Here is a 72,089-nt window from a genome sequence, read left to right on the forward strand (position 1 = left end):
GATTCGCCACCTGGTCATCAGAAGGGGGAAAGGAGAAGATTAATTGTGTGTCGTCTGCATAGCAATGATAGGAGAGACCATGTGAGGTTATGACAGAGCCAAGTGACTTGGTGTATAGCGAGAATAGGAGAGGGCCTAGAACAGAGCCCTGGGGGACACCAGTGGTGAGAGCGCGTGGCGAGGAGACAGATTCTCGCCACGCCACCTGGTAGGAGCGACCTGTCAGGTAGGACGCAATCCAAGCGTGGGCCGCGCCGGAGATGCCCAACTCGGAGAGGGTGGAGAGGAGGATCTGATGGTTCACAGTATCGAAGGCAGCCGATAGGTCTAGAAGGATGAGAGCAGAGGAGAGAGAGTTAGCTTTAGCAGTGCGGAGCGCCTCCGTGATACAGAGAAGAGCAGTCTCAGTTGAATGACTAGTCTTGAAACCTGACTGATTTGGATCAAGAAGGTCATTCTGAGAGAGATAGCGGGAGAGCTGGCCAAGGACGGCACGTTCAAGAGTTTTGGAGAGAAAAGAAAGAAGGGATACTGGTCTGTAGTTGTTGACATCGGAGGGATCGAGTGTAGGTTTTTTCAGAAGGGGTGCAACTCTCGCTCTCTCACTGGGGCCAAGCTTCCTGCCAACCAGGACCTCTATACCAGTTGGTGTCAGAGGATGGCCCTAAAATTACCAAAGACTCCAGCCACCCTAGTCATAGACTGTTCTCCAGCAAGCGGTACCGGAGCGCCAAGTCTAGGTCCAAAAGGCTTCTTAACAGCCTCTACTCCAAGCCACAAGACTCCTGAACAGCTAATCAAATGGCTACCCGGACTGTTTGCATTGATCACCCCCCCACCACCACACCCATTTTTACGCTGCAGCTACTCTCTGTTTATTATGTGTGCAAGGTTACTTTGCCTTTACCTACATGTACATATTACCCTCACTAACCTGTGCCCCTGCACATTGACTCTGTAGCCTCGCTACTGTTTTTTATCGTTGCTCTTTAATTATTTTTCAATTTTCTTATTTTTTATTATTCATTTTTTGCTTCAGTTTATTTTAGTAAATACTTTCTTAACACTTGTTTTTCTTAAAACTGCATTGTTGGTTAAGGGCTTGTAAGTAAGCATTTCACTGTATATCGAATACCTGTTGTATTCGGCAAATGTCACAAATACAATTTGATTTGACTTGATTTGAACAGCTTGTGTCAAGCCTCACCTTTGAAATATTATAAATAGACTACAAAGATGATTACAGAGCTAGATTACTTTACAGGTTTTCAATTTCAGGAGCCATGACCTCTTTTCATCTCAACATGTTTTCGAATGATTCATCGCTCAATGTTCTTTTTTGTTGTTTTTGGGGTTCATTTCATAAGCCACTGAACAGAGTTCAACAGAAGTCTTGGGATATAGTTGCATACAACTGGGGCCTAACGTTCCCTTCAAACTGAATAGTCCCTCAAAATGAGGTCATATTCAGGCACGTTTTATGATTTGATTGGCACTAATAGATTACAGTAAATGTATTACCCATGCATCCAGTGGGGGACACTGTTGTCTTGTTTCTCATCCCATTGACAGTGAGCCTACAGGCTACAGAGAAAGCCTAGCACAGCTAATACAACAGGAGTTCAACATTCAAAGACAGCTCGTTTTCAGGACAAGAATATTCTTGTAACTTGTATTGCGGGTGGCCTTAAGTAAGCGTGTCTGATTCTAAATTGTGTCCGTGGTCAGGGCAGAACCCTTGCACGACAAGTCACTGGCTGCTCTAAGACTGGCTGGCCAAGGAACGCCTGCAAATGACACGTGTCACCCACATCCGCAGACAAAGCTCTCTGGGAAAGAGAGTCCACGCGCTAAATAATTCAAGTCCGTTCTCTTCGCTGTGAACAAGATGCCAGCCGTCCATACGTTGCTTTTAGAAGAGGCTTTGCAGGACAGTCCTCAGGTGGGTCACTACTATGTTTATGTTATGTGCCGTTATTGAGAGGAAAGGTATTGTAGGAGATGTGAAATTGGCTAAACCAGCTCCACTGTTGTAGTCTATTTACTCAACTCGACGATGACAGCTTTGAATTGGCTCATTGTTTTGGAAATGTACACTATTCCGCAGTTGCACACTCGCGCATTGGCTATGTATCCGATACAAAGTTGATACAATGTGTCACAAGTCGTACATAATTCCTATCAGAAATAAATGTCGCGTATAATTTGCATATTGCTCGAGATTCGAGAATGCCTTTCCCTTTCTGGTGTGAGCAGTGACGTGATGAGTTGCGCATCGCCCGGCCTGTAGTTGGCAGTTGATAAAACAGTGTGCATCAGAACAACGACTGGTTGTTTATTGTGACAGTCAGTCTTATGTAGTGTAGACCATTATGTTTTGCGAGTTACATGGATGATTTGTTTGACGGAAGTGTTCATATATGTTGTTTTTAAAAAGCACCGGAGTGGGGTCCTCGGCCTAATTTACGGGCTGTTGTAGGGGTTTCAGAGTATGGGAATCCATTGGAATTGGTCAATAGCCTAAACTTCCCAGCTATGGGACTGCAATCTGAAGTATATTTCAGTCAGGATTTGAGGCACTGACTAAACCGAATTGTCCCCAATAGCTTTGGTGGTGTGGAAATGTAATTCAGTTAATATTTGTAGCTGACTGTTGTTAATCAAACTTTATAACACTGTCTTAATTACACGTATTCTATTACTACTTAATAAAACAGTTAGGCAAAGAGTCTTCTTGATATTTTTCACTTGCAGATACAACCAAATGTAGGCTACATTTCTTTAGGCTAGGCTTCACTGGCAATCAAGCATATTACATGCACGTAAATGATGTTGTATCTTAAATATGCATGTAGCTTACGACTGGGTCCTTTGAGTTTAAGTTCAACATACAGTACCAGTCAAAAGTTTGGACACCTACTCATTCAAAGGTTTTTCTTTATTTGTACTATTTTCTGCATTGTAGAATAATAGTGAAGACATTGGAACTATGACATAACACATGGAATCATGTAGTAACCCAGAAATAGTAAAGCAGGTCAAAATATATTTGAGATTTTTCAAAGTAGCCACTGCCTGCTTTGATGACTCTCTTGGCATTCTCTCAACCATCTTCACCTGGAATGTTTTTCCAACATCCTTGAAGGAGTTCCCACATATGTTTAACACTTGTTGGCAACTTTTCCTTCACTCTGCGGTCCAACTCATCCCAAACTATCTCATCCCAAACAATTGGATTGAGGTTTGGTGATTGTAGAGGCCAAGTCATCTGATGCAGCACTTCATCACTCTCCTTCTTGGTGGAGGTGTGTTGGGTCATTGTCCTGTTGAAAAACAAATGATAGTCAAACCAGACGGGATGGCGTATCTCTGCAGAATGCTGTGGAAGCCATGCTGGTTAAGCGTGCCTTCTATTGTGCATTGCTCATGTTTCTTGGCCCTAGCAAGTTTCTTATTATTATTGGTGTCCTTTAGTAGTGGTTTCTTTGCAGAAATTAGACTTTGAAGGCCTGATTCACGCAACCTCCTCTAAACAGTTGACTTTGAGATGGGTCTGTTACTTGAACTCTGAACTATTTATTTTAGCTGCAATCTGAGGTGCAGTTAACTGTAATGAACGTATCCTCTGAAGCAGAGATAAGTCTGTGTCTTCCTTTCCTGTGATGATCGTCACGAGAGCCAGTTTCATCATAGCGCTTGGCGGTTTTTGCGGCTGCACTTGAAGAAACCTTTAAAGTTATTGACATTTTCCGGATTGACTGACCTTCATGTCTTAAAGTAATGATGGACTGTTGTTTCTCTTTGCTTATTTAAGCTGTTCTTGCCATAATATGGGCTTGGTCTTTTACCAAATACGGCTATCTTCTGTATACCGCCCCTACCTTAAATAACTGTTAAGTAAAAACCTTGTCACAACACAACTGATTGGCTCAAACGCATTAAGGAGAGAAATTCCACAAATTAACGTTTTAACAAGGCACACCTGTTCATTGAAATGCATTCCAGATGACTACCTCATAAAGCTGGTTGAGAGAATGCCAAGAGAGTGCAAAGCTGTCATCAAGGAAAAGGGTGGCTACTTTGAAGAATCTGAAATATAAAATATATTTAGATTTTTTTTAACACTTTTTGTTACTAAATATTCCATGTGTTATTTCATAGTGTTGATGTCTTCACTATTATTCTACAATGTAGAAAATAATACAAATAAAGAAAAAGGAGTTGTCCAAACTTTTGACTGTGTAATGGGTTTCTTCCAACTCCTCCTCTGACGAAGAGGTGGAACAAGGATCGGACCAAAAAGCAGCGTGGTTCGTTAGATACATCTTTAATGATGAAGAAAACACTAACAATACAAAACAACAAACTTCGAAAACCGAAACAGCCCTGACTGGTGCAACAAACACAGAGACAGGAACAATCACCCACAAACACACAGTGAAACCCAGGCTACCTAAATATGGTTCCCAATCAGAGACAACGATAATCACCTGACTCTGATTGAGAACCGCCTCAGGCAGCCAATGACTATGCTATACACCCCACACAACCCCAAGACGAAACACACCACAAATAAACCCATGTCACACCCTGGCCTGACCCAATAAATGAAGATAAACATAATAAATATAGACCAGGGCATGACAGAACCCACCCCCCCTAAGGTGCGGACTCCCGGACGCACATCAAAACAATAGGGAGGGTCCGGGTGGGCGTCTTAGTCCCCCCTCCTCGCGTCCTAGGATTGTCCACTCTCGCCGCCGACCATGGCCTAGTAGTCCTCACCCAGAACCCCACTGGACAGAGGGGCAGCTCGGGACAGAGGGGCAGCTCGGGACAGAGAGGCAGCTCGGGACAGAGGAAGCCCAGCACTGAGAGGAAGCCCAGCACTGAGAGGAAGCCCAGCACTGAGAGGAAGCCCAGCCAGGGAGTTGAATCCGGCAGATCCTGGCTGGCTGGCAGTTCTGGCAGATCCTGGCTGACTGGCGGATCTGGAAGAGTCTGGTTGACTAGCAGATCTGGAAGAGTCTGGTTGACTAGCAGATCTGGAAGAGTCTGGTTGACTGGCAGATCTGGAAGAGTCTGGCTGACTGGCAGATCTGGAAGAGTCTGGCTGACTGGCAGATCTGGAAGAGTCTGGCTGACTGGCGGATCCTGGCAGACTGACGGCTCTGGCTGCTCCACGCTGACTGGCAGCTCTGGCTGCTTCATGCTGACTGGCGGCTCTGGCTGCTCCATGCTGACTGGCGGCTCTGGCTGCTCCATGCTGACTGGCGGCTCTGGCTGCTCCATGCAGATTGACAGCTCTGGCGGCTTCTTGCAGACTGACAGCTCTGGCTGCTCCATGGAGACTAACAGCTCTGGCAGCTCCTTGCAGACTGACAGCTCCTTGCAGACTGGCAGCTCCATGCAGACTGGCAGCTCCATGCAGACTGGCAGCTCCATGCAGACTGGCAGCTCTGGCTGCTCCATGCAGACTGACAGCTCTGGCTGCTCCATGCAGACGGACATCTCTGGCTGCTCTATGCAGACTGACATCTCTGGCTGCTCCATGCAGACTGGCAGCTCTGGCTGCGCTAAACGGGCAGGAGACTCCGGCAACGCTGTAGAGGCGGAAGGCTCTGGCAGCGCTAAACAGGCGGGAGGCTCCAGCAGCACAGGAGAGGAGGAAGGCTCCGGCAGCGCTGGAGAGGCGAGGCGCACAGTAGGTCTGATGCGTGGTGCTGGCACTGGTGGTACTGGGCCGAGGACACGCACAGGAAGCCTGGTGCGGGGAGCTGCCACCGGAGGGCTGGTGTGTGGAGGTGGCACAGGATGGGCTAGACCGTGAAGGCGTACTGGAGATCTTGAGAGCAGTGTTGGCACAGGACGTGCAAGGCTAGGTATGTGCACAGGAGGCCTGGTGCGTGAGGCTGGCACCAACTTCACCAGCCGACTAACACGCACCTCAGGACGAGTATGGAGCGCTGACCCAGGTGCCATCAAATCCCTGACTTGTTCCGTCGGGCGAATTCCATGCAAAAAGCACCAACACAGCAACTCCCTCATTTCTCTCTCCTCCAATTTCCCCATTAACTCCTTCACAGTCTCTGCTTCGCTCAACTCCAACACCGGTTCTGGTCTCCTCCTTGGCTCCTCACGATAAACAGGGAGAGTGGGCTCAGGTCTGACTCCTGACTCTGCCACACTCTCCCTGAGCCCCCCCCCCCAAGAAATGTTTGGGGCTGACTCTCGGGCTTCCATCCGCGTCGCCGCGCTGCCTCCTCATACCAGCGCCTCTCAGCTCTCGCCGCCTCCAGTTCTTCCTTGGGACGGCGATATTCTCTAGGCTGTGCCCAGGGTCCTTTTCCGTCCAATATCTCCTCCCAAGTCCAGAAGTCCTGTGATCGCTGCTCCTGTGGCTCCTGCCTGTTGACACGCCGCTTGGTCCGTTTGTGGTGGGTGATTCTGTAACGGGTTTCTTCCAACTCCTCCTCTGACGAAGAGGTGGAACAAGGATCGGACCAAAATGCTGCGTGGTTCGTTAGATACATCTTTAATGATGAAGAAAACGCGAACAATACAAAACAACAAACTTCGAAAACCGAAACAGCCCTGACTGGTGCAACAAACACAGAGACAGGAACAATCACCCACAAACACACAGTGAAACCCAGGCTACCTAAATATGGTTCCCAATCAGAGACAACGATAATCACCTGACTCTGATTGAGAACCGCCTCAGGCAGCCAATGACTATGCTATACACCCCACACAACCCCAAGACGAAACACACCACAAATAAACCTATGTCACACCCTGGCCTGACCCAATAAATGAAGATAAACATAATAAATATAGACCAGGGTGTGACAGACTGGTGCTGTATGCCTGTGGCTTGTGTCTTGCTCTGCATATTTCAGAATAGTTCTTCCTATTCAAATCATGGAATCAATTTGAGTGAGTTAGGGACGAGAAAGTCACATTTCAAATCAGCATATTTATGAATAAAGGGGCTAGACCTACAAATGGTGTGCAAATACAGTTGAAGTCAGAAGTTTACATACACCTAGCCAAATACATTTAAACTCAGTTTTTCACAATTCCTGACATTTAATCCTTGTAAAAATTCCCTGTTTTAAGTCAGTTAGGATCACCACTTTATTTTAAGAATGTGAAATGTCAGAATAATATTAGAAATAATTATTTATTTCATATTTAATTTATTTCATCACATTCCCTGCGGGTCAGAAGTTTACATACACTCAATTAGTATTTGGTAGCATTGCCTTTAAATTGTTTAACTTGGGTCAAACGTTTCTGGTAGCCTTCCACAATAAGTTGGGTGCATTTTGGCCCATTCCTCCTGACAGAGCTGGTGAAACTGAGTCAGGTTTGTAGGCCTCCTTGCTCGCACACGCCTTTTCATTTCTGCCAACAACTTTTCTGTACGATTGAGGTCAGGGCTTTGTGATGGCCACTCCAATACCTTGACTTTGTTATACTTAAACCATTTTGCCACAACTTTGGAAGTATTCTTGGGGTCATTGTTCATTTGGGAGACCCATTTGCGACCAGGTTTTAACTTCCTGACTGATGTCTTGAAATGTTGCTTCAATATATCCACATCATTTTCCTGCCTCATGATGCCATCTATTTTGTGAAGTGCACCAGTCCCTCCTGCAGCAAGGCACTCCCACAACATGATGCTGCCACATAGTGTTCTTCGGCTTGCAAGCCTCCCCCTTTTTCCTCCAAACATAACGATGGTCATTATGGCCAATCAGTTGTATTTTTTTTCATCAGACCAGAGGACATTTCTCGAAAAAGTGTGATCTTTGTCCCCATGTGCAGTTGCAAACCGTAGTCTGGCTTTTTTATGGCGGTTTTGGAGCAGTGGCTTTTTCCTTGCTGATGGGCCATTCAGGTTATGTCGATATAGGACTCGTTTTACTGTGGATATAGATACTTTTGTACCTGTTTCCTCCAGCATCTTCACAAGGTCCTTTGCTGTTGTTCTGGGCTTGATTTGCACTTTTCAAACCAAAGTGCGTTCATCTTGAAGATACCGAACTCGTCTCCTTCCTGAGCGGGATGACGGCTACGTGGTCCCATGGTGTTTATACTTGTGTACTATTGTTTGTATAGATGAACGTGGTACCTTCAGGCGTTTGGAAATTGCTCCCAAGGATGACCCAGTGTGGAGGTCTCTAATTTTTTTCTGAGGTCTTGACTGATTTCTTTAGATTTTCCCATGAGGCACTGAGTTTGAAGGTAGGCCTTGAAATACATCCACAGGTACACCTCCAATTGACTCAAATGATGTCAATTAACCTATCATAAGCTTCTAAAGCCATGAAATAATTTTCTGGATTTTTCCAAGCAGTTTAAAGGCACAGTCATCTTAGTGTATGGAAACTTCAAACCCACTAGAATTGTGATACAGTGAATTAAAAGAGAAATAATCTGTCTGTAACAATTGATGGAAAAATGACTTGTGTCATTCACAAGGTAGATGTCCTAACGGACTTTCCAAAACTATAGTTTGTTAGCAAGATGTTTGTGGAGTGGTTGAAAAACAAGTTTTACTGACTCCTACCTAAGTGTATGTAAACGTCCGACTTCAGCAGTATAAATCATTAAATAAAGGTGTGTGCCTCTTTACCGCACCCATACCAGCTTACCACACTGCACCAGTATCCAGACAATTACAGGCTGAAGGTCTTAAAAGCTTATCCCTCATTTGGTCTATGTCAGCATTTTTCAATCTGTCTAGTGTCTGGCTGGCTGTCTGGCTGGCTGCCTCCCTGGCTGGCTGCTTCCCTTCTGCCTGCCTGTCTGTTTATTCCATTGCCACATCGCCTACCTGTCTGTCTGCCATTTGTCATAGGTTTCTGTGTGTCCTTCTCTTCTCTACAGACTCGCTCCTTGCTCAGTGTGTTTGAGGAAGATGCAGGGACTCTCACAGACTACACCAACCAGCTGCTTCAGTCCATGCAGAGGGTGTATGGAGCCCAGGTAACACTCACGCATGCACACACATGCAATCTAGGGTTGGGCGGTATCCACATTTTCATATTGTCATACCATCCTTCTCTCACCCTGGAATTTACAGTATTACAGGCTTAGTACACAAGGGGGAGCCAAAATAGTGCGTTGGGCGTCTATTACCAGAATGATAACAAAATTAGCACAAGTAATAGATCATTTCCATGGAGGCTGCTCACTAATATATGCTAATGATCCCAAATGAAAATAAACAAATTGCGAATATGGGCAATCCAGCTCATAAAGTTATACATATATTGGTAGGAGCTACCGAATGTCATTTTTGGTGAGTTTGTACATTTTCAAGCGAATGTGAATGAGAGACATTGTGCAAATGAACAAAGTTTTGACTCATTCAGTACTAGCTCTGGAACAGCGTGTGTTCACACTGTGTCTGTGTGGAGTCTGGAGTCGCTAGGGCAACGGGCCTGCCTGCTCTGCTCAGAGAAGATGGGGGAGGAGAAGACAGGTGAGAGCAGAAAAAAACAAGGAATTCAAGATAGCAGTGGCAGCTGTACAGAACTCATCTAAAGGGCTTTGACTTCTCAAACACCATATGATGCCCGTCACCTTATTATTTCAGCCACTTACTTAGATAGCAAGTTAAACTAGCGGTCATGTTAATAATTCTGAGTTTTTCAAGCAGAAAACAATAATACAACGCATAAGAAATATCTTCCTGCATTTTGTAAACTCATATCTAAAATGCTTCTTATTGTAATTTCGAATGCTTCTTATTGTAATTTCTGCTTGGCATCAGACTAATTTTGTGCTTCAGTTGCACTTCTTAACTCGTATGAGAATATTCACGAACAGGCATTATACCAACAGACAGCGCTTCAACTGATGTGTAGCTTCTTTTCTACAGCACTTTTCTTGGTGTAGCCAGCCTATTTTCTTCTCAGTTAAAATGCAAGATTAGCATTAAAGGCAAAACATTACGAAATGTAGCTGACTTCATTATGTCTATGATGGGCCTAAACATTAGAAATATGATGGCCATGCATTGTTTTGAAAAAAAAGACCTTGCTTTTTCATTGGAAGCGCATTTACTTGTGTGGCTGCCAGCCAAATAGCGTTGTCATCTGATGAAAAATATTTGTCTGTCGAATGTGTTGAACTAATGTATTTTCTTTGAAGGAAAACTATATTTGCACATCCCTTATCACTTTATTGAAGAAAAAAAACACAGACTTCCAATACGGGACCCCTGTCACGACCCCTGTCAATCAATACACAGCTGAACTCAGCCCAGTCAAAACTGTTCGCTGCTCTGGCCCCCCAATGGTGGAACAAACTCCCTCACGACGCCAGGACAGCGGAGTCAATCACCACCTTCCGGAGACACCTGAAACCCCACCTCTTCAAGGAATACCTAGGATAGGATAAAGTAATCCTTCTCACCCCCCCCCTTAAATGATTTAGATGCACTATTGTAAAGTGGCTGTTCCACTGGATGTCAGAAGGTGAATTCACCAATTTGTAAGTCGCTCTGGATAAGAGCGTCTGCTAAATGACTTAAATGTAATGTAATGTAAATGAACTCACCCGCTCTCACTTTCTCCTGTTGTGCTACTTACAAACAGTGTGACTGAATCGACTGTGCTGAGGAAGAAAGTAAGCTTCATAATGTCAATGGTGAAATAATAATGTGATCTGCTTTATCTCCTAACACATTGCACAAGTTGACTGCAGGTATTTACTTGAAAAAATACCTACAAATATGATTTTTTTTGAAAAACCTCAAATAAATGGTTTCTACGGTATTGACAGTATTGGAAAAACCATCCCATGGCTATTTCCAAGTACCTCAGCATACAGTTTATATGGTATACCGCCCAAGCCTAGTCCAATCCAATTTTTATGTGAGGATACAATAGCTTAGTTTGCATGTGTGCAGTTTCTGAGAGTTGATTTCGTGTAAGACGGTTCATCCAGAGGATAAACTGCTAATGACATCACTTCCTGTGTTCTCCAGAGTGAGATGGGATTGGCTACAGAACAGCTGTCCAGACAGCTACTGGAGTATGAGAAGCAAGTATGTCTCATTGAGAATATTGGACAACGATCATGTACTTAACTGCAGTGTATTGCGATATAGTTGTTACCTAGCATTATTTCAGAAAGTCTTTAAATGTATGTAGTTCTGTCCTTGAGCTGTTGTTGTCTATTAATGTTCTGTATTATGTCATTTTTTTTACATTTTGAGTGGACCCCAGGTAGAGTAGCTGCTGAAATAGCAACAGCTATTGGGGACCTAATAACGAAATAAGACTTCTACCATTGGATTTGTTAGCATATTGTCCCTTTACAGGAGAGAGCAGCATGCCATCAGTTTGATGGGAATTTAGTATTTCTAACATCATAGCGTCAATGTTTATTTGGAATGTGCTAAATTCAGTGTTTTATGACATTTTTAAGTCACGTATTGTTTTCTTCAGAATTTTGCCCTTGGTAAAGGTGACGAGGAGGTGATCAGCACACTGCAGCAATTTGCAAAAACTGTGGGGGAGGTGAGGCTCGTGCATCTGTGCGTGTTTGTGAGCATGCTGTTTACACAGGGAGTGTTTGTGTGCATATAGGAGTTTCTGGTCTGAGAGGAGTGAGTGTCAACGACAGTGTGTGGATGTGTGCAACAGTCATGGAATATATGGAGGTGGTAAAAATATTCCCCAAACACCCTGTCACAATTGTATGCATTGGAAGTTGAATTATAGGCTTTCCCTTGCCATTACAACGGACACGTTACAACATTAGAGCAGCACTCTGTAGAGGCTATGGCCTCCAGGATGAGGTAGAGAGACCAGAAGAGGTACAGCCAGGTAGAGAATTGCTCTGGCTTTCCTGGAGGTGGAGGTGTAGTCTAGTGGTTAAGAGCTTTGGGCCAGTAACCGAAAGGTCGAATCCCCGAGCCGACTATGTGAAAAAAACTGTCAGTGTGCCCTTGCACAAGTCACTTAACCCTAATTGCTCCTGTCAATCGCTCTGGATAAGAGTGTCTGCTGAAATGTAAAAAACTGTTACTTTAGACAGATGGATTGAGCCACAGGGGGTCTGTGGGCCTGGCTGGCTACCCTGTGCTGGAGAGGCATTAGAGCAGTCATTGTTTGCCCTTCTGGCCTAACTACACAGGCCTAAAGAATGCATCCATCTTCCTGCAGATTACACCTAACCCTGCTCTGGCAGTAGGTTCACACTACTGCAGGTGTTTACACCACTGTGTGTTTACTTGGTAGATGGTTTAGCACTTATCTGAATTTGGCTTCTTTGAATATGACTTGATAGTGAAATGAACCAGTCCAAGTCGAGGATAGCTATATGCTTTATATTGGTAAGAAATTACAGGATGAAATTCATCTTCAGACCAAGAAAATGTGTTTTGACTGGTTCTCAATTACACAATAGGGATTTGGCTATGTGATGAGCAGTAATTTGAATTAACTGCTTTTCAACTTCCTTTTGAACCACAATCAATCAACCCCTGCTGTTTTCAGGGTGTCTGGGTAATTTAGTTCTCTCTCCTCCCCAGCTGAATACACTACACTCAGAGCTGGCCACTCAGATGGCTGACAGGATGATCTTTCCCATGATCCAGTTCAGAGAGAAGGATCTTACAGGTCGACACAAACACTTGCTCATCAGCCTGTTGCTTTCACTCATTTTGAATATAATCTGTATGTGATTGATTCTGGTTTTGTGATTTGTCATGGTTTTTGACACTGAATCTGTATTTGACTTCTCAGAGATAAGCACATTGAGAGAAATATTTGGTATCGCCTCTGATGGTATGTATGGGCTTCTCAAATTTTATATGGTTTTGGAGTTGGTATAACACAGTAGCTGATCGTCTTAGCTCATGTCCACTCCTTCCCCCTCACAGAGCATGAGGCTGCCATGGTCAAGTACAGCAGACTGCCCAAGAAGAAGGAGAATGAGAAGGTAGTGATGGGGACTGTATGAGACGTGTACTAGCCAAACCTCTTAACATTACAACAACCCACCGGTAGTACCTGTTAAACTGGTACAATAGATAACATTGCCTCATAATAGTTGAGAGGTCATGACATATGTTACCTCTTAACAGTACAACAACCCACCAGTAGTACCTGTTAAACTGGTACAATAGATAACATTGCCTCATAATAGTTGAGAGGTCATGACATATGTTACCTCTTAACAGTACAACAACCCACCGGTAGTACCTTTTAAACTGGTACAATAAATCAAATCAAAATCAAATTTATTTATATAGCCCTTCGTACATCAGCTGATATCTCAAAGTGCTGTACAGAAACCCAGCCTAAAACCCCAAACAGCAAGCAATGCAGGTGTAGAAGCACGGTGGCTAGGAAAAACTCCCTAGAAAAGCCAAAACCTAGGAAGAAACCTAGAGAGGAACCAGGCTATGTGGGGTGGCCAGTCCTCTTCTGGCTGTGCCGGGTAGAGATTATAACAGAACATGGCCAAGATGTTCAAATGTTCATAAATGACCAGCATGGTCGAATAATAATAAGGCAGAACAGTTGAAACTGGAGCAGCAGCACGGCCAGGTGGACTGGGGACAGCAAGGAGTCATCATGTCAAGTAGTCCTGGGGCATGGTCCTAGGGCTCAGGTCAGTTGAAACTGGAGCAGCAGCACGGCCAGGTGGACTGGGGACAGCAAGGAGTCATCATGTCAGGTAGTCCTGGGGCATGGTCCTAGGGCTCAGGTCCTCCGAGAGAGAGAAGGAGAGAATTAGAGAACGCACACTTAGATTCACACAGGACACCGAATTGGACAGGAGAAGTACTCCAGATATAACAAACTGACCCCAGCCCCCCGACACATAAACTACTGCAGCATAAATACAATAGATAACATTGCCTCATAATAGTTGAGAGGTCATGACATATGTTAGTTGAGAGGTCATGTTGCTCTACTTAACTCTCCCTCTGATTAGCTGGGTATATATGGGCGCACAGGTAGCCTAGAGGTTAAGAGTGTTGGGCCAGAAACCGAAAGGTCACAATCTGTCTGTGCCCTTAAGCAAGGCACTTAACCGTAAACGCTCCTGTAAGTCGCACCGGATAAGAGCGTCTGCTAAATGACGTGTGTGTGTGTGTGTGTGTGTGTGTGTGTGTGTGTGTGTGTGTGTGTGTGTGTGTGTGTGTGTGTGTGTGTGTGTGTGTGTGTGTGTGTGTGTGTGTGTGTGTGTGTGTGTGTGTGTGTGTGTGTGTGTGTGTGTGTGTGTGTGATTAACTACTGTGTTATGGTGCAGGTGAAAGCTGAATTGGTGGGGGAGGTGGCCTACTCCAGGAGGAAGCAGCACCAGGCCTCCATGCAGTATTATTGTGCCCTCAATGCCCTGCAGTACCGCAAGAGAGTGGCCATGCTGGAGCCCATGCTGGGATACACACAGGCCCAGGTACCAACACACACCCAAATCCACATTGCAAGTCGTTAACCCAATATCAACACACTCTTTACTCCTACCGCAATAAACCAGGACACCACACACTGCTGTGGTCCTACAGCAAGTCAGAACTTGAGAAGCAATGAATGTCTTCTCTCTTTGTGTCCCTCTTAGATCAACTTCTATAAGAAAGGCATAGATCTAGTTTCAAAGAAAATGGACAGCTTCCTGGGGTCAGTGTCCAGCATGACACAAAATATCCAGACTCAGTTGGACTCGGAGGCTGAGGCCATGCGTATGACCCAGAGAGAGCTGCTCTCCATGGAGGACACGGTCTACATGCCTGACCGCGACCCCGCCCCTGTCAACCGCACTCTCATACAGAAGGCAGGCTACCTCAACATCAGGAAGTAAGGCTCTGTTTGATTAAGTCCAATTCAGTCTTCCAATATCTTGCATTCGAGGGTGATTTCATTTCACTCAGTCCTTCATTCAATGCTCCTTTTTTTTCAATTTGGTGTGTCAGTGTTCAATGTCTTCTCCTTGTATAACAGTTTCAGGCTATAGATGGATGTGTTAAATTGTGAACAATTGTGTCACTATTGTCTGCATGTCTTGTTTTTATTCCATATCAAATGAAACATTAATGAATGTGTCAAACTACAATTACAAGTTGTCTCTTTGTACTTCAGTGAATACAATTTGTTTGTCAGCTCTGGCAAGGTGGGCTGTCAGCTACGATTATAGCTAAATATAAGAAGAAAAACTTGGCTTGAGGTAGAATTGCAGAACTGATGTTGTGATTTAGTAAAGTGTCAGAGCTGTCAAATACAGTCTTTGACAAATGTCTGCAGCACAAAATAAAAGGTTCTGCAGAATGACATTTTATTTAATGACACATCTGTCTCAAATGCTTGTCAAGCGCAGCTATGCCAAAAGATAATTAGTTCTGTTTTTTTTTATGGACAGATCTGAGTCATGCAAAAAGTTTTGCGATTTGAGCTGTCAGCACTTTCTGATTGCTTTTAGATTTCCGATTGAGATGTTTAGTTCTAATAGCTGAGTCATGGAGATGGCAGCTGCTCCAACACTGAACTGGGTGGTGTTCACTAGGAACAAAATGGAAGCAAATGGGGGAAAGGACTACCTGAATTATTGTTTTCGTTTTATGTTGCAGAAGTTTTACCTATTTATTTATTTTCTATGGTGTGCCGTAATGAACACAACCCTTTTCTGCTCCCCAACAGTAAGACGGGCCTAGTCACCACAGCCTGGGACCGGCTTTACTTCTTCACCCAGGGAGGGAACCTCATGTGCCAGCCGAGAGGGGCAGTGGCAGGGGGCATGGTGCTAGACCTGGATAACAGCTCTGTCATGGCCGTAGAGTGCGAGGACAGACGCTACTGTTTTCAGATCACGTCCCCCGATGGTAAAACGTATGTACGCTAATTATTCACACTTCCTCCTCACCAAGACCCTCACTGGTCACGCACACATTTGTGAGGAAGACTTCTTATGAGCCTACAAACAGTGTTGTGTTTTAATTTTGTTATTGGGATTTTGCAGGTCAATGATTTTACAAGCAGAGAGCAAAAGGGAATATGAAGAAGTATGTATCATACCAGTCAAATCTGTTGTACCTGTTTGTTTCATAGGTTTCTTTCATCCATGTGTTAAAATACATTGTTACGTTTTCATCCATGAACGTTCTTCTTGCCTGCCTGTCACAAGCTACATTAGAGGAGCTATTTGAAATCCCTGATGTTTGTTGAGCAATGGCTGTCTAATAATTTCCTCCGTTTCTCATCTCCAGTGGATTTGCACTTTGAACAATATCTCCCGACAGATCTACCTGACTGACAACCCTGAGGTACAGTATATATACTCTCTCTAATCAATACAGTGAGATAAGTAGTACATCAGTAGTATTTCAAAGCACTTGAAAGAAGTCACAATGAATAAATCAATATTTTGTTGTGTGTGTGATAAGGTGAAGACAGACATGTTTTTATTTTTTTGTTTTTTTTACACCAAGTCCATTCCATATGTGTAGCAGCAGGGCACTGTGATTGACTGATACAGGACAGGATGTTTCCAGAGTCCAGTATAGCCCTAGAGACTTTGCAGGGGGCTGATTATGCTCTGGTCTGGTCTAGTTTTTAGCAGATTTCCTGATTGTTTTAGAGATGATTGTGCTCCCATGGGATATCTCTAAACTGGGATATGGTGTTTTACAGATGAAAGATCTTAATTTGATCACGCTTTTGTTACTTTGTATTTTACTGCATAGCAGGACATGCCAAATTGTAATGTATTTCAGTTTTTAAAAGGTTTGCAATTTTCACTTTGAAATTTCAGACTTGATTTGCCCTAAAGAAAAATGTACCAACCAGTACAAAAATGTACGTGAATTATAATCCACTTAATAATTCACATTTCCTGTTGCGTCAGGATTATTTTCCTGTTGTAGCAAACTGGGTCAAATGAAGATCCTACATCTGGATGATCCTACATCTGATTATCAGAGGCTGCTGATTCCACCCAGTTGAACTTAAACCCATTCTCTATACACATAACAAGACCGACTAAGAGGCTTTATCTATACTGTGTGTGTATGCATGTTTGTGGGTGCATATGTGTGCGTGCACCAGCAGGTTCTGCATGTTCAGAAGTATGCTTTTCCTTCATTTGTACACATAAACAAATGCATCGTATGTTCTGTTACTTCGTCTCTGACCTCATGGCTCCCTAGTGCCCGTGGGTAATTTGTTTATTCCAAACAAACCAGGAAGCAACTCTGGCAAGATGCAAACAACTGATGGGTTAGTGTAAGGTCAAGTACTGCTTCCAATTGATATTTTTCATAGGCCTATATGGTGTACATAGCCTGTTATGTATTATGTAAGTCTTATAATAATCTATTGATGGCAGTAAAGAAGGTTGGTTTGATCCCAGACTACTTTATACCTGCCTCAAACTAAATAATGTTCCCAGTATAATTAACCAAACTATGCCCTCTTGTGGCACCATGTGTTAGTCACAGAGCATAATGTTAGGACTTTTATCATTATTACAGTGTAATGACAGAAACTGCACCCTGTTCCCCTCTTTAGGCAGTGGCCATCAGACTGAACCAGACAGCCATTCAGGCGGTCACTCCCATCACCAGCTTTGAGAAGAGAGGAGAGGGCTCGCCCAACCCAGACAGGTTAGCCTCAATCATGCAGAGGAAACACCTTGCTTTTCCTGGATTTCCCCAAGAGGAAAATAAAGAATATATGCATGTGTTATTTCAGGAATTCTGATAGTACACTCACACTCACTCTTCCTCTCTCTTAATTTCCCTCCCTCTTTCTGCAGGGCTAAGCCAGGTGGGATGCAGTCCTCCAGCGGTGCGTCCCAGAAGACCTCCAGTGCTCCTGAGCCAGAGGACCTGATTGTTCCCGGGACACCCATCCAGTTTGACATCATGTTGCCTGCCTCGGAGTTCCAGGACCAGAACAGGGCTGGAGGGAGGTAAGATCGGCACCACAGGGCTGGCGTGTCAGAACCAGTTCCTGTACGCTGATTTGTACAATAATAGCTCCACTGGGTTTAATTGTGTATGTTTCTTCGCTGACAGGCGTACAAACCCTTTCGGAGAAACAGACGATGACTGCTCCCCTGAAAGCGATGGTGGGAGTGTCTCCATTCCAGTTCATTGGTACTGTACTCTTTATGGACTACATATCCCCTGATCCTCTCTGTCTCCTGGTGTGTGTGTGTGTGTGTGTGTGTGTGTGTGTGTGTGTGTGTGTGTGTGTGTGTGTGTGTGTGTGTGTGTGTGTGTGTGTGTGTGTGTGTGTGTGTGTGTGTGTGTGTGTGTGTGTGTGTGTGTGTGTGTGTGTGTAGACTCCCTGCTGCAGCAGGTGTTTGCAGTGCGATTCCTAGGCTCCATGGCGGTGCGTTCGGGACAAACCCAGGAAGTGATCTATGAGGCCATGAGACAGGTGCTGGCGGCTCGAGCCATCCACAACATCTTCAGAACCACAGAGTCCCATCTCATGGTCACGAGCAGCTGTCTCAGGTACAGTAACCGGTCAAACAGCAGACCTATGAAAGTGCTTACAGATTTTAACCTTGCCACTGTGCTTCTGCCTGCTATGTTGATTCGTTGTGTTCTCTTTTTTGTTATCTTTACCACAGGTTGATTGACCCCCAGACACAAGTCACAAGAATCGGTGTAAGGGCCTGAAAAATGTAACCTTAGTAGGCTGCGTTTACACAGGCAGTCCAATTCTGATCTTTTTTCCACTAACTGGCCTTTTGACCAATCAGATCGGCTCTGAAAAAGATCTGATGTGATTGGTCAAAAGAACAATTAGTGGAAAAAATATCAGAACTGGGCTGCCTGTGTAAACGCCGCAGTATACTGTAGTTATCAGTGTAATGTTGTCTGTTCACTAGTGCTTCACTCCTGGTGATAGCACTAAGGTTTCAGTATGAATTAATCACTATTGGTCCTGCTCTCTCTCTCTCCTCTTCCTCCCTCACAGTTCCAGCTACAGGAGGTGACCCAGTTTGTGGCCCACCAGGAGAACGGCAGGCTGATGGGCTTTGTGGTGGAGGGGCGAGACTGGAGCGAGGACGACAAGGAGGGAGAGCCCTCCTTTAGTGTGTTTGTCTTTGAGAGCAACACAGAGGGGGAGAAGGTAAGACATCTTAAACACATTCATGTACTGGACTCACTATGGCACAGAGCCTTCAGTCAGTGAATTTACTTGTCTTTTACTTGTCATGGGTTCATCTGTTTCACAATGTAATTTGTGTCATATCTTCATTCACAGATATGTTACACAATAAGCTTGGGGAAGGATATTATGGAGGCAAAGAAGGTATGTTTTGAAATCAATCTCAATTTACTCATTCTCAATCTAACCCACTAATGTGTGTGTGTGTGTGCAGGACCCAGAGGCTCTTGTCCAGCTGTTGAAGAACATGCCTCTGACCAACGAGGGCAAGTTCCTCCTGCTGGACAACGAGACAGGCAACACGGCTAACGGAGGTGCACCGGATGAGGAGGAGTCTGAGGCCTAGCCAGGCCCAGGGGAGGGTCTGAGGTTCCCCCAACAAACACCTCCTCGCGTGGGGTTTCGGTGTTCTCATGAGTGCTACCTCTGACTCTAATCTGGTACTGACTGTTGACCACTTGACCAGGAAAAACCCCTGGGTCTATATGGTGTATCCCTTATGACCACAAGAGTTACGTACAGGTACCTATACAAAGGGACAATGTTTAGGTTTACTATTTACGTTATTTCACTCCTTTTCACTGGTGGAATGAATATCCTCAGCCACCCTGTCAGTTTAAACCGGGACCTCCAACACTTATACACTTACATTTCATAACTTTGACTTTAGTGGGACCATTGTGTCTGTGCTGCAGTAGAAGTATTGTGTACAGATGGATGGCCATGACGTCTTACTTTTCAGCAGCACTTAATATACATCTATCATTCCTATAGGACAATATTGCACTTCCAAGGTTTCTATTTAATCAAAGGCTTGATGTCTGTAGTAGAATGCACTAACTTCAGATGTTGTCTGGCAGCATTCTAAAGTAATGAAAAGGAAAGGGTTTTAGGCCAATCGGATTGCGTGTCAACCCATGTTCGCCGGCATCAACATAGCATGTTAGATAATTTGTAACGCGGCTGCATGGGATTTGTCAGATATAAAGTTGGGTGTTTACTTGGTTGCATTCCATGGCAGTGTCTGCAATAAGGTAATGCAAGGAGCCGCTTGTGGATATGACAGCTGTAACGCATTTCCACCTCCGACACCGTCAAAACAACTGCTATTCGGAGGACGGCTTGCACAGATCTGATAGAATCGAGCCCTTAATTCTATTGGCTTCATAGAATCTGAAAATCGAAACAAAACACTAATGGCAAAGGGGAAATCACTGATGCATTGCATTTTCGATCGAGAATTGCATTCCTGTGTGTATATTCTCTTAGCCCTGATTAACCTGCAATACTAAACGTCATGTATGTGTGGTTTCTGAATGTAAGATGTTTTTGTAATGTGGAATAATAAAGACAATAGGTCAAAGCTCGACTTTGCGTTGACCGCGAGGACATTCAGTGTTGACCAAGGTGTTTGCTTGCATGCCGAGATGATTGGCAACTTTTAAAACAGCTTTTACAGAGTTTTGTCTGAGTAGGTGTTTTTCTTAGTTGGTCATATTGTAAGGCCTAACATACCGACCAGACCACTTGCACGCATGTTGATTTTGACCACCCACACAAGACTCGATCAGGGCATGCAGGTTGAAATATCAAAACAAACTCTGAACCAACTGTATTAACTTGGACAGGTTGAAAAGCATTAAACACATATGGAAATTTAGCTAGATAGCTTGTTGTTGCTAGCTAATTTGTCCGGGGATATAAACATTGTTGTTTTTTGACCTGAAACACACAAGGTCCTCTACTCTGACAATTAATCCACAGATAAAAGGGTAAACCAAGTTAGTTTCTAGTCATCTCTCCTCCTTCAGGCTTCTTCATCTTCTTTGGACTTTATATGGCGGTGGACAACCAACTTTAAGGTGCGACATGAGCAGTGTGGTCAGAATGTAATTCAGTTCCCTCCTTTTCCCTCAAGGGCTTTTATGACATTCTGTTTAAATGGCTGTCTATAGGCAGAGTTGGTTTTGCATTCCTGCATTGTTTACTCATTAAACCACGAAGGAGTCATTTTAGGGTCAAATTCTAAATGGTATGTAAATCAATTTTTTACTTTGTCATGCATTGATGTCGATGAGAGACTAAGTGAAAATGTGACTTAAACGGACGTTAGGATTCTTCCCCTAGAGAGGATCCATCTTCTGTAATCCTCCTTAGTGTCTGCCCTTCATGTTGCTGCAACTCCCTTGTGTTCCCTCTGCTTTCTAAGTCAAATGTACTGTCAGGGAAAACATATACAAGCCATCTGGAAAATGTACTAAAAGTGGCAAGTGCATTGTTCTCCTTTGCTGGAATTTCTCTTTTGTAAATGACCTTTGGTTGTATATGACAGTGTGTTCACTTCCCATAAGGCTTTACACTTTAGGAAACGTTAACATTCAATCTTTAATAAAAATAGAAGTGACATTTTGTTAGTCCCTTAAGTATTTTTTGTATTATTTATACACAGGGTTTGAGAAATGGGGTGGAAAGTAGGGGAGTGGCACTGGAGCTTTGGGTAGTGTTGTTACGTTTGGCGGGGTTATAAAGGTTGTAACCATTACCTTTGATAGTGTACAGCATTGTGAACAAAAGACATCATACTGCACGATGAGGCACATTGAAGCTGTCAAACAGGTTGTTGAGGTACGTTGTACTTACATTTTAAATGTGGATAGACTCATGTCGATTCTTAATAGGGGATATTTGAAGCAACAAACATACATTACTACCACATATTGCAATGGGTGTAGAGAGAGAGAATTGTACACATGTACATAATAAGCATATTCATGGTATCATTAGTTTCTAAACACATACATTACCAGTCAAAAGTTTAGGGATTTTCTTACATTGTAGAATAATAGTTATAACATCAAAACTATGAAATAACACATGTGGAATCATGCAGTAACCAAAATATTGCAAAACAAATAAAAAAATATATTTTATATTTGAGATTCTTCAAAGTAGCCACCTTTGCCTTGATGACAGCAATCTACTGCACACACACACACATTGGCTCCCTCATACACTCCGGTTTCTGACCTTTGTAGCGTAGCTCCAGGCTGTTGAGTGTCGGGGGTATGAAGGTGGAAGGTCTCAGGGAGGAAGCACAAGGCAAAGGTGAAGTTAGGAGCCATGGAGACTCTTGGAGAGCCTTACTCTGGACCAGGAGTCTGACGACTACCTATTTGACGAGAGGAGAACACACATGGGTTAGATATGAAAACACCACTTACAAAACACAGACACACAAAACACGCTGACAGAAAAAGCACAGCAAATACACACCCAGGCAAAACACACACAAGTACATAATATAAACACCCCACGGTGTGCATGCCACCCTACATACCACTGCTGGCTTGCTTCTGAAGCTCAGCAGGGTTGGTCCTGGATGGGACACCAGATGCTGGTCTGAAAACATATCCCAATGCCCCAGGGCAGTGATTGGGGACACTGCCCTGTGTAGGGTGCTGTCTTTCGGATGGGATGTTAAACGGGTGTCCTGACTCTGAGGTCATTAAAGATCCCATGGCACTTATCGTAAGAGTAGGTTGTTAACCCTGGTGTCCTGGCTAAAATTCCCAATCTGGCCCTCATCCCATCACGGTCACCTAATAATCCCCAGTTTACAATTGGCTCATCCATCCCCCTCCTCTCCCCTGTAACTATTCCCCAGGTCATTGCTGCAAATGAGAACATGTTCTCAGTCAACTTACCTGGTAAAATAACAAATAATAGATAAATAAATAAATAAAAGGTATGACAGCTGCATTCTTTTATCCTCAAAGATCAGGTTGCTGAGAGACTGGGCAAACTACCCATCAGCAGGAAGTGCCTGAGGGCCTTAAAGTGCCTCTCCACCACCACTTTGTTGACCAATGATACACTGGGGGAGAGAGGAGGGGGGTTAACAGGAGTACGAAATAGTCTGTGCTAAGCACACAAATAGAGAGATGTTGTAGAGGAAACGGCTCACAAAAACAGACATGGTGAGATTCTACTTCAAAATATATGTGTATAATACATTTCTGGTTACTTCAATAAAATAGCTTATAATCAAATAGATGACTACTGTTAATTTCCTGGCCAACTTTAGGCTGGAGTATTCTGTTCCTGATACCGTATGATGCCATGGCCTTTTATCAATTCGATCTTGCTCACCTCCTGCATACTCTATCCTCCGTCATCTCTCACCTCCTGGAAAAGGTCAAAGTTAATGGAGGAGAGTCAGCGAGGAGCGTGAACGTGGATGAAATGAGATGCTCAAAATGAGTCTCCTTCTCCACTCATGCGTCATTAGGCTAATTACATTTACAGGGCTGGATCCCAAAATAAATGTGTAAAGTGCTCAAAACAAATGAAGTCAGTTGTGCAGAAGTTGTATAGATAAAACAATACGTAGCATATTGTTTTTAAACTGTGCATGTTTTTCTCTGACAAAACAGAAGCTGATTCAAAGGGGGTGTGGCAGATTTAAAAACTCTTCTGCAGTAGGATACACATGAGGATCCTTGATGAAAGGTGGCTATCGAGGAGGGGAGGGAACTTTCATTTGCCTATTAACGAATTGACACACTTCTCGACCACTTATTGGTTTCCAGGTCACGGAGCAAAGAGGACGGAGGACTGTCTTTTGACAAAACGAGAATCTCCCAGCGACTTGGGACTGTCATGGATGTGTGCACTATACCAGCGTTTCTCAAATCTCTCCCCAGAAACTACAGCCATTCCACGTGTTTGATCTATTCCAGAGATACAGTGCCTTGCGAAAGTATTCGGCCCCCTTGAACTTTGCGACCTTTTGCCACATTTCAGGCTTCAAGCATAAAGATATAAAACTGTATTTTTTTGTGAAGAATCAACAACAAGTGGGACACAATCATGAAGTGGAACGACATTTATTGCATATTTCAAACTTTTTTAACAAATGCAAAACTGAAAAATTGGGCGTGCAAAATTATTCAGCCCCCTTAAGTTAATACTTTGTAGCGCCACCTTTTGCTGCGATTACAGCTGTAAGTCGCTTGGGGTTTGTCTCTATCAGTTTTGCACATCGAGAGACTGACATTTTTTCCCATTCCTCCTTGCAAAACAGCTCGAGCTCAGTGAGGTTGGATGGAGAGCATTTGTGAACAGCAGTTTTCAGTTCTTTCCACAGATTCTCGATTGGATTCAGGTCTGGACTTTGACTTGGCCATTCTAACACCTGGATATGTTTATTTTTGAACCATTCCATTGTAGATTTTGCTTTATGTTTTGGATCATTGTCTTGTTGGAAGACAGATCTCCGTCCCAGTCTCAGGTCTTTTGCAGACTCCATCAGGTTTTCTTCCAGAATGGTCCTGTATTTGGCTCCATCCATCTTCCCATCAATTTTAATCATCTTCCCTGTCCCTGCTGAAGAAAAGCAGGCCCAAACCATGATGTTGCCACCACCATGTTTGACAGTGGGTATGGTGTGTTCAGGGTGATGGGCTGTGTTGCTTTTACGCCAAACATAACGTTTTGCATTGTTGCCAAAAAGTTCAATTTTGGTTTCATCTGGCCAGAGCACCTTCTTCCACATGTTTGGTGTGTTTCCCAGGTGGCTTGTGGCAAACTTTAAACAACACTTTTTATGGATATCTTTAAGAAATGGCTTTCTTCTTGCCACTCTTCCATAAAGGCCAGATTTGTGCAATATACGACTGATTGTTGTCCTATGGACAGAGTCTCCCACCTCAGCTGTAGATCTCTGCAGTTCATCCAGAGTGATCATGGGCCTCTTGGCTTCATCTCTGATCAGTCTTCTCCTTGTATGAGCTGAAAGTTTAGAGGGACGGCCAGGTCTTGGTAGATTTACAGTGGTCTGATACTCCTTCCATTTCAATATTATCGCTTGCACAGTGCTCCTTGTGATGTTTAAAGCTTGGGAAATCTTTTTGTATCCAAATCCAGCTTTAAACTTCTTCAAAACAGTATCTCGGACCTGCCTGGTGTGTTCCTTGTTCTTCATGATGCTCTCTGCGCTTTTAACGGACCTCTGAGACTATCACAGTGCAGGTGCATTTATACGGAGACTTGATTACACACAGGTGGATTGTATTTATCATCATTAGTCATTTAGGTCAACATTGGATCATTCAGAGATCCTCACTGAACTTCTGGAGAGAGTTTGGAGCACTGAAAGTAAATGGGCTGAATAATTTTGCACGCCCAATTTTTCAGTTTTTGATTTGTTAAAAAAGTTTGAAATATCCAATAAATGTCGTTCCACTTCATGATTGTGTCCCACTTGTTGTTGATTCTTCACAAAAAAATACAGTTTTATATCTTTATGTTTGAAGCCTGAAATGTGGCAAAAGGTCGCAAAGTTCAAGGGGGCCGAATACTTTCGCAAGGTACTGTAGCACACCTGATTCAACTTGTCAGCTCAGCACCAAGCCCTTATGTAGTGAATCAGCGGAACTAGATCAGAGCTACAAGAAAATAGTGAAACACCTGGGAGTCCCGGAGGAGAGGTTTGAGAAGCACTGCACTCTACTACAACAGTGCGTGTGAAGTGCACTAATCAGGAGTTTACTGCATAACCTATACATTATTTATACATGTAGGCATATATGGATTTCACAGGTGGCCCCTTAATTGGGGAGGACGGTTATGCCTGAACGGAATAGATGGAGTGGTATCAAACATATGGTTTCACTGTGTTTGATACCATTCCATTGACTCCATTCCAGACATTATTGTGAGCCGTCCTCCGCTCAGCAGCCTCCAGTGGTGTATTTGACTTACTCATGAGACTACAGCAGTCTTCGTACTGCTCCACCGGTTACTGAGCTGCCAGGGAGTGGAGGTACTCCCTCTCTGAACTCTCTCCAGGGGACAGAGTCAAGCCCACTGCCCAGGACAAGATGCCCTCAGCCAGCCGCTGCTGCTCCAGAGTCCTGCGGTCGTATTCATTACCAGTCTCCGTCACCACACGGCCCACTCTCAAGGCAGAGTCTGAGCTGTGTCCGTAGGTACTGCCAGGGATGGGGGAGGGTAGAGGATTTACACATGACACCACACAGCCCGGTGCCCAGGGTGGAGCCGGAGGATTGTCCGAAGTTGCTGCCAGGAAAAGGAGCTTGAAGGGGTTCAATCCCGAATAGCATGCACCCTCTGCCCATGGCTGAATCTGAATAGTGTCCATAGTCACTTCCTGGTATCAGAGAAGGAAGGTTTACCATTCCTGACACCACACACCTGATTCCTTTACTTGGAAGTGACTTTGGACACTCCTCAGATTCAACCCTGGGTGGAGGAGCATGAAGATGCAGGGGTGGAGGTGGAGGTGAGCCACATCAGGCTGTACTGCAGGTCCCCAGCGAGGTCGAGCCAGGTCCAGTGACGTCTAGCCAGGCGTCGAGGGTCGTAGAGGGGGAGTTTAGGGGAGAGGATTGGTGGAGAAGGGCCTGGGTTGATTCCTCTGGCTGATGCTCACAGGGCTATGTCCAAGACAGGGATGGGAACAGTGAGGTAAGGACAGAGAGCAGAGATCACACACTCAGTCAAGCTTACACTTCTATGAGTTTTAAGCAGTCTGCATATGGGTTCACTTCTATGAGTTTTAATCAGTCTGCATATGGGTTCACTTCTATGCGATGCCATTCTACACACATACCTGTGCTGATGGTTGAGTGGTCTGAGCTGGTGTTGGCTGTATTATTTCCATAGGGGGTCTCTGCCCTCCTAGAGGATGCTTCTCAAGAATAGCCTGGGGGTTTAGATAAGTACTGTATCTAATAGTAATGTATCCTCATCATCAGCCACCACCATCATCATCATCATCACCATCTTTAACAGGAATCTTATAGCCCCTTTCCCCAGTGTGTATGAGAGAGAGTACATACCTTCGTCAGCTGCTGGTCTTGCTGTAGGAACTGTGCATGGGAACCATCCAGTCTCATTCACTGAACCCTCTACCTCCTTTGATTGGTGTCTGTACTGGGCAAACAGCTCCTTCCTGAGGACCAGGATGCATTGTTTCTCAGGTTATTTATATGTTCACCCTAATCAGGCTTGTCTTAAATATCAAGATATGAGATGATTTGATTTGATTATGAGATTAGTGCAACTCTGACCTTTATCATAATAACCTATAACCATTATTCGTGCTTTATTACATTTGGACACTTTGTAAATAAATATAGCTCCAATTTATGCTTTTAAAAAGTATTTGCTCTAAAGGAATGAGTGTGAGTGGCTGTGTAATATGTGTGTGTGTGTGTGTGTATGGTGGCGCCCCCTAGTAGCCAGACCTGGCTCTGTGTGTGTAACGTGTGCATGTTGTGGTGGTGGGCAGATCAGCTATTTGTTCACCCACAGCCGCCAGCAATTGTTATATCACTATATGTGGTCAAGTGAACATTTGAAGTCCCCACCCTACCCCAACACGCTAATATAGAAAATGAACGGAAATCACATTTCTCCACTCCTGTTCCCAAGTAAAAATGTTGCCTATGTAACAGTATAGACTTTACTTCCGTCCCCTCGTCCCGACCTGGGCGCGAACCAGGGACGCTCTGCACACGTCACATCGGCTACACCTACATATGGTTTATCATTTTACTGCAAGAAATGCTTAATTCTGAAGGAGTTGTGAGAGGATATAGACCTAAAGTCAGTGTCCAGATTTCAGTTTCCATGTAACCCAACTAAACAGGCTACAGTTCGCTTGATGTGCCATAGGCCTATTTGAGGTCTCAGTCTTGTGACTGCCAAATTTGTAAAGTAACTCACAATCATCATACATAACATAGCCAGCACTGCTATCATCCTCTTTTTCCACTTCACCAAATCTTTCCCAAACATGACTTTTCTGACCCTCCCTTCTCTTTATTTTTAACTCTCCTTTCACAGCTTTTCTCTTATTGAATTAAACTTCCATATTGTCCTTTTTGCTTCCATGGATCGACGTTAACTTTTTCTACTCGTTCCCAAAAGCATTTGGCAATTGGTGTGTTGGCTTTTTGGCATGAGTACAGTTAGGACATAAAGCTTAGGCTTACGCACTAATGACATATAGCCTAAAATTATTTAAGAAAAACCTTGAAGATACAAATTGCACAAAAATGGTACATTCTTGGATTTTTTAAGATATTGTTTTCTCTTTATTCAACATGCCCACCCCTCACCCGCCCTTCATCCACACAATATTAAATTACCCTAAACCCGCCCTGCGGATATAACTACAGGTTAGGAGACAAACCCACGCATCACTAGTGTGGTGGCGCCCCTTAGTGGCCAGGCCTGACTCTGTGTGTACAACACGTGTGTAGGATGTGGTGGCACCCCCTAGTGGCCAGGCATGGCTCTGTGTGTCACATGTGTATGGTGTGGTTGCTCCCCCTGGTGGCCAGGCATGGCTATGTGTGTACAATGTGTGTTGGGTGTGGTGGCGCCCCCTTGGTGGCCAGACATGGCTATGTGTGTTTGGTGTGGTGGCGCACCCCTAGTGGCCAGGCATGGCTTCGTGTGTACAACATGAGTTTGGTGTGGTGGCGTCCCCTATTGGCAAGGCATGGCTCTATGTGTCACATGTGTTTGGTGACGCCCCCTAGTGAACAGACCTGGCTCTGATCTCTAGCTGCTGTTCCAGGTCCTGTAGTTTCTTCTTTCTGCCAAAGCTGTAGTCATCCTCCTGCTCATTTGTCTGCACTGTGCAACACACACACACACACACACACACACACACACACACACACACACACACTCACTCACTCACTCACTCACTCACTCACTCACTCACTCACTCACTCACTCACTCACTCACTCACTCACTCACTCACTCACACACACACACACACACACACACACACACACACACACACACACACACACACACACACACACACACACACACACACACACACACACACACACACACACACACACACACACACACACACACACTACAGCTGAGGCAAGACAACAGTAACACTGCAGATTAAAGAACAGTGTTTTGTTCCGAACTGGTGTTTATATGATTCAAGATCAAAAAAGAGTTAAAAAGTCTCTCTCTCTCTCTCTAAAAACAAATCAAATCAAATTTTATTTGTCACATACACATGGTTAGCAGATGTTAATGCGAGTGTAGCGAAATGCTTGTGCTTCTAGTTCCGACAATGCTGTAATAACCAACAAGTAATCTAACTAACAATTCCTAAACTACTGTCTTATACACAGTGTAAGGGGATAAAGAATATGTACATAAGGATATATGAATGAGTGATGGTACAGAGCAGCATAGGCAAGATACAGTAGATGGTATCGAGTACAGTATATACATATGAGATGAGTATGTAAACAAAGTGGCATAGTTAAAGTGGCTAGTGATACATGTATTACATAAGGATGCATTTGATGATATAGAGTACAGTATATACGTATACATATGAGATGAATAATGTAGGGTAAGTAACATTATATAAGGTAGCATTGTTTAAAGTGGCTAGTGATATATTTACATCATTTCCCATCAATTCCCATTATTAAAGTGGCTGGAGTTGAGTCAGTGTCAGTGTGTTGGCAGCAGCCACTCAATGTTAGTGGTGGCTGTTTAACAGTCTGATTGCCTTGAGATAGAAGCTGTTTTTCAGTCTCTCGGTCCCAGCTTTGATGCACCTGTACTGACCTCGCCTTCTGGATGATAGCGGGGTGAACAGGCAGTGGCTCGGGTGGTTAATGTTCTTGATGATCTTTATGGCCTTCCTGTAACATCGGGTGGTGTAGGTGTCCTGGAGGGCAGGTAGTTTGCCCCCGGTGATGCGTTGTGCAGACCTCACTACCCTCTGGAGAGCCTTACGGTTGAGGGAGGAGCAGTTGCCGTACCAAGCGGTGATACAGCCCGCCAGGATGCTCTCGATTGTGCATCTGTAGAAGTTTGAGAGTGCTTTTGGTGACAAGCCGAATTTTTTCAGCCTCCTGAGGTTGAAGAGGCGCTGCTGCGCCTTCTTCACGATGCTGTCTGTGTGGGTGGACCAATTCAGTTTGTCTGTGATGTGTATGCCGAGGAACTTAAAACTTGCTACTCTCTCCACTACTGTTCCATCGATGTGGATAGGGGGGTGTTCCCTCTGCTGTTTCCACAATCATCTCCTTAGTTTTGTTGACGTTGAGTGTGAGGTTATTTTCCTGACACCACACTCCGAGGGCCCTCAAATATAAAGAGTTCAAATGGAAAGTTTAAAGTAAAGTGCAACGCTCTCTCTCTGGCTTCCCTTCTCTGTCTGTCCCACCTCTTGCTCCTGCTCCAGGTGCAGTCTCAGGTCCTCATAGCGCTCCCTCTTCAGCCAGACGCTGTGACACCTGGCACCCTGCAGGGGGCAAGAGACAGCAGCAGGCCGGTTACCCCCTTAACACACACATACACACACAGCAGTACTTGGCCTTAGCTTCATTCACTTCTCGCTGCACATATTTGAAGTAATAAATTATATGAGCAGTTTCCTAAACTATGTGAGCGATGATTAGATTTCCCACCCTGCAGTGCTGGAAGCTGTTCAAAGCTTTTTCTCATTCATATCAGCCCGCCTTCTCTCTTTCGTCTCTTTGAGGAATCCTTAGGGTTATAGAGAGCTCTTAGAGGGATGTGCCAATAACTCTTTTGGGGTGTAATCAGTTTTGTGAGCAATGTTGTAAAGGTATAATCAGTGTTGTAGCAAGGTGTGTGTGTGCGCCTGTGCATGCGTCTAAGTGTATGTGTACCGGTGTGTATGATACCGTGTGTATGGTCCCTCTCACCACAGATGCTTTCCAGTGTCTTGGCGGCCGACTACGACCTGATTGATCAGTTCCTGGCGTGCCTGCTCTCTGCACAGGACCTAGCAGCAAAGACAGAGAACAAAGACAGACCATCATTAGCAGAGATCTATCTGCTGCCCTCTGGCTTTACCTCTCTCTTGTTCTCCCCTGCTCTCTGGCTTACCTCTCCCCTGTTCTGTTCTCACCTGCCCTCTGGCTTACCTCTCCCATGTTCTGTTCTCCCCTGCCCTCTGGCTTACCTCTCCCCTGTTCTGTTCTCCCCTGCCCTCTGGCTTACCTCTCCCTTGTTCTGTTCTCCCCTGCCCTCTGGCTTACCTCTCCCCTGTTCTGTTCTCCCCTTCCCTCTGGCTTACCTCTCCCCTGTTCTGTTCTCCCCTGTCCTCTGGCTTTTCCTCTCCCATGTTCTGTTCTCCCCTGTCCTCTGGCTTTACCTCTCCCCTGTTCTGTTCTCCCCTGTCCTCTGGCTTTACCTCTCCCCTGTTCTGTTCTCCCCTGCCCTCTGGCTTACCTCTCCCCTGTTCTGTTCTCCCCTGCCCTCTGGCTTACCTCTCCCCTGTTCTGTTCTCCCCTGCCCTCTGGCTTACCTCTCCCCTGTTCTGTTCTCCCCTGCCCTCTGGCTTACCTCTCCCCTGTTCTGTTCTCCCCTGCCCTCTGGCGTAGCTCTTCCTTGTTCTGTTCTCCCCTGCCCTCTAGCTTACCTCTCCCCTGTTCTGTTCTCCCCTGTCCTCTGGCTTACCTCTTCCTTGTTCTGTTCTCCCCTGCCCTCTAGCTTACCTCTCCCTTGTTCTGTTCTCCCCTGCCCTCTAGCTTACCTCTCCCCTGTTCTGTTCTCCCCTGTCCTCTGGCTTACCTCTCCCCTGTTGTGTTCTCCCCTGCCCTCTAGCTTACCTCTCCCCTGTTCTGTTCTCCCCTGCCCTCTGGCTTTACCTCTCCCTTGTTCTCCCCTGCCCTCTGGCTTACCTCTCCCTTGTTCTGTTCTCCCCTGCCCTCTGGCTTTACCTCTCCCTTGTTCTCCCCTGCCCTCTGGCTTACCTCTCCCCTGTTCTGTTCTCCCCTGTCCTCTGGCTTACCTCTCCCCTGTTCTGTTCTCCCCTGTCCTCTGGCTTACCTCTCCCCTGTTGTGTTCTCCCCTGTCCTCTGGCTTACCTCTCCCCTGTTCTGTTCTCCCCTGTCCTCTGGCTTACCTCTCCCCTGTTGTGTTCTCCCCTGTCCTCTGGCTTACCTCTCCCCTGTTCTGTTCTCTCCTGCCCTCTGTTCTAGCTGAAAGATAGGCCATGGATTTGTACTGTAGATCATGCAGGGTTTCAAGTTGCGTATCTGTACATCAGTTTAATGGGCCATTACTGTTGCTTTCCCTCTCTTGCTCTCTCTTCTCCTTACATCTTTCTAATTAACATTACTGCACTACACTTTAAAGCATCTTTGGCTTTAGAAAAGTGCTATAAAATCCTATGTATTATTTATTAATGGCAGATTTGAGTTTCATGCATTTCTAAGGATGCATCTTCAGTACATAAGAGCGTCTGCTAAATGACTTAAATGTAAATGTAAATGTACATGGCACATCTCTGCCAGCAGGAAGAAGATGACAGCGATGCGAGGGAAGCTCAGACTCTGAGCTCCAACATAGGACCACTGAGCTGATCTGGTAGAAGATTCTTAGGTACAGATCTTGGATAAACTTGCACTCCCACAGTCTAACCTTAACCATGGGTCAGTATCTTTATTATTGATGGATTTATTTAACTAGGCAAGCCTTCTTATTTACAATGACAGCCTATCCCGGCCAAACCCTAACAACATTTGGCCAATTGTGCCCCATCCTATGGGACTCCCAATCACGGCCGGTAGTGATACAGCCTGGAATTGAACCAGGGTTTGTAGTGACGTCTCCAGCCCTGAGATGCAGTGCCTTAGACCGCTGTGCCACTCGGTGTAATTTCATCCTAGTAATCACTGACCCTAGGACATAATATGAGACGGTATGGCTGTGAAAATGAATTATTACTACTGACCTGGGGACAGTAGATCTTGAGTAGGTTAATGGTCCTCCAGTAGACGTCGTTGACAATGTGTCAGAGAAGACAGGCACGCAGTCCTCCAAGTCAGGGGAGATCAGGGTTGTGCCCTGCACCCAGAAGTGCTTGTCTAGGCGGAGAGAGGAAGTGAGAAAGATGAGAGGGAGACTATGAGGCACAGGAGTAATGACTACGCAATGAGGTTTTCCTGACCCTACTACAGTGGGGCCAGGAGTTCTTCCAACTGGGTTTTTCCTGGCTCTACTATAGAAATAAAAACTGAGCAGGTTAATCCGGTGTACCCTAATACAGGCACTGAGGGGTGTGAATTCACCAGGTTTCATATTATAGCTCTTTTACATGAAGATGTAAAGAAGATCCTAAATCTTCCAGAGTTTTTCCAAGCAAGTTTCACTGACTGCTTCGCTAACTGACTCACTTGGAGTAAAGCAATAGTATCCATTATATTGACAAGATAGTCAAGTGACCGCTCCAACAATGGAAATACATGTACTCAAAGACGGGAGGAAGGAGGCGAGATCAGGTGGGATCATTCTAGCCAATGAGAGGGCAGATACGCGTGTGAACAGACCCAATCAAGTTGTTTTCTCAAAGTTGCCATGTGCATCCACTTTTATCAGTACATTTGTAGCAGTATAAACATTATGAAACTTATTTTCGATCAAATAAGCCTCACTTAATTCGACACTCTCTCATAGACCTCCATTCAAATAATCCCCACTTGGTCTGCTTATCTCATGCGGACAGATTTTGAGTGGAGTAAATCCTCTCGCTTCGCCTCTTTCTCTCTGAGTAAAGTCGTTGACATTAGTGTGTCCTCTAAAACAGGAGTGAGGAACCCCAGGTTGGTCCCTGCAGGAGTTGAGGTGTTGCAGATCAGCTAATGATCCTCTAAACCACAGACAAATCTAAAGGTGATACTGTCCTTGAATGTGGTAACGAAATTCATATTTGTTAACAGGCTGTATCAATAGCTCTGGTTACTACAAGAGGCTTGAACTGCTTGATGCAGGTCGCAGGGTGCTGTACCAAGGTCACAACAGTCACTAGTGTACTAGCAGGTTACTCTTATTAGGCAGTGAATTGTATGTTCTGACATCTGAAGCTGAGGTAGTCCTCGTTGACCTCGATCATGAACTCTCTGTTCACGTCCCGGACCACTTTGCTGTACACCCAGTCTGACACAAATCTACAGACAGCACAAACACAGGGAACAGGATCGATCAGGCACATAACCATGCCTGCACAGGTTGTTTACAAGCATCTTTAAAGCATTGTGGTGATGCAGTCATGCAGGTTAGCATGAATTCCATGTGGGATGTGTGGGACAGATCAATACATGTTGTGTGTGTGTCAGACTGGGGTGACTGACCATGTGTAGGGCTCACAGCTGCTCTTGAGCAGGGACAGCAGCATGGTGTAGTTTGCATTGCTGCAGTTGCTCTGGGCCTCGTTGTACAGGTAGGAGAGCAGCTTCACACCCTGAAGAACAGAGGATATTGGCTGTGTTAGGCTATTGAGTTAATTCACTCCTAATGTCTGAGACAGACAGAGATAGACAGACAGAGTGAGAGAAAGAAGGGTGGTGAATAGGAGGGGTGTAATGTAACTGTCACGCCCTGACCATAGTAAGCTGTTTATTCTCTGTGTTGGTTGGGGCGTGATAGTGACTTGGGTCGGTCATCTAGGTGAAATGTACAGTGGGGCAAAAAAGTATTTAGTCAGCCACCAATTGTGCAAGTTCTCCCACTTACAAAGATGAGAGAGGCCTGTAATTTTCATCATAGGTACACTTCAACTATGACAGATAAAATGAGAAAAAAAATCCAGAAAAATCACATTGTAGGATTTTTAATGAATTTATTTGCAAATTATGGTGGAAAATAAGTATTTGGTCAATAACATAAGTTTATCTCAATACTTTGTTACATACCCTTTGTTGGCAATGACAGAAGTCAAACATTTTCTGTAAGTCTTCACAAGGTTTTCACACACTGTTGCTGGTACTTTGGCCCATTCCTCCATGCAGATCTCCTCTAGAGCAATGATGTTTTGGGGCTGTTGCTGGGAAACACAGACTTTCAACTCCCTCCAAAGATTTTCTATGGGGTTGAGATCTGGAGACTGGCTAGGCCACTCCAGGACCTTGAATTGCTTCTTACGAAGCCACTCCTTTGTTGCCCGGGCGGTGTGTTTGGGATCATTGTCATGCTGAAAGACCCAGCCACGTTTCATCTTCAATGCCTATGCTGGTGGAAGGAGGTTTTCACTCAAAATCTCACGATACATGGCCCCATTCATTCTTTCCTTTACACGGATCAGTCGTCCTGGTCCTTTTGCAGAAAAACAGCCCCAAAGCATGATGCTTCCACCCCCATGCTTCACAGTAGGTATGGTGTTCTTTGGATGCAACTCAGCATTCTTTGTCCTCCAAACACGACGAGTTGAGTTTTTACCAAAAAGTTCTATTTTGGTTTCATCTGACCATATGACATTCTCCCAATCTTCTTCTTGATCATCCAAATGCTCTCTAGCAAACTTCAGACGGGCCTGGACATGTACTGGCTTAAGCAGGGGGACACGTCTGGCAAGCAGGATTTGAGTCCCTGGCGGCGTAGTGTGTTACTGATGGTAGGCTTTGTTACTTTGGTCCCAGCTCTCTGCAGGTCATTCACTAGGTCCCCCCGTGTGGTTCTGGGATTTTTGCTCACCGTTCTTGTGATCATTTTGACCCCACGGGGTGAGATCTTGCGTGGAGCCCCAGATCGAGGGAGATTATCAGTGGTCCTGTATGTCTTCCATTTCCTAATAATTGCTCCCACAGTTGATTTCTTCAAACCAAGCTGCTTACCTATTGCAGGAGGAGTGTACAGGAGGAGTGGACTTGGGAGGAGATCCTGGATGGTAAAGGACCCTGGACACACCGGGGAGTATCGCTGTCCGAAGGATGAGATAGAGGCAGCGAAAGTGGAACGGCGACAATACGAAGAGATAGCTCAACGAAGCAAGCATGAGAGGCAGCCCCCCAAAAATGGGGGGTACACAGGGAGATTGGTGGAGTCAGGGTTCAGACCTGAGCCAACTCCTCATGCTTACCGCGTGGAGCTTGTGACCGGTCAGGCACCGTGTTATGCGATGATGCGCACGGTGTCTCCAGTGCGCATTCACAGCCCGGTGCGCTCTGTTTCAGCTTCCCGCAGTTGCCGTGCTAGAGTGGGCATTCAGCCAGGACGGATTGTGCCGGCTCAGCGCTCCTGGTCTCCAGTACGTCTCCTCCGTCCAGGATATCATGCGTCGATTCTACGCACTGTGTCGCCAGTGCGCCTTCACAGCCCAGTGCGTCCTGTGCCAGCTTCCCACACTTGCCGGGCTGGAGTGAGCATCCAGTCAGGAAGGGTTGTGCCAGCTCTGTGTTCTAGACCTCCAGTGTGCCTCCACAGTCCAGTGCATCCTGTGCCTCCTCCCCGCACATGCCCTAAGGTGCATGTCACCAGCCCAGTACCACCAGTGCCGGCACCACGCATCAGGCATCCAGTGTGCCTCCACAGTCCAGAGCTTCCGGCGACAGTTCCCAGTCCAGAGCTTCCGGCGACAGTTTCCAGTCCAGAGCCTCCAACGACGGTCCACAGTCCGGAACCTCCAACGACGGTGCTCAGTCCGGAACCTTCAACGACGGTCAACAGTCCGGAACCTCCAACGACGGTCCACAGTCCGGAACCTCCAACGACGGTGCTCAGTCCGGAACCTTCAACGACGGTCAACAGTCCAGAACCTCCAACGACGGTCCACAGTCCGGAACCTCCAACGACGGTCCACAGTCCGGAACCTCCAACGACGGTGCTCAGTCCGGAACCTTCAACGACGGTCAACAGTCCAGAACCTCCAACGACGGTCCACAGTCCGGAACCTCCAACGACGGTCCACAGTCCGGAACCTCCAACGACGGTCCACAGTCCGGGACCTCCAACGACGGTCCACAGTCCGGGACCTCCAACGACGGTCCACAGTCCGGGACCTCCAACGACGGTCCACAGTCCGGGACCTCCAACGACGGTCCACAGTCCGGAACCTCCAACGACGGTCTACAGTCCGGAACCTCCTGAGACGGTCTACTGCCCGCAATGGTCGGCAATCCAGAGCCACCAGAGTCTTCAGCAGAGGTTCTCAATCCACTGTCTGGATCCTCCGGCGACGATCCACGGTCCGGTGCCTCCAGCGACAACCCTCTCTACGCACGCTGCGCCTTGGTCTACTCATTTCAACGAATGTGACAGTAACTTACCACAGGGAAGGTAGCCTGGCCCACACCAAAAGCCCCGTCCACACAGCACAGCTCTGACAGATACCTACAACACAGAAAAAACAGGAGCCTGACTGTCTGTGGGACACTACACAGCGTAACACTGCATCAATTCTAATAGGTATGAAATATAGTTATTTGTTGAAAAAAGACTAACTATCCTAAGCAATGCACAGGCAATTGGTTGGAATCACATTTAGTGACTACGTACAGACTTGTAGGAATTCAGTGATAGTTAAGAGTATCAAGTTTAGGGAAGTTTCTCTCTCTCGCCACTAAAATCTTATTTTTCTCAAATTTCGTGCACAAATTTGTTTAATCAATTGCACCTTGGGCTGGGGACAATAAAAGGCCACTCTAAAATGTGCAGTGTTCTCACACAAGACAATGCCACAGATGTCTCAAGTTTTGAGGGAGTGTGCAATTGGCATGCTGACTGCAGGAATGGCCACCAGAACTGTTGCCATTTAATGTTCATTTCTCTACCATAAGCTGCCTCCAATGTAATTTTACAGAATTTGGCAGTATGTCCAACTGGCCTCACAACCGCAGGCCACGTGATCTCCACATCTGGCCCAGAACCTCCACATCAGGCTTCTTCACCTGCGGGATCGTGCTGAGGAGTATTTAAGAAAATTCAAAATCTGATTGGCTGGGCCTGGCTCGGAGAACTTCCGAAATGTCCAGTGTGTGAGAGGCAGGTTGAGTTTTTCAGGGTTATAGTAGTGCAGAAGTTGTCGTATGCTGTAACAGCATTGTATATACAACCCATATTTGCGTTTATTTATTTTCCCTTTTGTACTTTAGCTATTTGCACATCGTTGCAACACTATATACCCATAATATGACATTTGAAATGTCTCTATTCCTTTGGAACTTTTGTGAGAGTAATGTTTACTGTTCATTTAGTTTATTTTGATTTCACTTGCTTTAGCAATGTAAACAGATGTTTGCCATGCCAATAAAGTTGTTTTGAATTGCTGGGGCAGTGACGAAAGTAGAGAAGATGGGTAAGCCTCCGAAGTGGCACAGTGGTCTAAGACACTGCATCACAGTGCTAGCTGTGGACCTAGAGATTTTGGGTTTGAATCCAGGCTCTGTCGCAGCCGGCCGTGACCGGGTGACTTATGGTGCGGCGCACAATTTGCCCAGCGTCGTCCGGGTTAGGGGAGGTTTTGGCCGGCAGGGATGTCCTTGTCCCATCACGCACTAGCAACTCCTGTAGTGGGCCGGGCGCAGTGCATGCTGCCACGATCGCCAGGTGTACTGTGTTTCCTCCGACACATTGGTGCGGCTGGTTTCCGTGTTAAGTGGGCATTGTGTTGGAAGATACACTCTTCTCGACATTCGCCTCTCCCGAGTCCGGACGGGAGTTGCAGCGATGAGACAAGACTGTAACTACCAATTGGATACCACGAAATTGGAGAGAAAATCTGTACCAGTACAGAGGGATAGGCCAGAGGGGTAGTTATATATGCTTAATTAAGAACAGATTTATAGCAATGGTTATCAACCGTACTGCAGGATGCAACGTAAGTTGTAGAAAATTGAAGTTGTTGTGGCAGCTGCAGAGAGGTATTTGGGTGTGTGAGACTTGATGTCAGAAGAGTTACAAGGTGTGTTGAGTGGTGGTGTTGGCCTGAGGTAGGACTAGATATATTTAAATAGTTGAGTCGGGTGGTGTTTTTTTAGTGAGTGTAGGGTTAGATAGTGGGGTGTTGGTTGATTTATTTGTTCTTAGCCAAGTATAAGCGAGGTTCAGTGTACTCTAGTCTAGTATGTGGCAGTAATGCAACATTTATTGGATGCCAACCTGCTGTTAAACCTCATTGAAGAAGAACACTGCGTCCATACATTTCTGCAGCCAGGAAAGACTGGTGGTTGAGCTGTGTAGAAAGAGACAGCTGAAGGGATTCCGCCGCGACAGGAGTAAAACAGAGTTGAGTTTGGGGGTGGCCACTGCTCATGCTCTCAAAGTGTTGGAATAACATGCAAATGATTTACTTAAAAATCATACAATGTGATATTCTGGATTTTGGTTTTAGATCCCGTCTCTCACAGTTGAAGTGTACCTATGATAAAAATGACAGACCTCTACATGCTTTGTAAGTAGGAAAACCTGCAAAATCAGCAGTGTATCAAATACTTGTTCTCCCCACTGTATGTAGATCAACAATTGGCTCCCTGATGAGCAGTCTTGACCGTTTTCTAAAGAATTATAATACAGGGTGCCTTCGTCAGATACAGAGTGAAAGGGATTGAAGAGGGGGAAAGAAACACCATTTATTGTTCTGCACTTGGAAAGATAACTACAAAATAAAATCTACAATGGCAAAATTAAAATGAATGATGTATTGTGCAAAGATCCCATTACAATATCAACATTTGTCAATTCCTTTTATTAAAATCACAATTTTAGGAAAATGGTTGCGAAAGCTACATTCGCCACATTCAGAATTATGTCACTGTGATTGAGGATGATTTCCACTCAGTTTGTGAATCACCTGTGTCAATTGAGGAAATTAGAGAGGCTTTGAATTCAATGAAAAAGGGAAATCACCTACCCTGATGGCCTCAGTTGAATTCTATAGGCAGTTTTGCGTGTTATAGAAGACCCTATTTTTAAACATGTGTTTCAAGATTGCATTGAAATGGTGAAATAGTTTCCACTATGAAACAGGGCCTTATTTCACTAATTCTGAAGCCTGATAAAGACCCTTCTCTAATTGACAATTGGAGACCAATCACTTTATTAAATATTGATTTCAAATTGATTGCTCTGGTTTATGCCAAACTATTAAAGAAAGGAATAGATTACTATATAAATGGGACTCAAACAGGCTTTATGAAGGGCCATCACATGTGTTTAGTCTTGGACCTTATGGATCATTCAGATGCAATTGACTCAGATGCTATTATTTTATTTTTGGAATTTTGGAAAGCCTTTGACACAATTGAACATGAATATCTCTTTTGTTGAACATTTGATCAAATGTTAAATATTAAAACTTAATGTTTCTAAATGTGAAATACAGTCCTTTACAGGAATATTTTCCATTCTTTATCATCAGTCATATCAACATATTTAGGTATAAATCTGTCTAAAAATCACTTAGTCAGACAACATATGAATTTGTCTCTTAAAATTAAGAAAACCAAGAATATATTTCATAATTGCTACAAAAGGATCTTTCTATACTTGGGAGAGTGCTTCTGTCCAAGGCAGAGCGACTGTTTCGCTTCATGTACCCCTCATTGTCTTTATTTGTAAATCCCTCTACCTGTAAATTCAACAAGACAAGACAAGATCAACAAGACCTTCCTTTACTTCATCTGGAAAATGAGTCACAAACTGAAAGTCAGTCCTCTCAAATAGAAGACCTGAAGGAGGTGTTGAAGTGTTGGATTTTGTTGACATAAATAACACTTTCCAGATCAATTGGTTGAAAGTATGTTTGGTCAATACAGAATCAATTTGGTATTTAATTCCAAACAATGTGTTCAATTAGTTGGGAGGTCTTCCATTTTTACTGAAATGTAATGATCTTCTTGGAAGATTACCTGCTACATTGGCTAGGTTTCACCAACAAGCTTTAACGTCCAGGAAAATATGTTTCCTCCAAACCTTTCCCTGCATAAGACTCTTTTGTGGAATAATTCAGACATAACTGTAAGGAATAAATCATTGTTCTACCCTAGCTGGCCTGAAAGGAATGTTAACTCTGTTCTTGATGTGTTTGACTAAATCAAATCAAATCAAATCAACTTTATTTTATATAACCCTTCGTACATCAGCTGATATCTCAATGTGCTGTTCAGAAACCCAGCCTAAAACCCCAAACAGCAAGCATTGCAGGTGTAGAAGCACGGTGGCTAGGAAAAACTCCCTAGAAAGGCCAAAACCTAGGAAGAAACCTAGAGAGGAACCAGGCTATGTGGGGTGGCCAGTCCTCTTCTGGCTGAGCCGGGTGGAGACTATAACAGAACATGGCCAAAATGTTCAAATGTTCATAAATGACCAGCATGGTCAAATAATAATAAGGCAGAACAGTTGAAACTGGAGCAGCAGCATGGCCAGGTGGAGTGGGGACAGCAAGGAGTCATCGTGTCAGGTAGTCCTGGGGCATGGTCCTAGGGCTCAGGTCCTCCGAGAGAGAGAAAGAAAGAGAGAAAGAGAGAAAGAGAGAATTAGAGAGAGCACACTTACATTCACACAGGACACCGAATAGGACAGAAGAAGTACTCCAGATATAACAAACTGACCCTAGCCCCCCGACACATAAACTACTGCAGCATAAATACAGGAGGCTGAGACAGGAGGGGTCAGGAGACACTGTGGCCCCATCCGAGGATACCCCCGGACAGGGCCAAACAGGAAGGATAATACTCCTACAGGGGTAATATTCTTTCATATGAACAATTTATAACATTGAATGAGTTTCCAGTACTTTTCAGAGTTTCCAGTGCCATTCCCAGTGGTCTAACTACACTAATGAAAACTCACCTTAACTTTGGTGATGATCACAGAACTTATCCAGAACTCAGCCTGGAAGGCGTGGGCTTTCTTGAGAAATCCTATTGTAACAACATTAGACAATTTACGCCTCGAGGTAAACATTTTTGGTTTTCCTGACATTGTCTGTAAAAAGCTTGGTTGATGCCTTACAAATACTGCATACAAAACACATTTTAGGAAGTGCACTTTAAGATTCTACATAAGATACACCAATGTAATTCTATATTGGCCAAATTTGTGGATATCGATATCTGCGTTTTCTGCGAAAAAAGTGAAATTCTTGTTCTATGAATGTAAATCTGTGGTAGATTTTGGGGGAAACCTTATTTAGCTTTTTGAACACTACCCATGTTTCTGACATTAATGATATAATGTTACTATTGCAATGATAACAAGACCATTGAAATTGGTATTTTTTTTCAAATACTTTATACAATCAAAATTCCAGAATTCTATACCAAAATTACAAATATTTCTAATGTAATTGAATCATCTTGTTAAGACATTATCCATAGATAATAACAAAAATAATATCTTGAACCATTTTGTGATTTCTTTTCAGGGTGAATGCAATTGCACTTGTTTTCTTGTTTTTACCTGTATTTTGTTTTGTGTCAGATATGTTTGATGTAGTGATGTAAGTTGTTGATTGCTAATAATTTGTATAACAAATACAAATTAAAAGTCAGGGGAAGAGGAATATTGGGACAGGGACACAGAAAGCTTGATTTCTGAGAATTTCTAATGGGAAAAAAGAGGAACAAGAGGTCAAAGAAAATGAGGAAAGCAGAGGTTGATTTGAATTTGAGGAAGATGGCGATACAAATGGAGATGGGGTGCTGAAGAAGATTGATGTCAAGTGATCACAGTGAGCCGTATGAATTGTATTTGTCCAGCTCACCTTAAATTCCACCAATAGACTCAGAGAAAGGTGAAGACCTTCCACTGCTCTCAGTGTGGGCAACGTTTCAGCCGGGCAGAGAACCAAAAGAGACATTAGTGAATACACACAGGAGAGAAGCCTTACCACTGCTCTCAGTGTGGGCAACGTTTCAGCCGGGCAGAGAACCAAAAGAGACATCAGTGAATACACACAGGAGAGAAGCCTTACCACTGCTCCCTGTGTGGGAGTTTTAGCCACGCACATGACCTAAATATACACAACTGTGTGAAACCAATTTGGAGGAAAAAGATCAGAATTGGGCTGCCTGTGTGAACGCAGCCTAATTCCCAAAACAGATACAGCACTTGAACAGGTAAGACGTGATAAAGAAACTTTCTGACTCAATTCCACATTGATTCCATTCTCACCTCATCGGCACTGTCTCTCTATACATCACCATCCCACAACATCTGGTCAACACCTGGTTCTTCATCATTCATCACCACAAATGTGTGAAACCTACTTCTTCACACAGCATTATTGTTTGTTTTCTTTTTCATCAAAGTCTCTTCCTCCACATTAAGCCTGTGATATCCACTCCTCCACTAGGTGATGGAAATTAAAGCCTCAAATCATTACAAGCTATGGAACATGTGGAGGTGAAACATGAATGACTGCTGGTAAACATACAATGGCCTGCTGAGCCGAGGGAGGGACCGGCACGGCTCACTGCTGTGCTGCGCTGTGCTTTGCTGTGCTGCGCTGTGCTTGGGAGATGAGGCAGGAGCAGAGACCAGGGGCATGCAGATTTTAACCCAATTTCTGTTCTGGAAGAAAACACCCTGCAAAAAGGCAAACTGATCTTTCTAATTATTTCATATCCAAACATGATGTGTGTGTTGTATCATTCTGGCTGCTAGAAGTGCACTCAGATTTTTCAGTACAAGTCTTTAACAAGTGTGAGTTATTATTAGTTATAGTGGGTACTAGTGTGTGTAGGATGTTAGAGGTTGACATAATGAAATATAATCGCTCTTGCTGAGGCAGCAGCCTTGAAGCTGTTCTCTGTGAGTGCATATCCTCTTCTGAGATCTCTGCAATCACATAGCCCAATTCTGATATTTTTTTCAACTAATTGGTCAAATTGACCAATCACATCAGCTCGTTTCATATCAGCATTTTCAGAGCTGATCTAATTGGTCAAAAGACCAATTAGTGAAACAAATATCAGAATTGGGCTGCCTGTGTGAACTCCATGGCAGTCAGTTTCTCTTTGCTTATCCCCACCACTGATTAGAGGTTTGTCAGGCAACTAAGATGAGCCAAGTTTCTTCTTTTACTCGCCCCAAATTCATTCTTAGTGCTTTAATTAATGTTTTTACAGTCATTATTGTGTAAGGCCATCACTGGAGGCCTTATGATATGTGACTGTTGGCAATATAAACACGTGGTACTCAGCCACCCTGTGTGATTCTGTCTTAAGCTTGGCCCAAGGCTCTAGAACCTACAGGATGCTGCTGGGGAGGTAGACTCAGATCACTTTGGGTGATTGCGTTCAGGGGATGCAAAAATGAACAGGGAGGACGGTAGTTGCGTTGACAGGTAGGGGTTGAAATTGTTAAAACATTTATATAGTTTACAATGGGGTCATTTTTGGGTAACACTTTATTTGGAGTCCATCTGGAGATGCTCTACAGACTATCTACTAGCCCCACAGGAGGTTGGTGGCACCTTAATTAGGGAGGACGGGCTTGTGGTAACGACCGGAGCAGAATCAGTGGAATGGTATCAAATACATCATACACATATTTTCAATGTGTTTGATGCCATTCCATTCACTCCTTTCCAGCGATTATTATGAGCCATCCTCCCCTCAGCAGCCTCCACTGACTAGCCCTAACCTTAACCCTTACCTTAACCGTTATCCTAACCTTAGAAAGTAGTTTCTTATCAACAGATAGTTTGTTGATGGTATGACCATCTTTAGAGCATCTACAGATGGAAGATCCAAATAAAGTGACTTTTTTATTAACAAGGGGGATATCATCACCCCCTCAACTTGACCCAATTGCCTCAGTATGTCTATGGCTTGGGTGTGGATGCAAGTAGAGGATAAAATGTGATCAATAGGTTGTAGAACATGTCCATCCACACATAAAGGTCATGAAGGGTAATAAAGAAAGCCAAGACGCCAAGGACATGGAAGTGTCAGTTTATTAATGGAGGAGTGCATGATGCAATCTGTATGTAATTGCTTCATCCACACAAGCCTCTGAGAAGTGAGTAACCCATTACAAACAGATCAGGTACTGGATCGATGTCTTCTGAGCTGCCTTGGATGAGAAAAAATGTTGGGTTTCATTATTAAGGTCCCGCACTAATTTACTGTCCCATTTTTCTTATGTCACAGCACATTCACACGTAAAAGATCTGGACGACAGCACAACAAACCAGGACTCAATGCATAGGGTTATACAGTTAGAATACAGTATTTCAACATGTTTTTTTTGTTGTTTTTTTACAAAGGTATGTATATGTTATAGGAAACAGGAAATAAAAATAACTGCACAGCAGTAAGAAAGTTAATTGTCGAGTACAGATAGTCGTTTTTCATACACAGAGTCACGGGGCAAAAAACACCATTGGAACATATTGCGCTATACTCAATACTCTACATTTGTCACTTTGTCTCAAGACTAATTTAGGAATGCCAGACATTTTAGGGGAAAACCGTCTCAGGTTGGCCACTGCATTACATTTGTTTATTTGGGCTGTTGCCATAGCCACCAGAGTCCTACTTTAAGCATACAACACAGACACCCAAAATAAATGCACACATTATATCTGCAACCATAGAAATGATTCTGAAATGTGTTTAGCCTGTTGACACGCAATGGCTGCCGCAGAGTTCTAGCATTTGACAGCATATACATATCACACTCGTCTTCTATAACTATAATCGTTTCATTATACTCACCAATAGAACAATAAAAATGATATCATCGTCATATAAGGCACATGTTAAAGAAAGGCTTGCACTAAGCTGTTTCATCACTCTAGCAGACGTGGAATCTGCTGTGGTAAACAACAGCGTTAGGGGAGGATGCAGTCTGCAGTCTGCATGCAATTAAGATCAAAAACATCCCCCACTGATGCCATTATGCAAAGTGACACTCCGTTCTGTGCTGAGTGGGCAGTGCAAGTGCAGCTTGGCCAGGTTGCCCACTAGCTGCTTTGTACAAACCTCACTCTACCAAAGGCAGGAATATCATTAACATTCTGGGATCGGGAATGCAAACATCTAATCTGACACTTGACCACACATTGACTGACGGTCAAATTCAGGGAGCTTGTAAATAAAACAATCTGTAGTCAATGGTGTAAGAGGAAAATTAAAACCACCCCTGAACAAGGTGCAGGGTAACACGTTGGAATTGGCAAAAATTATCCAATAAAACAATGATAAAATCAGAACAGGCAGCAACTCAACTATGGGCTATAGAATGCCATTTCGCCATATCAAGGTGTATTGCAATTCATTATTATGTACAGTACCAGTCAAAAGTATGAACACACCTACTCATGCAAGGGTTTTCCTTTATTTTTTACTATTTTCTACATTAGTAGAATAATAGTGAAGGCATCAAAACTATGAAATAACACATATGGAATCACATATTAACCAAAAAAGTGTTAAACAAATCAAAATATATTTTATATTTGAGAATCTTCAAAGTAGCCACCCTTTCCCTTGACAGCTTTGCACACTCTTGGCATTCTCTCAACCAGCTTCACCCTGAATGCTTTTCCAACAGTCTCACTGCAGAATGCTGTGGTAGCCATGCTGGTTAAGTGTGCCTTAAATTCTAAATAAATCACTGACAGTATCACCAGCAAAGCACCCCCACACCATCACACCTCCTCCTCCATGCTTCACGGTGGGAACTACACATGCGGAGATCAACCGCTCACCTACTCTGTGTCTCACATAAACACGGCAGTTGGAACCAAAAAATCTCACATTTGGACTCATCAGACCAAAGGACAGATTCCCACCGGTCTAATGTCCATTGCTCGTGTTTCTTGGGCCAAGCAAGTCTCTTCTTATAATTGGTGTCCTTTAGTAGTGGTTTCTTTGCAGCAATTAGATCATGAAGACCTGATTCATGCAGTCTCCTCTGAACAATTGATGTTGAGATGTGTCTGTTACTTGGACTTTGTGAAGTGTTTATTTGGGCTGCAATTTCTGAGGCTAGTAACTCTAATGAACTTATCCTCTGCAGCAGAGGTAACTCTGGGTCTTCCTTTCCCGTGGTCGGTCCTCATGAGAGCCAGTTTCATCATATAGCTTCATAGTTTTGCACTAGAAGAAACTTTGAAATGTTCCAGATTGACTGACCTTCATGTCTTAAAGTAATGATGGACTGTCATTTCTCTTTGATTATTTGAGCCGTTCTTGCCATAATATGGACTTGGTATTTTACCAAATAGGTCTATCTTCTGTATACCACCCCTACCATGTCACAACACAACTGATTGGCTCAAAGGAGAGAAATTCCACAAATTAACTTTTAACAAGGCACACCTGTTCATTTAAATGTTGAACACTTTTGTGGTTAGTGCATGATTCCATAGATGTTATTTCTTAGTTTTGATGTCTTCACTATTATTCTACAATGAATAAAATAGTAAAAATAAAGAAAAACCCTGGAATGAGTAGGTGGGTCCAAACATTTGACTGGCTCTGTACATAAATTAACCTGACTTGTGACACATCATACCAACAATGGCGCATGTTGTAAAAATCAGTATTAATTTAAAAGTGTACAATTTCCATTTAGTAGAAGCTTACAAAATGGGATATTAATAGTAATTTGGCATAGAATAAGGAAACACAAAACACTATGAACAGCTTGTAACATCATGGTCATATTACTTAGTAAGTTAGCTACTATAATATATCTGCTGTCATATTATTTATATTTCCTTCTCAGTATATTTTTACTCAAGTACTAAAGTATTGCTGCTTCACTAGTGTAGATGAAATGCTAAACAACAAATTCTATATTCTATAAAGTAAAACACATGAATGGGAGATTAATGATATCCCAATGTCTCGTGTCTAAAACATGTTATTGCAGGATGTTTGCTTGACTGGCTACAGGGGAAAATGTAATTCACCTGACTTAAAATGTCATTTAATGCTTTTCAAAATATATTAAATGATTTGGGAGCTATTTAGCTTAAAAAATAAAACATAAACTGGAGGTCAAAACTAACTGAGGTTCCAGTAGAATGTGTGAAAATATACTCCAACAAGGGGAAATGGCAGTGTTATGGATGTTTGAGTGTGAGGGCATATTGGCAACCAAACCCTGCCATCGAGCTATGAAGCATGTGAATCAAAATCAAAATACAATTAAAACCGATAATTTGGAAAAGTCGGCCTGTCACTAGTCAACCTGTCACTAGTCGGCCTGTCACAAGTCGGCCTGTCACTAGTCGGCCTGTCACTAGTCGGCCTGTCACAAGTCGACCTGTCACTAGTCGGCCTGTCACAAGTCGGCCTGTCACAAGTCGACCTGTCACTAGTCGGCCTGTCACAAGTCGGCCTGTCACTAGTCGGCCTGTCACTAGTCGGCCTGTCATTTTCAAGAAGTGTATAGTTAGCCTGACCATTTGGTCTGTGTAGAGGAGCTCAGTGGGAGAACGGGCTCCTGTGTGTCAATGACTAGTTGAGATTAAAATAACAGATATGGCATCCACCCTCTGGCCTGACAGTAGGCATTGCACGTACGCACGCACACACGCACACGCACACACACAGGCTATGGAAACACAATACACACCACAAGGCAGTCCATTTTAAAAGATAATTTCTCCTTATAAACCTTTCCGCATTAAAGACTGCACAATAAAAAAAATATAATACAATTCTTACAACTTTTCTAGACAGGATGAAATTGAACATCTGATTATCTCCTTGTGCCAAGCAGTGTTCAACACAGGGGCTTATTTCCCAGGGCTGGCCACCTGTTCCATTGTGGGAACAGCCAGAGTGAGTGTTAATGACCAATTATTTCTGTTTGGCAAGTGGACTTAAGTTAAGGCGTTCCTACAGGATGATGACATGTGTAACCCATCATAATCTCTCTGACTTTGTTTCATTGGTCCTATTCTGTTCCACTCTGCAGACTCTGATCTGTCTTTGTTTCATTGGTCCTATTCTGTTCCACTCTGCAGACTCTGATCTGTCTTTGTTTCATTGGTCCTATTCTGTTCCACTCTGCAGACTCTGATCTGTCCCACATTCTAGGCCTGCTGGGTTGAAGGTGTCAACATCAAGGCCTTGCGGGACCCCTTTCTCTGTTTCTTTCTCCTCCGCCAGGATAAATAAGCCCCTGTGGACACTGGTGGCACGGTACCATCTCCCTCCATCCCTCCCTCTCCGTCTCCCTGGCTCCTCCAGTGGGTTAGAGGTCTGTCACTTTATTCTCAAGGGCGGTTGCTATCCGCTGAAGCCGCAGGGTGAGCTGTTTACTCTGGGCTGCCGGGTCCTCATCTAGGGACTGGATGATCTGTAGGGAGATGGGGAGAGAGGGAGGGGGGAGAAGAGACAGAGAGAGAAAGAGGGATACAGAGTGAGAGAAAGAGCGAGAGAGAGCGAGAGAGCGAGAGAGCGACAGAGAGAGAGCGAGAGAGCGACAGAGAGAGAGCGAGAGAGAGAGCGAGAGAGAGCGAGAGAGAGTGAGAGAGAGAGAGAGAGAGCGAGAGAGCAAGAGAGAGAGAGCGCAAAAGAGAGAGACAGCGAGTGAGAGAGAGAGCGAGAGAGAGAGAGAGAGAGAGAGAGAGAGAGAGCGAGAGAGCAAGAGAGAGAGTGCGAGAGACAGAGAGAGAGAGAGCGAGAGCGAGCGAGAGAGGGAGAGAGACAGAGAGAGAGAGCGAGACAGAGAGAGAGAGCGAGAGAGAGCGAGCGCGAATGAGCGCGAGAGAGAGCGAGAGAGCGTGAGAAAGAGAGCGCGAGAACGAGAGACAGAGACAGAGAGAGAGCGAGAGAGAGAGAGAGCGAGAGAGAGCGAGAGAGAGAGCGAGAGAGAGAGAGAGCGAGAGAGAGAGCGAGAGAGAGCGAGAGAGAGAGAGAGCGAGAGAGAGAGCGAGAGAGAGCGAGACGGAGAGAGAGCGAGACGGAGAGAGAGCGAGACGGAGAGAGAGCGAGACGGAGAGAGAGCGAGACGGAGAGAGAGCGAGACGGAGAGAGAGCGAGACGGAGAGAGAGCGAGACGGAGAGAGAGCGAGACGGAGAGAGAGCGAGACGGAGAGAGAGCGAGAGAGAGAGAGCGAGAGAGAGAGAGCGAGAGAGCGAGACAGAGAGAGAGCGAGACAGAGAGAGAGCGAGACAGAGAGAGAGCGAGACAGAGAGAGAGCGAAAGACAGAGAGAGAGCGAAAGACAGAGAGAGAGCGAGACAGAGAGAGAGAGAGCGAGAGAGAGCGAGAGAGAGCGAGAGCGAGACAGAGAGCGCGAGACAGAGAGCGCGAGACAGAGAGCGCGAGACAGAGAGCGCGAGACAGAGAGCGCGAGACAGAGAGCGCGAGACAGAGAGCGCGAGACAGAGAGCGCGAGAGAGAGAGAGCGAGAGAGAGAGCGAGAGAGAGAGCGAGAGAGAGAGCGAGAGAGAGAGCACTGTCATTAGATCACCAGTCAGGGCATATTGGACCACTGTTGGAACGACCACTAAGAAAAACAGCCATTGCATTGCTTCAAGTACTAAGGGAGGAAGCTTAAAAAATCAATTCCCTGAGCAATTTGCCATTTCAAGTAAACTACCACAGAACTACTTTCAATTAAAAGTCCTTGTAATTGCGCTAACGATTAGAAAATATGACCCAGCAGTGCTGTGGGAGCACTTCTGCCTGGAATGTAAAGTGAATGGTCTCTTACCCCATCGTAGTATTTGCTGGCGTACTGGTAGAGCTGATGCAGAGCCACTTGTGTGTTGAGTTTGTCTGTATGAGTCTGGAGGACACAACATCAGATTCAGAGATTCTTACAGACAGGCTTGAGTCACACAATCTTAGAGCAGAATGAACTATGACTTGCAGTGGTCTACGACTAACTTTATAAAATGTTACCTTCACTAACATTTCAAATGGTGCACCACTAAAATAGATTAAGAGACCACTGCAAAATTATCCGTTTCTCTGGTATTACTATTTATCAGTATGTGTTTACAAAAATGTAAATTTTTGTGCAATTCTATAAATTACTGACAACATTTCTCCCAAATTCCAAATAAAATTGTTGTCATTTAGAACATTTATTTGCAGAAAATGACAACTGGTGAAAATAACAAAAAAAGATGCAGTGTTGTCAGGCCTCGAATAATGCAAAGATAATAAGTTCATCTTCATTTTAAATACTATACTAATGTATAGCAGGACAATGATCCATGCCACACAGCCAGGTCAATCAAGCTGTGGATGGAGGACCACCAGATCAAGACCCTGTCATGGCCAGCCCAATCTCCAGACCTGAACCCCATTGAAAACCTCTGGAATGTGATCAAGAGGAAGATGGACGGTCACAAGCCATCAAACAAAGCCAAGCTGCTTGAATTTTTGCGCCAGGAGAGGCATAAAGTCACCCAACATCAATGTGAAAGACTGGTGGAGAACATGCCAAGACACATGAAAGCTGGGGTTGAAAATCAGGGTTATTCCACCAAATATTGATTTCTGAACTCTTCCTAAAACATTAGTATTGTGTTTATTTATTTTTTGCATTATTCGAGGCCTAACAACACTGCATCTTTTTTGTTATTTTCACCAGTTGTCATTTTCTGCAAATAAATGTTCTAAGTGACAATGTTTTTATTTGGAATTTGGAAGAAATGTCAGTAGTTTATAGAATAAAACAAAAATGTTAATTTTCCCCAAACACACACCTATAAATAGGAAAACTAGAGAAACGGATCATTTCGCAGTGGTCTCTTCATATTTTCCAGAGCTGTATTCTGTGTCCCAAATGGAACTCTGTCCCCTGCATCAGTGGTTCCAACCAGGGGTACTTGGACTTGAGAAGACTCATGAGAACACAGACCTACTGTTAAAATGCACATGAGGGGTACTTCAAATCAAATCAAATCTTATTTGTCACATACACATGGTTAGCAGATGTTAATGCGAGTGTAGCGAAATGCTTGTGCTTCTAGTTCCGACAATGCAGTAATAACCAACAAGTAATCGAACTAACAATTCCAAAACTACTGTCTTATACACAAGTGTAAGGGGACAAAGAATATGTACATAAAGATATATGAATGAGTGATGGTACAGAGCAGCATAGGCAAGATACAGTAGATGGTATCGAGTACAGTATATACATATGAGGTGAGTATGTAAACAAAGTGGCATAGTTAAAGTGGCTAGTGATACATGTATTACATAAAGATGCAGTGGATGATATAGAGTACAGTATATACGTATACATATGAGATGAATAATGTAGGGTACGTAAACATTATATTAGGTAGCATTGTTTAAAGTGGCTAGTGATATATTTTACATTTCCCATCAATTCCCATTACTAAAGTGGCTGGAGTTGAGTCAGTGTGTTGGCAGCAGCCACTCAATGTTAGTGGTTGCTGTTTAACCGTCTGATGGCCTTGAGATAGAAGCTGTTTTTCAGTCTCTGGGTCCCAGCTTTGATGCACCTGTACTGACCTCGCCTTCTGGATGATAGCGGGGTGAACAGGCAGTGGCTCGGGTGGTTGTTGTCCTTGATGATCTTTATGGCCTTCCTGTAACATCGGGTGGTGTAGGTGTCCTGGAGGGCATGTAGTTTGCCCCCGGTGATGCGTTGTGCAGACCTCACTACCCTCTGGAGAGCCTTACAGTTGTGGGCGGAGCAGTTGCCGTACCAGGCGGTGATACAGCCCGCCGGGATGCTCTCGATTGTGCATCTGTAGAAGTTTGTGAGTGCTTTTGGTGACAAGCCAAATTTCTTCAGCCTCCTGAGGTTGAAGAGGCGCTGCTGCGCCTTCTTCACGATGCTGTCTGTGTGGGTGGACCAATTCAGTTTGTCTGTGATGTGTATGCCGAGGAACTTAAAACTTGCTACTCTCTCCACTACTGTTCCATCGATGTGGATAGGGGGGTGTTCCCTCTGCTGTTTCCTGAAGTCCACAATCATCTCCTTAGTTTTGTTGACGTTGAGTGTGAGGTTATTTTCCTGACACCACACTCCGAGGGCCCTCACCTCCTCCCTGTAGGCCGTCTCGTCGTTGTTGGTAATCAAGCCTACCACTTGTGTCGTCCGCAAACTTGATGATTGAGTTGGAGGCGTGCGTGGCCACGCAGTCGTTGGTGAACAGGGAGTACAGGAGAGGGCTCAGAACGCACCCTTGTGGGGCCCCAATGTTGAGGATCAGCGGTGGAGATGTTGTTGCCTAACCTCACCACCTGGGGGCGGCCCGTCAGGAAGTCCAGTACCCAGTTGCACAGGGCGGGGTCGAGACCCAGGGTCTCGAGCTTGATGACAAGCTTGGAGGGTACTATGGTGTTAAATGCCGAGCTGTAGTCGATGAACAGCATTCTCACATAGGTATTCCTCTTGTCCAGATGGGTTAGGGCAGTGTGCATTGTGGTTGAGATTGCATCGTCTGTGGACCTATTTGGGCGGTAAGCAAATTGCAGTGGGTCTAGGGTGTCAGGTAGGGTGGAGGTGATATGGTCCTTGACTAGTCTCTCAAAGCACTTCATGATGACGGAAGTGAGTGCTACGGGGCGGTAGTCATTTAGCTCAGTTACCTTAGCTTTCTTGGGAACAGGAACAATGGTGGCCCTCTTGAAGCATGTGGGAACAGCAGACTGGTATAGGGATTGATTGAATATGTCCGTAAACACACCAGCCAGCTGGTCTGCGCATGCTCTGAGGGTGCGGCTGGGGATGCCGTCTGGGCCTGCAGCCTTGCGAGGGTTAACACGTTTAAATGTTTTACTCACCTCGGCTGCAGTGAAGGAGAGTCCGCATGTTTTCGTTGCAGGCCGTGTCAGTGGCACTGTATTGTCCTCAAAGCGGGCAAAAAAGTTATTTAGTCTGCCTGGGAGCAAGACATCCTGGTCCGTGACTGGGCTGGTTTTCTTTTTGTAGTCCGTGATTGACTGTAGACCCTGCCACATACCTCTTGTGTCTGAGCCGTTGAATTGAGATTCTACTTTGTCTCTATACTGACGCTTAGCTTGTTTGATACCCTTGCGGAGGGAATAGCTGCACTGTTTGTATTTGGTCATGTTTCCAGTCACCTTGCCCTGATTAAAAGCAGTGGTTTGCGCTTTCAGTTTCACGCGAATGCAGGCATCAATCGATGGTTTCTGGTTTGGGAATGTTTTAATCGTTGCTATGGGAACGACATCTTCAACGCACGTTCTAATGAACTCGCACACCGAATCAGCGTATTCGTCAATGTTGTTGTCTGACGCAATACGAAACATATCCCAGTCCACGTGATGGAAGCAGTCTTGGAGTGTGGAATCAGCTTGGTCGGACCAGCGTTGGACAGACCTCCGCGTGGGAGCTTCTTGTTTTAGTTTCTGTCTGTAGGCAGGGATCAACAAAATGGAGTCGTGGTCAGCTTTTCCGAAAAGAGGGCGGGGCAGGGCCTTATATGCGTCGCGGAAGTTAGAATAACAATGATCCAAGGTTTTGCCAGCCCTGGTTGCACAATCGATATGCTGATACAATTTAAGGGGTCTTGTTTTCAGATTAGCCTTGTTAAAATCCCCAGCTACAATGAATGCAGCCTCAGGATGTATGGATTCCAGTTTGCAAAGAGTCAAATAAAGTTCTTTCAGAGCCATCGATGTGTCTGCTTGGGGGGGAATATATACGGCTATATAATGCGGTCGACATTTGATTGTGAGGAATTCTAAATCAGGTGAACAGAAGGATTTGAATTCCTGTATGTTTCTGTGATCACACCACGTCTCGTTAGCCATAAGGCATACGCCCCCGCCCCTCTTCTTACCAGAAAGATGTTTGTTTCTGTCGGCGCGATGCTTGGAGAAACCCGCTGGCTGCACCGACTCCGATAGCGTCTCTCCAGTGAGCCATGTTTCCGTGAAGCAAAGAACGTTACAGTCTCTGATGTCCCTCTGGAATGCTACCCTTGCTCGGATTTCATCAACCTTGTTGTCAAGAGCCTGGACATTGGCGAGAAGAATGCTAGGGAGTGGTGCACGATGTGCCCGTCTCCGGAGTCTGACCAGAAGACCGCCTCGTTTCCCTCTTTTACGGAGTCTTTTTTTTGGGTCGCCGGCTGGGATCCATTCCATTGTCCTGGGTGAAAGGCAGAACACAGGATCCGCTTCGCGAAAGTCATATTCTTGGTCGTACTGATGGTGAGTTGACGCTGCCCTTATATTCAGTAGTTCTTATCGACTGTATGTAATGAAACCTAAGATGACCTGGGATACTAATGTAAGAAATAACACGTAAAAAAAACAAAAAACTGCATAGTTTCCTAGGAACGCGAAGCGAGGCGGCCATCTCTGTCGGCGCCGGAAGTCACATCAGGGGTACTCCGGGCAGAGTCAAATTCAGTTGGTGGTACGGTAACGGAAAAAGGTTGGGAACCACTTCTCTACATGGTACACTACTTTTGACCTGCGCTCTATGGGTCCTGGTCAAAAGTAGTGCACTACATAGGGAATAGGGTGCCAATTGGGATGCCCCCATAGATCGTGGGCAGAGAGAAAGGTTTTCCTTACCCGAGACACCTCTGCCAGATGAGTGTTCATGTCCTGGTCGCTGACTGATACCATCTGTCTGATGCCCTTGTAGTAACTAAACACAGACAGACAGAGATGAGATCAGAATCACTATACATTACATATTGACAGGCCTCTGTCGACAATGTACCAGCATTGTAGGCAAGAATCTAAATAAATTGATCAGGTCATTGGGAACTTCTGACGATACATACTCATCGACCATCTTCTTGTAGGTGGAGATCTCCTTTGCATAGAGTAGCTTGTTACTTGGAGAGTCCTGGTAGAGATAGGAGAGAATAAACAATATGATAATCATAATACTGTTCTCTTATCTGTTACCTCACAGAGGTAAACAACTATCAAAAGATTTTGACCTCCTCATCACCTGCCTCCTCCCCCTTCCTCTCCTCCTCCTTCGGCTCCCTCTTCCTCCCTTTCTCTTCCTCCTCTCTATCTCCTCTTTCCTCCTCCCTTTCCTCTTCCTTCTGCTCCCTCCTCCTCCCTCTCTCTTCCTTCTCCCTCCTCCTCCCCCCTCCTCCTGGACTCACTCGGCTGAGTTTGTGCTCTGTCTTGGTGCAGGCGTCCATGAAGGTCTGAGCGATGACGGACAGCGAGGCATCCACCACCTCTGTCACGTGGACGTCGAAGGTGAAGTGAGGGTTCTTCAGGATGTTCACCCAGAACCTCAGAGGCAAGCTGGTGGAGGAGAGAATAATTACTATCAGCTATCTATCTACTACAGTGTCAAAACATCTGTCACACCAAATAATTTATTCATTTGTGATTGAATGTCATGTTTAGTATCACCAAGGTACTATTAGTGGTACATGTACAGCACTAGTAGTACTTCTATTAGTGGTACATGTACAGCACTAGTAGTACTTCTATTAGTGGTACATGTACAGCTCTAGTAGTACTTCTATTAGTGGTACATGTACAGCACTAGTAGTACTTCTATTAATGGTACATGTACAGCACTAGTAGTACTTCTATTAGTGGTACATGTACAGCACTAGTAGTACTTCTATTAGTGGTACATGTACAGCACTAGTAGTACTTCTATTAGTGGTACATGTACAGCACTAGTAGTACTTCTATTAGTGGTACATGTACAGCACTAGTAGTACTTCTATTAGTGGTACATGTACAGCACTAGTAGTACTTCTATTAGTGGTACATGTACAGCACTAGTAGTACTTCTATTAGTGGTACATGTACAGCACTAGTAGTACTTCTATTAGTGATACATGTACAGCACTAGTAGTACTTCTATTAGTGGTACATGTCAGGTTGACAACTCCTGACGGTTGACTTTCATATTTTCACCATTCAGTGGAACACATGCATCAGGCAAACTAATGGCAAAACTTTCCACTTTTGAATACTCGGTAGCTTCAAAACATAAGTAAACTAATAGGTCCATACAAATCCTCCAATAAAAGGTTGGTCCTGAATATCAAACAAGTCTAAAATAGGTTCAGAGTACTTATCTGATTAGTTTAAAAGCTGGGCCGATTGAGACAGACTAACATATTAATTCATATTGGCTTGCAACACCTCACGGGAGATTGAGAAAACAACGGCAAAAAAACAACAACAACGTGATATAATAGTACAATTAAATTAGCTGGGGACGTAATTACCATGTCTGTTTGTTGTTATGGTTGATACACTCATTCATATTTAATCCAAGAGGCCTCGGTTGGTTTGATAAACAAAGCAAGCCCATGTCGACTGACTGTGGTATAGCATAATGAAATAGCTCATCTCCCTTCCTCTCATTCTCACATCGCCACATCAATCACTGACATCTATATGCAACACGCTGTGTTGAATACTTGAGCTTTAACCAACTTGAAGTTAATTTATGTACTTAAATGCCAAGGGAGCACTCAGATTGAGAATACAGAGGAGATATAAGTACTTTTATATTTGCATTCCGTATACTGATTACTTAGTCAGTGTGTTTCTTATAGAGTGTCATCTCAGGAAGTGGGTTTGTGTGTGTGTACGTACTTGTGTGTGCGTGCGTGCTTGCATATGTAGAAGTGTGTGTGGTTGTGTGTGTATGTACCTGTTGGTCTTCCAGATGTGTACGGTCTCCTCATCCACGTTGTCATGTTTGAGGGCCTGCTCGTCCAGGAAGTCAAAGAAGTACTTGATGGCGGGTGGCACCACCGACCCGGAACACAAAACGCTGCGGAAGAAGTCATCCACAAACTGTTGCAGGGTTCCCTGGAATAACAGACACACCAACAGAAACACAGTGTGAGGCAGGGCAGAGAGGTAGAGAGACACCAAGTACCTCTGACCTGCAACCCAGTCAATAACACACTATGAAGACTGAATCTATCACATATTAGCACATAGCCATCCTCAAATAGATTTTCTTACAGAATGAATCTCAAAGATGAATTTCTTTACTGAATGAAATGTAAAGGCTCGCACACATCGCAGCGAATGTGGATCTAGTGTTTGTCTGCCGATCGTTCAGCGTGCTGTTTCAGGGACCAACAGCTGTAGACGTCTGAGTGCCAACATTTAGGCAAATTGGTTGCCAAATTACGGGCGGCACTTTGTTCAAATGTGCTAAGTACTCTCGTCCAGCAAACTGTTAGTGTGTCTGAGCCCTAACTATAGTAAAACGTGGCAGGCCCACCTTGACAGAGAGCAGTCGTGTGAGATAGATCTCAGTGATGGCTTTGGTCATGGACTTGTCCTTCATGCTGCCCCTCTTGGACTTCATCTCATCCAGCTCATCAGGCCGAACCAGGTGGAACACCTTGTCATCCTCCAACAGGGCATTTCCTAGTGGAGAGAGGAGACAAATTATACAAGTACTTTTCAGTAACACGTTTCTTAAAGCCTGCAGGTATGGGTTATAATGCATCGTGAGACTTGTCATACACATAATGTCTTATTATCGTTTCCATGGTGAAGACTTACTCTCCTCTTGGTTATCCTGGTTCTGGTCATAGTTCTGTTGAGTGTGAAGAACTATGGACAGGACTAGAGTAGCATTGTCTCGCACCTGAAACCCACACAAACACACACACACACAGGTCATCTGATTGGCAATGGTTCTCAGGAAAAAAAATTCAGAATCCATGCCATTGATTAGACAGTGCCATTGACACATTTCTTGGGGCCTTTATTCGGCATTGTCCGTGGCGTTTTTTCATTATTGATCCTGTAAATTAAAGTGGGGTTTTGGGGTGGGGCTCTGTTGCAGCAGGGGGTTGGGGTGGGGTTATTGCGGTAGGGGATCAGCCCTCTACCTGTTTGTCTGTATAATCTTTAAAATGCTCAATAAAAAACATTGACCCAAAAATTACATTAAATTAGTAAAGAGCAGCATTAGGGCTTCTCTCTGTGACATCTAATAGATCAGTCTGTGGAGGAACATCACTCACGTTGTAGTGGGCCAGCGTGTTGATGCGCCTCCACCTGCCCTCCTTCTGGGACGTCAGGTCCAGGTCTGACAGGATCTGCCCTGTGGAACCAGGACGCCACTCTGTGGCATAGGCAAGAACAGCAGCTCAGACCACCAGCCAACATGACTCGCATTCAAATTCACATCCACCACCACTTCATTTACTAGTAGATGGTGCCAATTGTTTCAGTCTTGCTGATGTTAATGTATTCAAATGCAGTATCTTCGCAACACATGGTTTGGAATACTGACGATGTGTGAGTGTGTTCTCCTCTCACCCAGACTGACGCTGTCCACTTTGGGTCTCTGTGAGTAGGGCAGGTTCCTGTACACCGCCTCGATGATCTTCTCCTTCACCTGAGACACCGTGTCACAGTTCAACACCTTGACGGGCGTCACGTCTGGCCCCTCCCCGTGCACCAGCACCTGCAGAGTCTGAAAGGAGGAACAGAGCCAACACTGTGAGGTCAGCTCGCTGAGGCAGCGTTACAGCGGCAACTACTGTAGGCAAGTGGTACTCTTTGACACCTGACAGGCACTGTCACCTCGTCCTGAGCTGACTATCCTGCAGCCACCGGCAGGGGATTCACTCCCCTCACTCTGACCAGGTGACACAGATCAATCAATTCAGACTGATTCCAAACAACTGCCCACGAGATAGGGAAACAATACATTATACAAAGGTTTTATTTGTAATTGAAGACTGTGTAATTTTGTTCTGTCATTCTTCTTTAACATAACCACAGAACGTGAGCTATTGCAACTGTACATGTGTATCATTTGATAATGTCCTTGGAAAATGAATTACCACAGGGTTTCTCTATATAGAGAGACTTAAAAGAAAATAGCTGAGATTGTATTATCTGGCATTAGCAAAACGATACAGTTAAACACCTCTGACTAAGGCAGACTATACGTATACAGTGAGTCAGAACTTGAATGGCGTCAGTGTAGGTAGGAACATTATAAAATGACAGAAAGGTATTGAATTGCTAGTGAAGGAATAGCATAAAAAGATCAATATGGTTCATGGAAGCGACACATATAATTGAGATCAGGGCAGTCAGTGAAAAGTCTGTCTGAACAGACTCAGAAGAACTCAATAACCTAATAGCAGCAGCTGTCGGCGAGGTGAGATGCCAGCGAGCTTGCATGCTGGAGTAACCGTGGTAACGGGTTGTTGTAACTCACCAGGACGCAGTACTCCACGTCGTCTCCAAGCAGGCCCGTGTCGTTCAGGGTGTACTTTGCCTTCTTCACTCTGGCGTCTACTGGACCCTTCTCTGTCTGATGCTTGATGGCCCTGAACAGCTTGTACAGGGGTTCCCCTGCTGAGTCCTGACGACCACACACAGAGACACAGTACAATCAGAACTCTCTGGCACTCTACTTTGACCTTGGCCATGCTGTAGTTAAAATACAAAGGCTATGAAATGTCAACAAATTATTGCTTCTCTTAACTAAGGTAGGCTCCTTGAACACATGCAAGCACATACCCTTACGGAAAGATAACATAAAGTGTTCCAAAAACACATGTTTTCATGGGATCACGTGATCTTATGTGAAGTTAACATGATAACGTGACAACATGTAAAGCAACATGTGATAACATGAAACTACACGTAAAAACGTGATCATGTAAAGTGTTCCAAAATCCCGTTTTCACATGATTTCACGTGACATCGAGATTTTTCTGTAATGGCACATATTACAGTTTAACAATGTACATGACATATCAAAAACATACTCAATCAAAGAGTGTCATATCATCACCTTGAGGAACTGGTAAAGACAGATGGACATCCAATTACACAGCATCCTCTCCACCACTGTCTCTGACCTACAGAAGACAAAACACAGGAGTGACTGACACATCTCAACATATTGTCTCTGACCTACAGAAGACAAAACACAGGATTGACTGACACATCTCAACATACTGTCTCTGACCTACAGAAGACTAAACACAGGAGTGACTGACACATCTCAACATATTGTCTCTGAACAACAGTTCAAAACACAGGAGTGACTGACACATCTCAACATACTGTCTCTGACCTACAGAAGATAAAACACAGGAGTGACCGACACATCTCAACATATTGTCTCTGAACAACAGTTCAAAACACAGGAGTGACTGACACATCTCAACATACTGTCTCTGAACTACAGAAGACAAAACACAACACAGGAGTGACTGACACATCTCAACATACTGTCTCTGACCTACAGAAGACAAAACACAGGAGTCACCGACACATCTCATCATACTGTCTCTGACCTACAGAAGATAAAACAGAGGAGTGACTGACACATCTCAACATACTGTCTCTGACCTACAGAAGACAAAACACAGGAGTGACCGACACATCTCAACATACTGTCTCTGACCTACAGAAGATAAAACAGAGGAGTGACTGACACATCTCAACATACTGTCTCTGACCTACAGAAGATAAAACACAGGAGTGACTGACACATCTCAACATACTGTCTCTGACCTACAGAAGATAAAACACAGGAGTAACCGACACATCTCAACATACTGTCTCTGACCTACAGAAGATAAAACAGAGGAGTGACTGACACATCTCAACATACTGTCTCTGACCTACAGAAGATAAAACACAGGAGTGACTGACACATCTCAACATACTGTCTCTGACCTACAGAAGATAAAACACAGGAGTAACCGACACATCTCAACATACTGTCTCTGACCTACAGAAGATAAAACAGAGGAGTGACCGACACATCTCAACATACTGTCTCTGACCTACAGAAGATAAAACACAGGAGTGACTGACACATCTCAACATACTGTCTCTGACCTACAGAAGATAAAACAGAGGAGTGACTGACACATCTCAACATACTGTCTCTGACCTACAGAAGATAAAACAGAGGAGTGACTGACACATCTCAACATACTGACTCTGAACAACAGAAGATAAAACAGAGGAGTGACTGACACATCTCAACATACTGTCTCTGACCTACAGAAGATAAAACAGAGGAGTGACTGACACATCTCAACATATTGTCTCTGAACAACAGTTCAAAACACAGGAGTGACTGACATCTCAACATACTGTCTCTGACCTACAGAAGATAAAACAGAGGAGTGACTGACACATCTCAACATACTGTCTCTGAACAACAGTTCAAAACACAGGAGTGACTGACACATCAACATACTGTCTCTGACCTACAGAAGATAAAACAGAGGAGTGACTGACACATCTCAACATATTGTCTCTGAACAACAGAAGATAAAACAGAGGAGTGACTGACACATCTCAACATACTGTCTCTGAACAACAGTTCAAAACACAGGAGTGACTGACACATCTCAACATACTGTCTCTGACCTACAGAAGACAAAACACAGGATTGACTGACACATCTCAACATATTGTCTCTGACCTACAGAAGACAAAACACAGGATTGACTGACACATCTCAACATATTGTCTCTGACCTACAGAAGACAAAACACAGGATTGACTGACACATCTCAACATACTGTCTCTGACCTACAGAAGATAAAACACAGGAGTGACTGACACATCTCAACATACTGTCTCTGACCTACAGAAGATAAAACACAGGATTGACTGACACATCTCAACATACTGTCTCTGACCTACAGAAGATAAAACACAGGATTGACTGACACATCTCAACATACTGTCTCTGAACAACAGTTCAAAACACAGGATTGACTGACACATCTCAACATACTGTCTCTGACCTACAGAAGACAAAACACAGGATTGACTGACACATCTCAACATACTGTCTCTGACCTACAGAAGATAAAACACAGGAGTGACCGACACATCTCAACATACTGTCTCTGACCTACAGAAGATAAAACACAGGAGTGACTGACACATCTCAACATACTGTCTCTGAACAACAGTTCAAAACACAGGAGTGACTGACACATCTCACAATACTAATACAAAGCAAAATTTAGCATGACCTACTGTAGAACTCCTCTCCATTCACAGGGCCCATTGTTAGGCATTAGCACATCCAACTAACAGTCATGTGTATCTGGATGTTAGGACAATGGACTAATCAACATAATGAGCTTCTTTATAGGGAATAACTACACACATTTTACTGTTGAACAGCCAGTTGAACACTGCTGAGCACAGTTGACAGTTCACATTACATAACCACTCAGTGGGAATAGACAACTGAGCTCTGTTCAGGAACCAGATAGCCTACAATACCATACCAGAGTCAATATAAGAGTGGGAGACATTGAGAAGACACAGGTTAGTTGGAGTAATGGATTACAGCCAAAATCTGCACCGAGCTAAAGGCTAGAGCTGCCACTTTCAAGGAGCAGGACACTAATCTGGACGCCGATAAGAAAATCCGTTATGCCCTCAGACGAACCATCAAACAGCCAAAGCATCAACATAGGACTAAGATTGAATCTTACTACACCGGCTCCGACGCTCGTCGGGCTTGCAAACTATTATGGTCTACAAAGGGAAACGCAGCCACGAGCTGCCTAGTGACGCGAGCCTACCAGACGGGCTAAATGCCTTTTATGCTCGCTTCGAGGCAAGAAACACTGTAGCATAAATGAGAGCACCAGCTGTTCTGGACGACTGTGTGATCATGCTCTCCGTCGCCAATATGAGCAAGATCTTTAAACAGGTCAACATTCACAAGGCCGTGGGGCCAGACGGATTACCAGGACGTGTACTCAGAGCAAGCGCGGACCAACTGGCAAGCGTCTTCACTGACATGTTCAACCTCTCCCTGATCGAGTCTGTAATACCTACATGTTTCAAGCAGACCACCATAGTCCATATGCCCAAGAACGCCAAGGAAACCTGTCTAAATGACTACTGCCCCGTAGCACCCACGTCGGTAGCCATGAAGTGCTTTGAAAGGCAGGTCATGGCTCACATCAACACCATCATCCCGGAAACCCTACACCCACTCCAATTTGCATACCATCCCAACAGATCCATAGATGATGCATTCTCAATTGCACTCCACACTACCCTTTCCCACCTGGACAAAAGGAACACTTGTGTGAGAATGCTGTTCATTGACTACAGCTCAGCTCATCACTAAGTCAAGGATCCTGGGACTAAACACCTTTCTCTGCAACTGGATCCTGGACTTCCTGACGGGCCGCCCACAGGTGATAAGGGTAGGTAACAACACATCTGCGCATCCCGGGTGGTGCAGTGGTTAAGGAGACTCTGGGTTCGTGCCCAGGCTCTGTCGTAACCGGCCGTGACCGGGAGGTCCGTGGGGCGACGCACAATTGGCAAAACGTCATCCGGGTTAGGGAGGGGTTGGCCGGTAGGGATATCCTTGTCTCATCGCGCACCAGCAACTTCTGTGGCGGGCCGAGTGCAGTGCATGCTAACCAAGTTTGCCAGGTGCACGGTGTTTCCTCCGACACATTGGTACGGTTGGCTTCTGGGTTGGATGCGCGCTGTGTTAAGAAGCAGTGCGGCTTGGTTGGGTTGTGTATCGGAGGACGCATGACTTTCAACCTTCGTCTCTCCCGAGCCCGTACGGGAGCTGTTGCGATGAGACAAGATAGTAGCTACTAACAATTGGATACCACGAAATTAGGGAGAAAAAAGGGGGTAAAATTCAAAAACAAAACACATCCTCAACACGGGGGCCCCTCAGGGGTGCATGCTTAGTATTCTCCTGTACTCCCTGTTCACCCACGACTGTGTGGCCAAGCACTACTCTAACACCATCATTAAGTTTGCTGACGACACAACGTTGGTAGGCTTGACTACCGAAAATAATGACACAGCCTATAGAGAGGAGGTCAGAGACCTGGCAGTGTGGTGCCAGGACAACAACCTCACCCTCAACATGAGCAGGACAAAGGAGCTGATCGTGGACTACAAGAAAGGAGGGCTGAACACATTCACATCGACTGTGCTGTAGTGGTTCAAGTTCCCTTGTGTCTACATAACCAACAAACTATCATGGTCCAAACACACCAACACAGTTGTGAAGAGGCCACAACAACGCCTATTCCCCCTCAGGAGACTAAAAAGGTTTGGCATGGGTCCTCAGATCCTCAAAGAGTTTCACAGCTGCACCATCGAGAGCATCCGGACTAATTGCATCATTGCCTGGAATGGTAACTGCTCGGCATCTGACTGTAAAGCGCTACAGAGTGTCGTCGGTACGGCACAGTACATCACCTCTATACTAGGTGGTGTCAGAGGAAGGCCTAAAAAATTGTGAACGACTCCAGTTATCCAAGTCATACAGTTCTCTCTGCTACCGCATGGCAAGTGGTACCGGAGCACCAAGTCTAGGTCCAAAAGGCTCAGTAACAGCTTCTACCCCCAAGCCATAAGACTGCTGAACAATTAATCAAATGTCTACCTGGACTATTTGCATTGAACCCCCCTCTTTTTTTTACACTGCTGCTACTGGCTGTTTATTATCTATGCATAGCCACTTTACCCCTACATGTATACTACCGGTCAAAACTTTTAGAGCACCGACTCATTCAATGGTTAATAATAATTTGTACTATTTTCTACATTGTAGAATAATAGTGAAGCTATGAAATAATACATGAAATAATACAAAACTATGAAATAATACATAATTACTCATGTAGTAACCAAAAAAGTGTTAAACAAATCGAAATATATTTTATAATTGAGATTCTTCAAATAGCCACGCTTTGCCTTGACAACAGCTTTGCACACTCTTGGCATTCTCTCAACCAGCTTCATGAGGTAGTCACCTGGAATGCATTTAATTTAACAGGTGTGACTTGTTAAACGTTAATTTGTGGAATTTCTTAATGCGTTTGAATCAATCAGTTGTGTTGTGACAAGGTATACAGAAGATAATAAAGGTAAAGTTTGGTAAAATACCAAGTCCATATTATTGCAAGAACAGCTCAAATAAGCATAGAGAAATTACAGTCCATCATTACTTTAATACATGAAGGTCAGTCAATCTGAAACATTTCAAGAACTTTGAAAGTTTCTTCAAGTGCAGTCGCAAAAACCATCAAGCGCTATAATGAAACTGGCTCTCATGAGGACCGCCACAGGAATTGAAGACCCAGAGTTACCTCTGCTGCAGAGGATAAGTTCATTAGAATTACCAGCCTCAGAAATTGCAGCCCAAATAAATGCTTCACAGAGTTCAAGTAACAGACACATCTCAACATCAACTGTTCAGAGGAGACTGTATGAATCAGGCCGTCATAGTTTGAATTGCTGCAAAGAAACTAAAGGACACCAATAAGAAGAAGATAAGCAATGATAAACAGATAAGATAAGCAAGATAAACACAAGCAATGGACATTAGACCAGTGGAAATTTGTCCTTTGGTTTGGAATCCAAATGGGAGAATTTTGGTTCCAACCGCTGTGTCTTTGTGAGACGCGGTGTGGGTGAACAGATGATCTCTGCATGTGTATTTCCCACCGTAAAGAAGCATGGAGGAGGAGGTGTGATGGTGTGGGGGTGCTTTGCTTGTGACACTGTCTGTGATTTAATTCGAATTCAAGCCACACCTAACCAGCATGGCTACTACAGCATTCTGCAGTGATACGCCATCCCATCTGGTTTGCGCTTAGTGGGACTATAATTTGTTTTTCAACAGGACAATGACCTAACACACCTCCAGGCTATGTAAGGTCTATTTGACCAAGAAGGAGAGTGATGAAGTGCTGCATGGCCTTCACAATCCCCGACCTCAACCAAATTGAGATGGTTTGGGATGAGTCGGACCGCAGAGTGAAGGAAAAGCAGCCAACAAGTGCTCAGTATCCTTCAAGACTGTTGGAAAAGCATTCCTCATGAAGCTGGTGTGGGAGAATGCCAAGAGTGTGCAAAACTGTCATCAAGGCCAATGTTGGCTATTTGAAGAATCTCAAATATAAAATATATTTTGATTTGTTAAACACTTTTTTGGTTACTACATGATTCCATATGTGTTATTTCATAGTTTGATGTCTTCACTATTATTCTACAGTGTAGCAAATAAAGAAAAAAAAACCCTTGAATGAGTAGGTGTTCTAAAACTTTTGACCGGTCGTGTACATATTACCTCAATTACCTCAACAAACCTGTACCTCCCCACAACCTGTACCCCCATGCAACCTGTACCTGCCCCCCCCCCACACACACACATCCTGTACCCCCACCACATCCTGTATATAGCCTTGTTATTGTTATTTTATTTTGTTACTTTAAAACATTTAATTTAGTAAATATTTTTTTAACTCTATTTTTCTTAAAACTGCCTTGCTGGTTAAGGGTTTGTAAGTAAGCATTTCATGGTAAGGTCTACACCTGTTGTATACCTATCTTGATCTAAGATAGGCAGAGCTACCAGAACTAAATCTAAGATAGGTAGAGCTACCAGAACTAAATCTAAGATAGATCTAGTTCTGGTAGCTCTACCTAAGATAGGTAGAGCTACCAGAACTAAATCTACGATAGGTAGAACTACCAGAACTAGATCTACGATAGGTAGAGCTACCAGAACTAAATCTAATATAGGTAGAGCTACCTGAACTAAACTCTATGATAGGTAGAGCTACCAGAACTAAATCTAAGATAGGTAGAGCTATCAGAACTAAATCTACGATAGGTAGAGCTACCAGAACTAAATCTACGATAGGTAGAGCTACCAGAACTAAATCTACGATAGGTGGAGCTACCAGAACTAGATCTAAGATAGGTAGAGCTACCAGAACTAAATCTACGATAGGTAGAACTACCAGAACTACTTTGAGGAATGGTAGCTACTGTAAGTGACAGCGGTTGGTGGTCCCGACCTGCGCAGCATGAGTTTGGGGTTCTTGCTGTCGACATAGTTCCCCATGAGTTCCAGCAGCAGGGTCCTCATGATGTCCGTGTAGTACTCCAGCTTCCCGTGCAGAGCCACCGTCAGCAGGGATGCAAAGTACACCTTGGCCCGGGCGTTGAAGTCTGGACGTCCTTCCAAGGTCTTGATGAACTACACACACAGTGGAGTTTAACAGAATATGCAGTTAATGGTAATCCAGTTAACATAAACTGTGTATAAATCTTTAACTGTAAACAATGGATTTACAGTTTCAGATTATTGCAATCTCTCCATGTCTCCTTTACTTCTTCTGCCCTAATATGGTTTTAGATGAAGGAAAGGAGACAGAAGAGCCAGCCATAGATGCACCATTACAAAGACAGTTAAGTGGTCTGAAGGGGCTTTACATTGATGAGAAAGGTCTTGGAGTTAAGCAGGTTAGAGAACTGGTTGAGGGCCTGGCCCACGATGGCCTTCCGTGCCTCAGGGATGTCCAGCTTGCCTGTGATCATCACATCATTGGCCCCGTCCTTGGAGGGCAGGAAGAAGACGCGGTCCGTGTAGGTCTTATAGTCCAGGAAGGGGATTCGCCCCTCGCTCAGTTCGTTGGTATGGTCCTCCATCTCTATCATCAGGTCTGGGAAGGCAAAGGACAAACGTCTGAGTACCTTGCACATTTTCTCATTCTGAGACTTTTACGCAACACAAACATAAACTACCATATTCGTTACTTTAAATCATGTCTTGATGAAGATACATAGATGTATGGATGTGTAGATGAAGTACGTAATATGAGGTTTAATGAAGTGTAATGAAGACCCTTGGTAGCCTTAGACAATTATGCTTGGTAGCTGTGGTTACAATGTAGTACCTGTGAACTCTTTCTTGCAGCGGTCTCGTACACTCTCCTCCAAATTCTCCAGTTGGTGTTTCACCTTCTCATACTCTCTTTCAGCCTGCTGGCTCTTCCTCCTGTGCATACAACACAATCATTAACATGGGCAGCGCAATGAACAGAGACAAAAACCGACACCAACATGAACACTAACTCATGTAACATTGTACATTTTTGTGTATTGCGCACCATTTGGCTGGCTTGGATCCCTTGACACCAAATGAAGTTGTCACCCCCACATCCATGGAGAAAGGTGGTATGGTGTACTGTCCTGTATGTTGGTAATGGAGAAAGGTGGTATGGTGTAACTGTCCTGTATGTTGGTTATCTAGCCTAAAGGTGGAACTGTATGGTGTAACTGTCCTGTATGTTGGTAATGAAGAAAGGTGGTATGGTGTAACTGTCCTGTATGTTGGTTATCTAGCCTAAAGGTGGAACTGTATGGTGTAACTGTCTTGTATGTTGGTAATGGAGAAAGGTGGTATGGCGTAACTGTCCTGTATGTTGGTTATCTAGCCTAAAGGTGGAACTGTATGGTGTAACTGTCCTGTATGTTGGTAATGAAGAAAGGTGGTATGGTGTAGCTGTCCTGTATGTTGGTAATGGAGAAAGGTGGTATGGTGTAACTGTCCTGTATGTTGGTTACCTAGCCTAAAGGTGGAACTGTATGGTGTAACTGTCCTGTATGTTGGTAATGGAGAAAGGTGGTATGGTGTAACTGTCCTGTATTCTGGTTACCTAGCCTAAAGGTGGAACTGTATGGTGTATCTGTCCTGTATGTTGGTAATGGAGAAAGGTGGTATGGTGTAACTGTCCTGTATTCAGGTTATCTAGCCTAAAGGTGATATGGTGTAACTGTCCTGTATTCCTTGTTATCTAGCCTTAAGGTGTTGTGGTGTAACTGTCCTGTATTCTGGTTACCTAGCCTAAAGGTGGAACTGTATGGTGTATATGTCCTGTATGTTGGTAATGGAGAAAGGTGGTATGGTGTAACTGTCCTGTATGTTGGTTATCTAGCCTAAAGGTGGAACTGTATGGTGTATCTGTCCTGTATGTTGGTAATGGAGAAAGGTGGTATGGTGTAACTGTCCTGTATTCTGGTTATCTAGCCTAAAGGTGGAACTGTATGGTGTAACTGTCCTGCATGTTGGTAATGGAGAAAGGTGGTATGGTGTAACTGTCCTGTATTCAGGTTATCTAGCCTTAAGGTGGTATGGTGTAACTGTCCTGTATTATGGTTATCTACCCTTAAGGTGGTATGGTGTAACTGTCCTGTATTCAGGTTATCTAGCCTTAAGGTGGTATGGTGTAACTGCCCTGTATTCAGGTTATCTAGCCTTAAGGTGGTATGGTGTAACTGTCCTGTATTCAGGTTATCTAGCCTTAAGGTGGTATGGTGTAACTGTCCTGTATTCAGGTTATCTAGCCTTAAGGTGGTATGGTGTAACTGTCCTGTATTCAGGTTATCTAGCCTTAAGGTGGTATGGTGTAACTGTCCTGTATTCAGGTTATCTAGCCTTAAGGTGGTATGGTGTAACTGTCCTGTATTCAGGTTATCTAGCCTTAAGGTGGTATGGTGTAACTGTCCTGTATTCAGGTTATCTACCCTTAAGGTGGTATGGTGTAACTGTCCTGTATTCAGGTTATCTACCCTTAAGGTGGTATGGTGTAACTGTCTTGTATTCAGGTTATCTAGCCTTAAGGTGGTATGGTGTAACTGTCCTGTATTCAGGTTATCTACCCTTAAGGTGGTATGGTGTGGTCCTGTATTCAGGTTATCTACCCTTAAGGTGGTATGGTGTAACTGTCCTGTATTCAGGTTATCTAGCCTTAAGGTGGTATGGTGTAACTGTCCTGTATTCAGGTTATCTACCCTTAAGGTGGTATGGTGTGGTCCTGTATTCAGGTTATCTACCCTTAAGGTGGTATGGTGTAACTGTCCTGTATTCAGGTTATCTAGCCTTAAGGTGGTATGGTGTAACTGTCCTGTATTCAGGTTATCTAGCCTTAAGGTGGTATGGTGTAACTGTCCTGTATTCAGGTTATCTAGCCTTAAGGTGGTATGGTGTAACTGTCCTGTATTCAGGTTATCTACCCTTAAGGTGGTATGGTGTAACTGTCCTGTATTCAGGTTATCTACCCTTAAGGTGGTATGGTGTAACTGTCCTGTATTCAGGTTATCTACCCTTAAGGTGGTATGGTGTAACTGTCCTGTATTCAGGTTATCTACCCTTAAGGTGGTATGGTGTAACTGTCCTGTATTCAGGTTATCTAGCCTTAAGGTGGTATGGTGTAACTGTCCTGTATTCAGGTTATCTAGCCTTAAGGTGGTATGGTGTAACTGTCCTGTATTCAGGTTATCTACCCTTAAGGTGGTATGGTGTGGTCCTGTATTCAGGTTATCTACCCTTAAGGTGGTATGGTGTAACTGTCCTGTATTCAGGTTATCTAGCCTTAAGGTGGTATGGTGTAACTGTCCTGTATTCAGGTTATCTACCCTTAAGGTGGTATGGTGTGGTCCTGTATTCAGGTTATCTACCCTTAAGGTGGTATGGTGTAACTGTCCTGTATTCAGGTTATCTAGCCTTAAGGTGGTATGGTGTAACTGTCCTGTATTCAGGTTATCTAGCCTTAAGGTGGTATGGTGTAACTGTCCTGTATTCAGGTTATCTACCCTTAAGGTGGTATGGTGTAACTGTCCTGTATTCAGGTTATCTACCCTTAAGGTGGTATGGTGTAACTGTCCTGTATTCAGGTTATCTACCCTTAAGGTGGTATGGTGTAACTGTCCTGTATTCAGGTTATCTACCCTTAAGGTGGTATGGTGTGGTCCTGTATTCAGGTTATCTAGCCTTAAGGTGGTATGGTGTAACTGTCCTGTATTCAGGTTATCTAGCCTTAAGGTGGTATGGTGTAACTGTCCTGTATTCAGGTTATCTAGCCTTAAGGTGGTATGGTGTGGTCCTGTATTCAGGTTATCTAGCCTTAAGGTGGTATGGTGTAACTGTCCTGTATTCAGGTTATCTAGCCTTAAGGTGTTATGGTGTAACTGTCCTGTATTCAGGTTATCTAGCCTTAAGGTGTTATGGTGTAACTGTCCTGTATTCAGGTTATCTAGCCTTAAGGTGTTATGGTGTAACTGTCCTGTATTCAGGTTATCTACCCTTAAGGTGGTATGGTGTAACTGTCCTGTATTCAGGTTATCTAGCCTTAAGGTGTTGTGGTGTAACTGTCCTGTATTCAGGTTATCTAGCCTTAAGGTGTTGTGGTGTAACTGTCCTGTATTCAGGTTATCTAGCCTTAAGGTGGTATGGTGTAACTGTCCTGTATTCAGGTTATCTACCCTTAAGGTGGTATGGTGTAACTGTCCTGTATTCAGGTTATCTAGCCTTAAGGTGGTATGGTGTAACTGTCCTGTATTCAGGTTATCTACCCTTAAGGTGGTATGGTGTGGTCCTGTATTCAGGTTATCTACCCTTAAGGTGGTATGGTGTAA

The 72,089-nt window shown here is 44.3% G+C and overlaps 2 protein-coding genes across 3 annotated transcripts in view; one reads left to right on the forward strand and one right to left on the reverse strand.

The window, feature by feature from the left end:
• The first annotated feature begins 1,801 nt into the window (after nt 1-1,801).
• Nucleotides 1,802-21,560, forward strand: LOC135556546 (DCC-interacting protein 13-beta-like). Its single transcript, XM_064989838.1, has 20 exons — nt 1,802-1,942; nt 8,899-8,997; nt 11,006-11,065; nt 11,469-11,540; nt 12,557-12,644; nt 12,771-12,812; nt 12,908-12,966; nt 14,287-14,433; nt 14,596-14,831; nt 15,669-15,857; nt 15,988-16,030; nt 16,235-16,291; nt 17,535-17,629; nt 17,782-17,937; nt 18,044-18,096; nt 18,313-18,487; nt 18,607-18,643; nt 18,957-19,112; nt 19,248-19,295; nt 19,366-21,560. Exons 1-20 carry the CDS (start codon nt 1,889-1,891, stop codon nt 19,495-19,497), a joined length of 1,998 nt encoding a protein of 665 aa, XP_064845910.1. The 5' UTR covers nt 1,802-1,888; the 3' UTR covers nt 19,498-21,560.
• Nucleotides 21,561-44,860: 23,300 nt separating this feature from the next.
• LOC135556547 (plexin-B2-like) overlaps nt 44,861-72,089 on the reverse strand; it is a 270,152-nt gene continuing 242,923 nt past the window's right edge. For both annotated transcript variants that reach the window (XM_064989839.1, XM_064989841.1), the window contains 15 exons: nt 68,570-68,670; nt 68,106-68,335; nt 67,688-67,869; nt 60,640-60,706; nt 60,058-60,204; nt 59,145-59,301; nt 58,847-58,947; nt 58,380-58,464; nt 58,093-58,241; nt 57,508-57,668; nt 55,982-56,129; nt 55,646-55,710; nt 55,431-55,506; nt 50,605-50,679; nt 44,861-49,242 (listed from right to left, as the gene is read on the reverse strand). In XM_064989839.1, the coding sequence (XP_064845911.1) occupies nt 49,138-49,242; nt 50,605-50,679; nt 55,431-55,506; nt 55,646-55,710; nt 55,982-56,129; nt 57,508-57,668; nt 58,093-58,241; nt 58,380-58,464; nt 58,847-58,947; nt 59,145-59,301; nt 60,058-60,204; nt 60,640-60,706; nt 67,688-67,869; nt 68,106-68,335; nt 68,570-68,670 (1,849 nt within the window). In that variant the 3' untranslated portion in view covers nt 44,861-49,137. The remainder of the gene's footprint in view (nt 49,243-50,604; nt 50,680-55,430; nt 55,507-55,645; nt 55,711-55,981; nt 56,130-57,507; nt 57,669-58,092; nt 58,242-58,379; nt 58,465-58,846; nt 58,948-59,144; nt 59,302-60,057; nt 60,205-60,639; nt 60,707-67,687; nt 67,870-68,105; nt 68,336-68,569; nt 68,671-72,089) is intronic.

The sequence above is a fragment of the Oncorhynchus masou genome, chromosome 15, assembly GCF_036934945.1.
Source record: "Oncorhynchus masou masou isolate Uvic2021 chromosome 15, UVic_Omas_1.1, whole genome shotgun sequence".
Classification (NCBI taxonomy): domain Eukaryota; kingdom Metazoa; phylum Chordata; class Actinopteri; order Salmoniformes; family Salmonidae; genus Oncorhynchus; species Oncorhynchus masou.

Coding starts and splice junctions, on each gene's coding strand:
- LOC135556546 (XM_064989838.1), top strand. CDS start 1,889: ATGCCAGCCGTCCATACGTTGCTTTTAGAAGAGGCTTTGCAGGACAGT. Junction 11,066..11,468: donor TACTGGAGTATGAGAAGCAA/GTATGTCTCATT, acceptor TGTTTTCTTCAG/AATTTTGCCCTTGGTAAAGG. Junction 14,832..15,668: donor GGCTACCTCAACATCAGGAA/GTAAGGCTCTGT, acceptor GCTCCCCAACAG/TAAGACGGGCCTAGTCACCA.